We start from the raw sequence: 71,038 nt of genomic DNA, 5'->3' as shown, positions 1-71,038 counted from the left end.
CATTTTTTTAGAACGGTTTTTTTCGGTTTAGTCTATTTAGTGAACGTTCGCTCGGTTCGTTCGTTTTAATGAACGTGTTCGTCATTTAGATCCAGTAAACGAACGTTCATTCGTTAAACTGTTCGTCGTTTTTCTTTTTCTCAGATTAAATCCGCGATTTTTCTGATCGCGATTTCTGATCCGATTTTCATTTTAGTATAACTTCTCGCTCGTTTATCAGAATCAGGCGATTCAAGCGCCTGGAGTTTCGTCTCGAAACCCTCTTTCCGTTTAACCAACTTAAACAAGTTTTTTTCTGTAAAAATTGCCCTAGATCCAGAATAGTAATCGAAGCCTATTTCTTTTGCCGTTTGTCTTTCGTTGCTTCATTCGATTTGATTCTTTTTGCCAACCGGAGTTCTTAAGTTGAACTTTCTGGTTAAGTCACTTATTTGAGTTTTACGTGTGCATTAGTTGAGTACTTATTGTATGCTTGTCTGTTTGCGATAGAGTACCCAGAGTGTGCCGCTTGTTACTTCGAATCACTAGGTTTCTCGGATCGTCAGCAAGGCAAGTAACACTTTGATCATACCTTATGCTACCTAGTTTTATTGCATTAGATCAAACCTCAAACATTGCATGATTAGGATCTAATTAAATTGTGGGATGGGAAGTAGTTGAGGTAGTACCTATTACCTGTTTATTATCAAACCTTTGGGAGTTACTTCTACGTTTGCTTACTATTGCTATGCTATGCTAGTAGACGTGGATTGGGTGAGTGATATTCATGACAGATGTGAGATTTTAAAATCAATGGATTATCTATGGTGGCAACTTAAATACACATCTGGGTGGATTGAGGTACCTGGGTATTCCAGGATTGCCTGTTTTCTTTTGGACCGCCACCCAGGCTCAAAGGGATCATGAGATTATTCATGCTAGAAACTTTCGTGTGCAGCCACAAGCTACTATGGGCTCTAGCATAGTTGACTAAGTCGTGCGAACTCTTACAGTGGTAGACTAGCAGATGTAGGGGATGTAGGTGGTACGGTCTACCCGTCGTAAGGTGCTAGCGCTTCTGAAAGACTATGTCTCGGTCATCCGTTTCTCAAACACCATGTAGTACGAGAATCCCAACGGAGAAGATCGAGTCTTGTGGGGAAAAGTGCGCAAACCTCTGCAGAGTGTATAAACTAATCATGGTTAGCTGTGTCCCCGGTTGTGGACATCTTGAGTATCTAGTACTTGGATTATCATGTGAATCTCAACATGTTACTATAAAATTAAGTTTGACTGGTTTGTTTAATGATGTTTAATTGGGATTGAGAATGATGTCAACCATTCTCAATGTTTAACAACCACCATGATAGTTTAATAAATTATTCCTTTGCAGTAGGGAAAAATTGTCTTTTCACAAAACTGTAACCATAGAGCTTTCCACCAGCCAAATATGCATATAGTATAGCTGTTTCATTCCATTACTCTCTATGTGTTACCTTGCTAGCATATTCCATGTGCTGACCCGTTTTCGGGCTGCAACGTTAATGTTGCAGACTTTTCAGACGATGATTAATGAGTTTTAGGTCGTGGTTCTATACTCAGTGATGTCGTTGGAGTTGATGGACTCACTTATCTTCCAAGCCTTCCGCTGTTATCGTTATTAGATGGCCTTAAGCCATATTTATTGTAATAAGTTCTCTTTTGAGACACTCGATGTAATAAGTGTGTGATTGCTACTCTGTTATAAATCCTTCAAGTACTGTGTGGTGTCAGCATTACTGATCCAGGGATGACACCGGAGCACAGAGATTGGACCGTTTGAGGTTTGGTCGCAACAAGATGGTATCAGAGCACACGCTAACTGTAGGACACGACCACTAAGCTAAAGACCTAGATCACTACTCACTCTCTTCTCTTCTGACCTCTCATCTTTTCAACTCTTTAGGATGGCGGATGCAAGGAACAAGTTCACGCAACCGGATGAAGATACACCCTTTGGACGTCACTTGAAGGAAGTCACTAGATACCTGAACATAGGAGTACCAAGCTTCACCGGAACCTACAACGCCACTTTACCTGAAGAACAGCGCTGGATGATTCAAGTTCAAGTTCCAGGAAGGACATTCATGCCAGTCACTGAGCCCATAGAGTTTTCTTTTGATGCACCAACTTGGAGTCTAGGAAAGAGCATGGCAGCTCACATCGCCATGGGACACATTGGAGAAGTCTATCGCAATGATCTCAAGGATACTATCTACCAGATTTGTGGGCGCCGAGATGAGCACTAGGAGATGATCAGCACCAGAAAGGATAGATCAATTGCAGCTTTTATCCAGGAGTTAAACCAGCACATTCGACATCAGAAGAACCAGATGTGCGCCGACATGATAGACCTGAAGAAGGCAAGGAAAAGAATCAAGGAACTGGATGAAGAACTCAAGGCTACACGTGAAGATTTTGAAGAAGAAATTGAAGTATTAGTGGATAAGAATGCCGACCTAACAATGAAGATCGGGATATTTATGGGAGGCCCTACACCAGTAGATGAAGACGAAGAACCCAAGGAGATTCGCCTGGAAGACTACATCATCATCGACGACACCGACTCGGATCCAGATGATAGCGATGATGACTATGTTGATGAAGCCGGAGCAGATATCATGGAGTGTGCAACCGAAGAATATTTCTAGTAGACCACCTCATCAGTAGTAGTAGTCCACCATGTAAATACAGTAGTCCAAGCACTTTTGCGATAGTTAGATCGATTGTATGCCCTTGTTTGATTGAATGAAGTGAATTGTTTGCTTTTGCCTCATGTGCATATGGGTAGTGTTTTCTCTTTAGACCCCCTCTATTCTTAAATCTCATCTTTTCTAAACCCTCAGATGCCTCCGAGACGTGACCCCGGATTTACCTTTCCACCGGAGCTCACTCAGTTGATCCAGCAGCAGAACACATTGATGCAGTTACTAGTCCAGAATCAGAACCAGGGGAACAACAACAACAACAACCCACCACCACCACCACCTGTTGATCACTTAGCCCGTTTTCTTAGGCTGAATCCGTCGGTGTTTTCCAGTAGCACCGAGCCGATAGTAGCAGATGATTGGCTCCGCAAGACAGTTAGAGAGTTGACCACAGGAGGATACACGGATGTGGAGAAGGTGAATTCTGCCGCACATCAGCTTGAAGGACCCGCAGCATCATGGTGGGAGAATTTCACAGCCACTTTCCCTGTCGACACTGTCACATGGGACCAGTTTCAGCAGGCTTTTCGAACTGCCCATGTTTCAGCAGGAGCTATAGCCTTGAAGAAGCGAGAGTTTCGCAACTTGCGCCAAGGAGGACGGACAGTTGGCCAGTATGTGGAGGACTTTAGTAAATTAGCACGTTATGCCTCTGTAACATCCCAAATTTTCAATTTGGAATGTTATACATTAGATCATCATGCATATCATATTTTATTTTCCATTTTGGTTGATCCTAGAAATTCTACGCAACTCAATGACCCACGGAGAGAGTTGGGGATTTCGTTATTTTCATATTTGAGTTTTCTCAAATTTTGAGAATAGGATCATTTGATTTTATTTAATTTATCATCAATTATTTCTACTACAAAAATATGAGAGAGGGAATAAAATGACTTCCCAAAATAAATAAATATAGAGGATTTAATAATAAAATCAAATAAGATTTTATTTCGGAGTTTTTCGGTGTTTTATTTGAATTTAGGAAAAATGTGCGTTTTTCAAAATTGCATTTAGGGCCCAAATAAATGTTCACCTTGTGTGGCTTGATTTTAGAAGCCCATGAAAATTTATTTCGGAATTTCTGGAGTCCGTTTAGTATCTCTTTTTATTTTTCTTCCGGGCGGAATAATTAAAAAAAACGAACTGACTTCGGGCCGTACCCGAGCGGGACACCGCCCGGGGGCAGCCTTTAAATAGCGCCGCGCCGAGCCGCCCCAGCCCATCAGCCCCGCCTCGATCCGTGCGCGCCGCCGGAGCCACCGCCGCCGACGATCCCGCCGCCCGAGGTTCGTCGCGCCTCGTTTTCCGTGCCGAAAAAAAAAGAGAAAAAAAATTCGGCGTTCGTCGTTTTTCTTTTTCTCGGATTAAATCCGCGATTTTTCTGATCGCGATTCCTGATCCGATTTTCGTTTTAGTATTACTTTTCGCTCGTTTATCGGAATTAGGCGATTCAAGCGCCTAGGGATTTGTCTCGAAATCCTCTATCCGTTTAACCAACTTAAACAAGATTTTGCTACTGTAAAATTTGCCCTAGATCCAGATTACTAGAACGAAGTTGTTTTCTTTCGCCGTTTGACTTTCGTTGCTTCGTTCGATTTGATTCTTTTTGCCAACTGGAGTTCTTAAGTTGAACCTTCTGGTTAGATCTCTTATTTGAGTTTTACCTGTGCATTAGATGAGTTCTTATTGTATGCTTGTTTGTTTGTCTGTGATAGAATACCCGGAGTGCGCCACCTGTTACTTCGAATCGTTAGGTTTCGCGGATCATAAGCAAGGCAAGTAACACTTTGATCATACCTTTTCTACTACCCAGTTTTATTGCATTATATCAATCCTCACACATTGCATGATTAGGATCTAATTAAATTGTGGGATGGGAAGTAGATGAGGTAGTACCTATTACCTGTTATTATCAAACCTTTGGGAGTTACTTCTATGTTTGCTTATTATGCCATGCTATGCTAGTAGACGTGGATTGGGTGAGTGATATTCATGACAGATGTGAGATTGTTAATTAATGGTTTATCTAAGGTGGCAACTTAAACACACATCTGGGTGGATTGAGGCACCTGGGTATTCCAGGACTTGCCTGTTTTCTTTGGACCGCCACCCAGGCTCAAAGGGATCATGAGACTATTCATACTAGAAATTTCCGTGTGCAGCCACAAACTATTATGGGCTCTAGCATAGTTGACTAAGTCGTGCCAACTCTTATAGTGGTAGACTAGCAGATGTAGGGGATGTAGGTGGTACGGTCTACCCATCGTAAGGTGCTAGCGCTTATGAAAGACTATGTCTCGGTCATCCGTCTTCTCAAACACCGTGTAGTGCGAGAAACCAAACGGAGGCGATCGAGTCTTGTGGGGAAAAGTGTGCAAACCTCTGCAGAGTGTAATAAACTAATCATGGTTAGCCGTGTCCCCGGTTTTGGACATCTTGAGTAACTAGTACTTGGATTTTCATGTGAATCTCAACATGTTACTCTAAATTAATTTTGTTGGGTTATGTTTAATGATGATGCTTAATTGGGATTGAGAATGCTGTCAACCATTCTCAATGTTTAACAACCACCATGATAGTAATTAAATTGTATTCCTTTGAAGTAGGGAAAATTTGGCTTTACGCAAAACTGTAACCATAGAGCTTTCCACCAGCCAAATATGCATATAGTATAGCTGTTTCATTCCATTACTCTCTATGTGTTACATTGCCGGCATATTCCATGTGCTGACCCATTTCGGGCTGCAACGTTAATGTTGCAGACTTTTCAGACGATGATTAAGGAGTTTTTAGGTCGTGGTTCTATACTCAGTGATGCCGTTGGAGTTGATGGACTCACTTATCTTCCAAGCCTTCCGCTGTTATCGTTATTAGATGGCCTTAAGCCATACTTATTGTAATAAGCTCTCTTTTGAGACACTCGATGTAATAAGTGTGTGATTGCTACTCTACTATAAATCCTCCGAGTACTGTGTGGTGTCAGCATTACTGATCCAGGGATGACACCGGAGCACAGAGATCAGACTATTTAAGGTCTGGTCGCTACAGCCTCAGATGACGTTGCTACGGATGCAGCTAAGTAGGAGAAGTTTCTGGAAGGACTGAATGATGAGTTGAGCATGCAGTTGATGGTAGCAACCTTCAACAACTACCAGGAGTTGGTAGATCGTGCTCTTATGATTGAAGGGAAGCAGCAGCAAATTGAAAATCGCAAGAGGAAGTATGCACAAGGAAAGTACAATTCAGGAGCTCAGCAGAAGCCACGATTTACCCCTAGATCGGGAGGACATTTTCAGCATACCCATGGAGGAGGTAGCTCGCACAATCACAATGGCCCCAGGAATGGTAATGGTAATGGAGGAAGCAACGGCCAGAACCGTACCAACCCATCAACCCCAGCCAAGAAAGACCTGAGCCAAGTCACTTGCTTTAAGTGCAAGAAGACCGGACATTATGCCAATGAATGTCCTGAATCACAAAATGGAAATAGCAATGGAAGCTCTGGGAAGAAGCCGAACCCTTTCAACAGGGGACAGGTGAACCACGTTAGTGTGGAGGAGGTTGAAGAACAGCCGGATGCAGTAATCGGTAAGTTTTTGGTTAAGTCATTTACTGCACTCATTCTTTTCGATACTGGTGCATCACATTCATACATATCAAGGGGATTTGTGGATAAGTATAAACTGTCAACCCAAGCCCTTAGGTCACCCATGTTAGTAACCTCGCCTGGAGCAGAATATATGGCTAGTCTATGGTGTGATCGGTTACCATTAAGGATTGGTAACTATGTTTTCCCTCGGACCTAATAGTATTGGAATCCCAAGGATTGGATGTGATATTAGGCATGGATTGGTTATCAAAGTATGAAGGGAATATTGAATGTGCTAGTAAGTCAATTTTTCTTACCACCCCAGAAGGGAGAAGGATCAAGTATGTATCCCGACATGTGCCAAAGAGGACTCAAGTAAATTGCTTAACAGGAGTTGTGCAGGAGGAAGTACCGGTAGTAAAGGATTTCCCCGAAGTATTTCTAGAAGAGTTACCAGGCATGCCACCGGATAGAGATATTGAGTTTTTGATTGAGCTATTGCCAGGCATAGGGCCAATATCAAAGAGACCATATAGGATGCCTGTAAAGGATTTGGTGGAAATTAAGAAGGAAATTAAGGAGTTACTGGATAAAGGTTATATTCGCCCAAGTTCTTCACCTTGGTGATCGCCAGTACTTCTAGTGGAGAAGAAGGATGGATCGTTAAGGATGGTTGTCGATTATCGAGGATTGAATGAAGTAACAATCAAGAACAAGTACCCACTACCGATGATCAATGATCTGTTTGATCGATTGCAAGGGGCTAAGGTATTTTCCAAGATCGATCTGCGATCAGGATACCACCAGTTGAAGATTCGGGAATAGGATATACCCAAGACGGCTTTTACCACTAGGTATGGGCTGTATGAGTATACCGTTATGTCATTTGGTCTGACTAACGCACCTGCATATTTTATGAACATGATGAACAAGGTGTTTATGGAGTTCTTGGATAAGTTCGTCGTAGTGTTCATTGATGATATCCTAGTTTACTCAAAGAATGAAGAGGAGCATAAGGAACATTTGCGTTTGGTTCTTGGAAAGCTCAGGGAACATCAACTATATGCCAAGTTTAGCAAATGTGAGTTTTGGTTGAAGGAAGTTGGATTTCTCGGACACGTTATATCCGGAGAAGGTATAGCAGTAGATCCCACTAAAGTTGATACCGTGACCAAGTGGGAAGCACCAACCACCGTGGGAGAGATCCGGAGTTTTCTTGGACTCACAGGATACTACCGGAGGTTTATTGAGAATTTCTCAAGGAATGCGAAGCCTATGACGGAGTTGTTGAAGAAGGATACCAAGTTCATACGGACGGAGGAATGCGAGGTTAGTTTTCAGGAGTTGAAGAAACGCTTGGTTACTTCACCAGTGTTGATTTTGCCAGACCAGACCAAGGATTATGAGGTGTATTGCGATGCTTCACGTCGAGGACTTGGAGCAGTGCTTATGCAGGAAGGGAGAGTTGTTTCATATGCCTCACGACAGCTTAAGCCTCATGAATTGAATTATGCTACGCATGATTTGGAGTTAGCAGCCGGAGTGCATGCACTGAAAACTTGCAGACATTTTCTGATTGGAAACCATTGCGAGGTGTATATGGATCATAAGAGTTTGAAGTATATTTTCACACAGAAGGAGTTAAATCTCAGACAAAGGAGATGGTTGAAGCTCATCAAGGATTATGATATGAAATTGCATTATCACCCCGGAAAGGCTAATGTAGTAGCTGACGCATTAAGCCGTAAGAGCCATGTCAACACCCTAATGACGGGAGAATTACCAAGGGAGTTAGCCGAAAATCTTCGAGAATTATGTTTAGAAATAGTCCTGAGAGGCTATGTAGCAGCCTTGGAGATTCAGTCTACATTGATGGATAAAATCAAAGAAGCCCAAAGGACGGACAAGGAGATTGCTTCTATTAAGGAGAAAATTAGCAAAGGAAAGGCTAAGGGATTTCGTGAGGATGAGCACGATACCTTATGGTTTGAAGACCGTGTCTATGTACCAAATGATCCGAAGATTAGAAAGCTAATTCTGCAAGAGGCCCATGATTCACCATATTCGATTCACCCAGGAAATACCAAGATGTGTTTGGATTTGAAGGATATTTTCTGGTGGACCGGAATGAAGAAGGATATTGCGGAGTACGTAGCAGTTTGTGATGTATGTCAGAGAGTGAAGGCAGAGCATCAGAAGCCAGCAGGATTGCTACAACCATTGCCGATACCCGAATGGAAGTGGGATAAGCTAGGCATGGATTTTATTACAGGATTGCCCAGAACACGTTCAGGATATGACTCGATATGGGTTGTAGTCGATCGTTTGACAAAGGTAGCTCATTTCATTCCAGTGAAGACTGCCTATACCAGTGTGAAGTTGGCAAAGATATACATGACCAGGATCGTATGTCTGCATGGAGTTCCAAGGAGCATTGTATCAGATAGAGGAACCCAGTTTACTTCAAAGTTCTGGAATCAGTTGCATGAGACTTTGGGAACCAGACTAGAGTTTAGCACAGCTTTCCACCCGTAGACAGATGGACAGACTGAGAGAGTCAACCAGATCTTGGAGGATATGCTAAGAGCTTGTGCGCTAGATTACGGATCTAGTTGGGACGAGAATTTGCCATATGCAGAGTTCTCTTACAACAACAGCTACCAAACCAGTTTGAAGATGGCCCCTTTCGAAGCCTTGTACGGAAGGAGGTGCAGGACCCCATTGTCCTGGGATGAAGTTGGAGATCGCCAGTTGTTTGGACCGGATCTGATAAAGGAATCTGAACAGAAAGTGAAATTAATTCGCGACAGGCTAAAGGTAGCTCAATCCAGGCAGAAGAGTTATGCAGATTCTAAACGCAGGGAGACAGTTTACGAAGTCGGAGACCGAGTTTATCTTCGAGTATCACCGCTTTGAGGAGTTAAGCGCTTTGGAGTTAAGGGAAAACTAGCGCCACATTTTGTAGGCCCCTACAAAGTGTTGGAACGTATGGGAGAAGTAGCGTACAAGTTGGAATTACCCGAAGGACTGTCAGGAGTTCACGACGTGTTTCATGTATCCCAGTTGAAGAAGTGCCACGCAGAGATGGCTGACATACCGCTGAGGGATACGTATCACTGGAAGCAATTCAGTTGGACAGTGATTTGACCTATGAGGAGAAACCAGTTAAGATTCTAGAGTATGCCAGTCGAGTCACCCGCAACAAGGTTATTAAGTTTTGCAAAGTTCAGTGGAGCCACCACACGGAGGATGAAGCCACTTGGGAACAAGAGGAAGATTTGCTGAAGGACCACCCTCACCTATTTTCTAGCCAATCCGAATCTCGAGGGCGAGATTCATCTTAAGGGGGGTAGGTTTGTAACATCCCAAATTTTCAATTTGGAATGTTATACACAAGATCATCATTGCATATCATATTTCTTGCATTTTGGTTGATCCTAGAAAATTTTCGCAACTCAAGGACCCTCGGAGAGAGTTGGGGATTTCGTTATTTTCATATTTGAGTTGTCTCAAATTTTGAAAATAGGATCATTTGATTTTATTTATTTTATCTTCAATAATTTCTATTACAAAAATATGAGAGAGGGAATAAAATGACTTTCCCAAAATAAATAAATATTGAGGATTTAATAAAAAAATCAAATAAGATTTTATTTGGTTTTATTTGCTATTTTATTTGAATTTAGGAAAAATGCACGTTTTTGAAATTTGCATTTAGGCCCCAAATAAATGTTCATCCTGTGCGGCTTGATTTTAGAAGCTGGGGAAAATTTATTTCGGGATTTTTGGAGTCCGTTTAGTATTTCTTTTATTTATTTTTCTGCGCGGAATTAATTTAAAAAAACGAACCGACTCCGGGCCGTACCCGAGCGGGACTCCGCCCGGGGCAGCCTTTAAATAGCGCCGCCCGAGCCCAACCCCGCAGCCCACCAGCCCACCCGCGCCCTAACCCTAACCCTAGCCGCCGCCGCCCCGTGCCGCTACCGCCAGCCGCCGCCCCGCCGCCGCCTCGCCGCTCGCCGGACACGCCGCCCGAGGTAGCCGCCGTCCCCGGCGGTTTTCTTTAGAAAACCGCCTGTTTTTTTTAAAGTCACGGTTTACTTTTATTTTTTTTTTAGATTCATTTTTTTAGAACGGTTTTTTTGGTTTAAGCTATTTAGTGAACGTTCGCTCGGTTCATTCGTTTTAACGAACGTGTTCGTTGTTTAGATCCAGTTAACGAACGTTCGTTTGTTAAACTGTTCGTCGTTTTTCTTTTTCTCGGATTAAATCCGCGATTTTTCTGATCGTGATTTCTGATCCGATTTTCGTTTTAGTATAACTTCTCGCTCGTTTATCGGAATCAGGCGATTCAAGCGCCTGGAGTTTCGTCTCGAAACCCTCTCTCCGTTTAACCAACTTAAACAAGTTTTTGTTTCTGTAAAAATTGCCCTAGATCCAGAATAGTAATCGAAGCCTATTTCTTTTGCTGTTTGTCTTTCGTTGCTTCATTCGATTTGATTCTTTTTGCCAACCAGAGTTCTTAAGTTGAACTTTCTGGTTAAGTCTCTTATTTGAGTTTTACCTATGCATTAGTTGAGTACTTATTGTATGCTTGTTTGTTTGCCATAGAGTACCCGGAGTGCGTCGCTTGTTACTTCGAATCACTAGGTTTCCCGGATCATCAGCAAGGCAAGTAACACTTTGATCATACCTTCTACTACCCAGTTTTATTGCATTAGATCAAACCTCAAACATTGCATGATTAGGATCTAATTAAATTGTGGGATGGGAAGTAGTTGAGGTAGTACCTATTACCTGTAATATTATCAAACCTTTGGGAGTTACTTCTACGTTTGCTTACTATTGCTATGCTATGCTAGTAGACGTGGATTGGGTGAGTGATATCCATGACAGATGTGACATTTTAAAATCAATGGTTTATCTAAGGTGGCAACTTAAATACACATCTGGGTGGATTGAGGTACCTGGGTATTCCAGCATTGCCTGTTTTCTTTTGGACCGCCACCCAGGCTCAAAGGGATCATGAGATTATTCATGCTAGAAACTTCCGTGTGCAGCCACAAGCTATTATGGGCTCTAGCATAGTTGACTAAGTCGTGCGAACTCTTACAGTGGTAGACTAGCAGATGTAGGGGATGTAGGTGGTACGGTCTACCCATCGTAAGGTGCTAGCGCTTCTGAAAGACTATGTCTCGGTCATCCGTTTCTCAAACACCATGTAGTACGAGAATCCCAACGGAGGAGATCGAGTCTTGTGGGGAAAAGTGTGCAAACCTCTGCAGAGTGTATAAACTAATCATGGTTAGCCGTGTCCCCGGTTATGGACATCTTGAGTACCTAGTACTTGGATTATCATGTGAATCTCAACATGTTACTATAAAATTAAGTTTGACTGGTTTGTTTAATGATGTTTAATTGGGATTGAGAATGATGTCAACCATTCTCAATGTTTAACAACCACCATGATAGTTAAATAAATTATTCCTTTGCAGTAGGGAAAAATTGGCTTTTCGCAAAACTGTAACCATAGAGTTTTCCACCAGCCAAATATGCATATAGTATAGCTGTTTCATTCCATTACTCTCTATGTGTTACCTTGCCAGCATATTCCATGTGCTGACCCGTTTTCGGGCTGCAACGTTAATGTTGCAGACTTTTCAGACGATGATTAATGAGTTTTAGGTCGTGGTTCTATACTCAGTGATGCCGTGGGAGTTGATGGACTCACGTATCTTCCAAGCCTTCCACTGTTATCGTTATTAGATGGCCTTAAGCCATATTTATTGTAATAAGTTCTCTTTTGAGACACTCGATGTAATAAGTGTGTGATTGCTACTCTGTTATAAATCCTTCAAGTATTGTGTGGTGTCAGCATTACTGATCCAGGGATGACACCGGAGCACAGAGATTGGACCGTTTGAGGTCTGGTCGCTACATTGTCAAACGTTCATAACATTGGCATATGCTCCTGCAATAGGTCTGTCACCTAGCGATGCATCAAGGACATAATTCTTGTGTGCAGCAATGAGGATATTCCTCATATCACGGACCCAGTACGCATCATTGCTACTATCATCTTTCAACTTAGTTTTCTCTAGGAACATATTAAAAACATAGAGGAGCTATAACGCGAGCTATTGATCTATAACATAGATATGCAAATACTATCAGGACTAAGATCACGATAAATTAAGTTCAATTAATCAAATTACTTAAGAAATCCCACTTAGATAGACATCCCTCGAGTCATGTAAATGGTTACGTGATCCAAATCAACTAAACCATGTCCGATCATCATGTGAGATGGAGTAGTCTTCAATGGTGAACATCTCTATGTTGATCATATCTACTATATGATTCACGTTCGACCTTTCGGTCTCCAGTGTTCCGAGGCCATGTATGTACATGCTAGGCTGGTCAAGTTTAACCCGAGTATTCCACACGTGCAAAACTGTCTTGCACCCGTTGTATGTGAACATATAGCTTATCACACCCGATCATCACATGGTGTCTCGGCACGATGAACTGTCGCAGCGGTGCATACTCAAGGAGAACACTTATACCTTGAAATTTTAGTGAGGGATCATCCTATAATGCTAGCGTCGTACTAAGCGAAATAAGATGCATAAAAGATAAACATCACATGCAATCAAAACATGTGACATGATATGGCCATCATCATCTTGTGCCTTTGATCTCCATCTCCAAAGCACCGTCATGATTTCCATCGTCACCGGCTTGACACCTTGATCTCCGTCGTAGCATCTTTGTCGTCTCGCCAACTATTGCTTCTACAACTATCGCTAACGCATAGTGATAAAGTAAAGCAATTACATGGCGATTGCATTTCATACAATAAAGCAACAACCATAAGTCTCCTGCGAGTTGCCGATAACTTTTACAAAACATGATTATCTCATACAATAACGTATATCACATCATGTCTTGACCATATCACATCACAACATGCCCTGCAAAAACAAGTTAGACGTCCTCTACTTTGTTGTTGCAAGTTTTACGTGGCTGCTACGGGCTTCTAGTAAGAACCGTTCTTACGTACGCATCAAAACCACAACGGTGATTTATCAAGTTTGTTGTTTTAACCTTCAACAAGGACCAGCAGCAGTCAAATCCGATTCAACTAAAGTTGGAGAAACAAACACCCGCCAGCCACCTTTATGCAAAACTTGTTGCATGTCTGTCGGTGGAACCGGTCTCATGAACGTGGTCATGTAATGTTGGTATGGGCCGCTTCATCCAACAATACCACCGAATCAAAATAAGACATTGGTGGTAAGAAGTATGATGATCACCACCCACAACTCTTTGTGTTCTACTCGTGCATATCATCTATGCATAGATCTGGCTCGGATGTCACTGTTGGGGAACGTAGCATGCAATTTCAAAAAAATTCCTACGATCACGCAAGATCTATCTAGGAGATGCATAGCAATGAGAGGGGGAGAGTGTGTCCACGTACCCTCATAGACCGAAAGCAGAAGCGTTAGGTTAACGCCGTTGATGTAGTCGAACGTCTTCGCGATCCAACCAATGAAGTTCCGAACGTACGGCACCTCCGAGTTCAGCACACGTAAGCTCAATGTCGTCCCTCAAACTCTTGATCCAGCAGAGGGTCGAGGGAGAGTTTCGTTAGCACGACGGCGTGGTGACGGTGATGGTGATGTGATCCGCGCAGGGCTTCGCCTAAGCACTACGTGGATATAACCGGGGGAGTAAACCGTGGAGAGAGACGCCGCACACGGCTTGGAACAATTGGTGTGTCTACAAGGTGTGCCATGCCCACGTATATAAAGGAGGGAGATGAGGAGGCCGGCCACCAGGGGGCACGCCAAAAGGGGGGAGTCCTACTAGGACTCCAGTCCTAGTAGGATTCCCCCCTTTTTTCTTTCTCATGGAGGGGGGAAGAGGGAAGGAGAGGGAGAGGGGGAAAGGAAAGGGAGGCCGCGCCCCCTTCCCCTTGTCCAATTTTGACAGCCCATCGGGGGGGCGTGCGCCACCCCTTGTGGGCTCCCCTCTCTCTCCCCTATGACCCATGTTGGCCCATTACTTCCCCGGGGGGTTCCGGTAACCCCTCGGTACTCCGATAAATATCCGAAACGTCCTGAAACCATTCCGGTGTGCAAATACAATCGTCCAATATATCAATCTTTACCTCTCAACCATTTCGAGACTCCTCGTCATGTCCGTGATCTCATCCGGGACTACGAACAACATTCGGTCACAAAATCACATAACTCATATAATACAAAATCATCATCGAACGTTAAGCGTGCGGACCCTACGGGTTCGAGAACTATGTAGACATGACCGAGACACCTCTCCGGTTAATAACCAACAGCGGAACCTGGATGCTCATATTGGTTCCCACATATTATACGAAGATCTTTATCGGTCGTACCGTAATGACAACATACGTTATTCCCTTTGTCATCGGTATGTTACTGGCCCAAGATTCGATCGTCAATATCTTCATACCTAGTTCAATCTCGTTGCCGGCAAGTCTCTTTACTCGTTCCTTAATACCTCATCCCACAACTAACTCATTAGTCACATTGCTTGCAAGGCTTATTATGATGTGCATTACTGAGAGGGCCCAGAGATACCTCTTCGATAGTCGGAGTGACAAATTCTAATCTCGATCTATGCCAACCCAACAAACAACTTTAGAGATACCTGTAGAGCATCTTTATAATCACGCAGTTAAGTTGTGACGTTTGATAGCTAATATGTCTCCAACGTATTAATTTATGAAGTATTCATGCTAATATATTATCATTCTTGGATGTTTTACAATCATTTTATAGCAACTTTATATCATTTTTTGGGACTAACATATTGACCCAGTGCTAGTTGCTAATTTTTTTGCTTGTTTTTTACATCGCATAAAATCAATATCAAACGGAGTCCAAACACAACGGAACTTTTTGGAGAATTTTGATGGACCAAAACACCCAGCATGGGACAGAGCAGCACCTGAGGGTGCCCCGAGGCCCAGGTGCGCTCAGGTGGGTTGTGCCCACCTCGGTGGCCTCCTGCACCCCCTCTTTACCCTATAAATTCACAAATATTCCAAAAACCCTTGGGGTTAACCTAGATCAGAAGTTCTGCCGCCGCAAGGCTCTGTAGCCACCGAAAACCAATCTAGACCCCGTTCTGGTACTCTGCCGGAGGGGGAAATCATCACCGGTGGCCATCTTCATCATCCCGACGGCCACCATGATGAGGAGGGAGTAGTCCACCCTTCTCTCTCTCTCTCTCTCACTCTCTCCCTCTCGTGTTCTTGAGATATCACGATCTTGATGTATCACGGGATTTGTTAATATAGTAGGATCATATGGTGTTTTCCCCTCTCTATCTTGTTGTGATGAATTGAGTTTTTCCCTTTGAGACTTCATTGTTATCAGATTGAATACTTTTATCGATTTGAGAACACCTGATATGTGTCTTGCAATTGAATACTCGTGATGACAATGGGGTATCGTATTGATTCACTTGATATATGTTTTGGCACTCAACTCACGGATTCCCGAGGTGACATTGGGGTAATCTATGCATAGGGGTTGATGCACATTCTTCTCTTTGTTTCTCCGGTAGAAATCTTGGGGAACTCTTTGAAGTTCTTTGTGTTGGATTGAATATTATGAATCTGAATTTGCTTTGGTGTTATTTTAGTACAAACTCTTGGTTAGATCGATCAGAAAGAATAGCTTGGTATTATTTTAGTACGAACTCTAGGATAGATTGATCAGAAAGAATAGCTTTGAGGTGGTTTCGTACCCTACAAACAATTCCGTCTTATGTTCTCCGCTAGATAGGAACTTTGGAGTGATTCTTCGTTGCACGTTGAGGGACGGTTATATGATCCAATTATATTAGCACTGTTGAGAGATTGCACTAGTGAAAGTACGGACCCTAGGCCTCATTTTCCTACATTGCAATACCGTATTTTTGCACGTTTACTATTTGCTACCTTACTGTTTTTATTTATTCAGATTATAAAAATATATTTCTACCATCCATATTACACTTTTATCACCATCTCTTCGCCGAACTAGTGCACCTATACAATTTGCCATTGTATTGGGTGTGTTGGGGACACAAGAGATTTCTTGTATTTGGTTGCAGGGTCGTTTGAGAGAGAACATATTCATCCTACACCTCTCACGGATTGATAAACCTTGGGTCATCCACTTGAGGGAAAATTGCTACTGTCCTACAAAACTCTACGCTTGGAGGCCCAACACGTGTCTACAAGAATAAAGTTGCGTAGTAGACATCAAGCTCTTTTCTGGCGCCGTTGCCGGGGAGGTGAGTGCTTGAAGGTATATCTTTAGATCTTCCAATCGAATCTTTTAGTTTCTTGTTTTATCACTAGTTTGGTTTATAAAAGAAAATTACAAAAAATGAAATTGAGGTTGCATAATATAATTGATCATCTTTATAATATCTTTCTTGAAAATGATGGTTTAGAAAATTGTGCTCAATTGTTAGAAGAAGAAGTCAATAAAATGTTTGGCACAAAATATTTGAATGATGAGCATGATTGCAATGTTGTTAGTATGAATTCTTTGAATATCCATGATGCTAATGATATGCAAAGCTACAAGCTTGGGGATGCTATGTTTGATGAAGATGATATTTATTGTCCCCCAGGTTTTGATGTGCAAATTTATTATGATGATTATATTGATGATAGTGGATTTGGAGAGGTCACGACTTTATTTAGTGACGAATCCACCATTTTGGATGAGGCTTCAATTGACTATGATAACAAAGTTGCTATCTATGATGATTATGGTGATGACATGTATGATATAAAGAATAATCATAACCATGAAACTTGTCATCATGATTTTAATTTTCACTCTCATGAAAGTTATTTTGTTGAGTTTGCTCCCACTACTATTGATGAGAAGAAATTTGCTTATGTGGAGAGTAATAAGTTTTCTATGCTTTTGTGTCATGAAAAGAATGCTTTATGTGATAGTTATTTTGTTGATTTTCTTCAAGATGCTATTGAAAATTATTATGAGGGAGGAACTTATGCTTGTAGTAATTGCAATAATATCAAGTTTCCTCTCTATGTGTTGAAAGTTTTGAAGTTATGCTTGTTTTGCCTTCCTATCCTAGTTGATTCTTGTTCCCATAAATTTTTTGCTCATAAAATCCCTATGCATAGGAAGTGGGTTAGACTTAAATGTGCTAGTCATATGCTTCATGATGCTCTCGTTGTGTTTCAATTCTTATCTTTTATGTGAGCATCATTGAAATCATCATGCCTAGCTGAAAGGCATTAAAGAAAAGCGCTTGTTGGGAGACAACCCAACACTTTTACGTACTGTTTTTGTGTGTTCACATGATTAGACTACTGTATTAATCATGTTTTATTGCTTTCGTTTCAATAAAGTGTCAAGTAAGACCTTTGGGATGGCTTACGGTGATTGTTGATTTGATCTTGCTGAAAAACAGAAACTTTTGCGCTCAGGAAAACAATTCTCATTTTTAACATAAGGGTTATAAAATTCCAATTCTTTTTTCAGAAGTTTAATAGACAAATTTCCCAGGTTTTACTATTTTTTCAGGATTTTTGGAGTAGCATAAGTATGGTAGTTATCCAGATCATTACAGACTGTTCTGTTTTTGACAGATTCTGTTTTCAATGCATAGTTTGCTTGTTTTCTAGTTTCTATGGCTGATATTGCTCAATATAAATTGTGGAAATGATATGCTACAGTAGTCATTGTGTGGAAAAAATTATGAATCCTGTCTTTTTACAGTACCAAAGTGAGATGGTTTGCTCTTTATCATACTAACTTATCTCACAAAATTCCGTTAAGTTTTGTGTGATTGAAGTTTTCAAGTTTGGGGTGAGATGTTGATATGAGGAGAATAAGGAGTGACAAGACCCTAAGCTTGGGGATTCCCAAGGCACCCCAAGGTAATATTTAAGGAAGATCCAAGCAACTAAGCTTGGAGATACCCCGGAAGGCATCCCCTCTTTCGTCTCCAACATTATCGGTAACCTCACCTGGATCTATGTTTTCATTCGTCACATGATATGAGTTTTACTTGGAGCGTCATTTTATTTTGTTAGGATTTTCTTTCTATTATTTATAATAATGTTTTGAATCTTTTATTTCAATAAAAGTGGCACTGATAGCCTTTACTATGCTTATTTTACAAGTCTACATGTTGTTGTTTGAAAACAGAAAGTTTACCGATGTTGCAAAAATTCCCTAGAAAAGTCAGAATGTGATAAAATGTTGAAACTTTCTGAAAAATAAGATCTGATAAATTTTATACGGTGTGGTAAATTTTCATAATCTTTGGAGTTTAATAAATATTGATACTCTTGCATTCTTTACAGACTGTACTGTTTTGGCAGATTGTTGTTATGTTTGCATTGTTTGCATATGTTTGCTTATTTAATTATCCTATTTGAGGATAGGAGTATTAAATATGTAGAGGCATTTAGTATGCAATCTTGAATAATAATTTTAGTGATTTGCTATAATAGAGAATGATAAGGTTTTTGCATTGGTTTACACTAACTTATCTCACAAGTTATCGTTGAGTTTTGTGTGGATGAAGCTTTTGAGATTTAGGAAAACCGTGATATGAGAAGAATTAAGGAGACACAAAAGCTCAAGCTTGGGGATGCCCAAGGCACCCCAAGATAATATTTCAATAAGTCTCAAGCATCTAAGCTTGGGGATGCCCCGGTAGGCATCCCACCTTTCTTCTTCAACAATTATCGGTTAATATCGGTTGAGCCTAAGTTTTTGCTTCTTCACATGATGTGTGCTATTCTTAGAATGTCATTTTATTTATTTTTTTCTTGCTGTTTTAATAAATTAATTAGATCTGAAAGTTTTTAAATAAAATAGAGTCCTCAAATAGTTGCCAGGGAGGCTAGCTAAGCGGCATTCACATCCCGTCAACGAAGCTCTTTTCTATGGAATTGCTCTAGTGCTTCACTTATATCTTTTTGAGCACGGTGTGCTTTAGTATTTTTGAAGAAATTCTCTCTTTCTTCACTTAAATTAATTTGATAGAAAGAAATATTATGCTCATGATCTTCATTTATATCATTTTCGAGTAGCTTGTCATTTACTCTTGTGCTTCACTTATATCCTATGAGTAAATTGTTGAATAAGTTGAATATCATGAAGTTGAAATTATATCATGCCTAGTGGTAGCTTCACATTGGGTTTAGAAAGTGAAATCTTTTGAGGCTTGACAATCTCAATATTGGTCATACAAGCAATTCACGAATAATTAGTATAAGGAAGAGAACTTTCACATGCAAATACACTATCTTGGAAATCTTTTGTGATTGTGAGCCCCCATCAAAATATTATATGCCAAAATTGTTGACGTTGGACAAGGAAGACAATGTAATGGTTTATGTTTGTTCATATTCACACAGAAGTTATATTGTCATAGATCCTTCAACATGTGGTGCTTGCCCCCCATCTTTGCTAGCCAAAAATTCCGCACCAAGTAGAGATATTACTTGTGCATCCAAAAACCCTTAAACCCAAATATTATTTTCAAGAGTCCACCATACCTACCTAAGGATTGAATAAGATCCTTCAAGTAAGTTGTTATCGGTGCAATAAGGCAATAAAAATTACTTCTAAAAGTGTTAGATCATTTAGTGTAAGAGAAAATTGAGCGTTGTACGAACTTGTGATGGAAAAGAATAAAAGCGACAAACTGCATAATAAAGGTTGCTATCATAAGGGGCAATATAATGTGACATTCTTTTGCACTAAGGGGTTGAGCATACAAACAAATAAGCGCATGGCAACCTCTGCTTCCCTCTGCGAAGGGCTTATCTTTTATTTTTCAGTATTTACTTTTATGCAAAGAGTCAAAGTTCTTCTCTCTATTCCTTTTTATTTTTTCTCTTTTGGCAAGCATCATGTGGTGAGGAAAGATCTAGGCACATATATCCAGTTGGATATGGGTAGCATGAGTTATTATTGTTGACATCACCCTTGAGGTGAATACGTTGGGAGGCAAAACAATAAGCCCCTATCTTTCTATGTGTTCGGTTGAAACGTTTTGCTCATGTGTATGCGGTGAGTGTTAGAAATCATAGAAGACTATAAGATGGTTGAGTATGTGGAGCTCTTACTTAAACTCCATTGAATAAGTTGAATTGCAATTGCTTGGTGACTAAGAACATAAGTTGTTGAGTTTCAAGAGAGTTCATTGTTTGAACCTTAACATGTGAATTGGTTGCTACTTTAACATGAGAAGTTTTATAAGAAAGAATTGTTGTTATGATGCTAGCAAAAGTGATTGAAATTATCATTGATCAAACTTGTGCACTTTGCTAGCATTCTACTTCATAAATTATTTCTTTTATCATTTACCTACTCGAGGACGAGTAGGAATTAAGCTTGGGAATGCTGATATGTCTCCAACATATATATAATTTATGAAGTATTCATGCTAATATATTATCATTCTTGGATGTTTTACAATCATTTTATAGCAACTTTATATCATTTTTGGGGACTAACCTATTGACCCAGTCCCAGTGCCATTTGCTATTTTTTTGCTTGTTTTTTACATCGCGGAAAATCAATATCAAACGGAGTCCAAACACCATGAAACTTTTTGGAGAATTTTTATGGACCAAAACACCCAGGATGGGCCAGAGCAGCACCTAGGGGGTGCCCTGAGGCCCAGGTGCGCCCACGTGGGTTGTGCCCACCTCGGTGGCCTCCCGCACCCCTCTTTACCCTATAAATTCACAAATATTCCAAAAACCCTTGGGGTTAACCTAGATCAGAAGTTCCGCCGCCGCAAGGCTTTGTAGCCACCGAAAACCAATCTAGACCCCGTTTCAGCACTCTTTCGGAGAGGGAAATCATCACCGGTGGCCATCTTCATCATCCTGGTGGCCACCATGATGAGGAGGGAGTAGTCCACCCTCAGGGTTGAGGGTTTGTACCAGTAGCTATGTGTTCAATCTCTCTCTCTCTCTCTCTCTCTCTCTCGTGTTCTTGAGATGTCACGATCTTGATGTATCGCGAGCTTTGTTAATATAGTCGGATCAATGGTGTTTCCCCTCTCTATCTTGTTGTGATGAATTGAGTTTTTCCCTTTGAGATTTCGTTGTTATCGGATTGAATACTTTTATGGATTTGAGAACACTTGATATATGTCTTGCAATTGAATACTCGTGGTGACAATGGGGTATCGTATCGATTAACTTGATATATGTTTTGTCACTCAACTCGCGGATTCCTGAGGTGACATTGGGGTAATCTATGCATAGGGGTTGATGCACATTCTTGTATTTGTTTCTCCAGTAGAAATCTTGGGGAACTCTTTGAAGTTCTTTGTGTTGGATTGAATATTATGAGTCTGAATTTGCTTTGGTGTTATTTTAGTACGAACTCTTGGTTACATCGATCGGAAAGAATAGCTTTGTGTTATTTTAGTACGAACTCTAGGATAGATTGATCGGAAAGAATAGCTTTGAGGTGGTTTCATACCCTACAAACAATTCCGTCTTATGTTCTCCGCTAGATAGGAACTTTGGAGTAATTCTTCGTTGCGTGTTGAGGGACGGTTATATGATCCAATTATATTAGCACTGTTGAGAGATTACACTAGTGAAAGTACGGACCCTAGGCCTCATTTTCAAGCATTGCAATACCGTTTTTGTGCCTGTTTACTATTTGCTACATTTCTTTTTTTATTTATTCAGATTATAAAAATATATTTCTACCATCCATATTACACTTTTATCACCATCTCTTCACTGAACTAGTGCACCTATACAATTTGCCATTGTATTGGGTGTGTTGGGGACACAAGAGATTTCTTGTATTTGGTTGCAGGGTCGTTTGAGAGAGAACATCTTCATCCTACACCTCTCACGGATTGGTAAACCTTAGGTCATTCACTTGAGGAAAAATTGCTACTGTCCTACAAAACTCAGCGCTTGGAGGCCCAACACGTGTCTACAAGAATAAAGTTGTGTAGTAGACATCAATAGCACACAAGGTATTCCTCCGGTATCCGAGAGATGCATAATCTCATAGTCAAAGGAATATGTATTTGACATGAAGAAAGCAATGGCAATAAAACTGAATGATCAACATGCTAAGCTAACGGATGGATCTTGTCCATCACATCATTCTCCTAATGATGGGATCCTGTTCATCAAATGACAACACATGTCTATGGTTAGGAAACTTAACTATCTTTGGTTAACGAGCTAGTCTAGTAGAGGCTTACTAGGGACGCAGTGTTTTGTCTATGTATCCACACATGTATCAAGTTTCCGGTTAATATAATTCTAGCATGAATAATAAACATTTATCATGATATAAGGAAATATAAAATAACAACTTTATTATTGCCTCTAGGGCATATTTCCTTCGTGAATAGGTGTTAATAAAAACATTTGGCTCATTTAGAGTAGGTCCAAAAAAAGTTGATTACAAATGGGGTTGTTTACCCTAGCCTGGGAGCTCATTTGGAGCACATTTCTCAAATTCAAATTTCTTTGACCTCCTCTAAATCACCTCATATTTTGCACACATTATCTCCTACACAAACATAGATAGGTTGCCAAGGTTTTAATTTTTTTTGCTTTTTTTGAATTTATACTGTCCTGTCGAATGTCAGTTCAAAATATCGGATAATGAGACATGCCGGTGGGAAAAGGCATGCATTTGATTAATAAACACGAGACAAATAATTAGGATGATACTCCTTTATTACAAAAATCATTAAATCTTCATTCAAATGTTGTTTTTTGCTCTGTTATTGGAATATTTGATAAAATGATGGACTATTTGCTCTTTTTCTTATTCTTTGCAGCATGGCTGGTCAGTGAAGCAACACTGAAATAGCATGCGTGATCATTGCAACACCTAAACTTTGAAAATAAACACTGAAACAAATCATAGCAAACAAATTTAAAAACACACAAATACCCAATATAGATAGCCACATGCATATATAGAACAGATCATAGTACCATACCATCCATAGAACATATCCAGTTCACACACAAAGTTCACCAAACAACCAAAAGTAATTAAAACACATCATCACATCAATTGGGAAGGGGAGCCAGGACTTTCGCGAGGGCAGCATGCTGCCCCCTGATCTTGTAGTCCTCGTTGTGGATGGCTACATCTTCTGCATGAGCTAGAAGGTGAATGAAGCGGCCGGACTTTGTCTTTGGCTTGGTGATGCAGTAGGGGCAGCGCCAAATGTTGGTCTTGCGCTTGTAGTAGTAATCATCTCCCTTGGCCCTGATCTTCTCCTCTTCCTTCGCTTTGAAGGACGCGAAGTTGTCGTCGTCCACATCCACATCTTCTCCAGAGACATACTGCACACATGAATGAATTACATTAATACATTATAGATTCATATACACCATGTCAAAGGAACTAAATGAACAATCTAAATTTCAAGTAGGCTTACCTCATACTCTTCGTCGTCACCATACCCTGGATCGTACGGGTCCTTGAACCCAGTAAGGTCCAGCTTCCTCTTTTTTTCCCAACCATCATCCTCCTGAATATATAGTTACATCCATCACTAGTAAATACAGAAGCCAATTGAAAATTTAGATATGCACACATGACACATTGATCATAGGGCTAATATACTATGATCCTATTTGCATTTTCAATTGTCATGCACACACACATTGAACAACAGAGCTAATATAACTAAATATTGTGGACAAATTTATATACTAATGAATCAAATAACTTAATCAATGGATTCCATTTGGGCATATGACATTCAAAACCCCAATCTGCGTAGCATTCAAAACAAATCTAATAGGGACCCAATCTAATAAGCATACATGTCTATAGCATTAAAAACCTAATATGCGTAGCATTAAAAACAAATCTGTAAGCATACATTTGTGTAGCATTGAAGCACAGATATCCCTATCTCTCATACAGATCTATCTAGCATTTTTGCAACGAATGTAATCCAAAAAACCCTAGTACAAAAACCCCCATCCCCTCCATACAAAAAACCCCGGCCCATCCATCAAACCAACTACTCTAACCATCTGTACTACCGTATGAATCACAATCTAACTGATGCAACTAACTCTACAAGCTAATATCCTAAATATTGCAACTAACAAGCAAGTGCAAATACCTCATGCTCCTCGCCAGGCTGCGCATCGGGATGGACTGTGCTGCTCGACGCCATCACCTTCTGCTCCGGCAGCGCTGAGGCAGAGCCTGCCACCTCCTTCTCCACATCTGCAGCGGTTGCGAGTTTCCCCGCATCGCCGTGGACGCCGCCAACGTCCTTCACTTCATCCGCGGTCACCGCGCCCTGCAGCTCCACTACATCTCTGGCTACTGCGCCGGCGTCGCCACGAGCGTCCGCCATCGGACAGATGGAGGCGTTGAAGGTGAGGAAGAGGATGCGGTGGGGGAGAGCGATACGATGCGGTGAAGGCAGTGGAGGAGAGCGAGACGACGCCGGTGGGGGAAGGAAGACGATGCGGCAGGGAGCGGATTTGGGGAAATGGTAGGGGCGATGCGCCAGGAGGTGGTTCCCCCTCTTTATACGATGGGACATTTCGGGCATGTCCCATGGACACGTGCTACCCCACGACCGCGGTCAGTTGCTTGCGCCCACGTATACGAATACCACTGTACGGTCAGCATACGAAACCACTATACGGGTTTGTCCAGGGTGGCGCAGGAGCGGCTCCACTCGTCAGAGTTAACGGTCAAAGGTGGACTCAGCCCTACGCGGCCCTACTCGTCAGAGTTAACGGTCAAAGGCATTGACCCGACGGCTGAAGGAAATATGCCCTAGAGGCAATAATAAAGTTGTTATTTATATTTACTTATATCATGATAAATGTTTATTATTCATCCTAGAATTGTATTAACCGGAAACTTAGTACATGTGTGAATACATAGACAAACAGAGTGTCACTAGTATGCCTCTACTTGACTAGCTCGTTGAATCAATGATGGTTATGTTTCCTAACCATAGACATGAGTTGTCATTTGATTAACGGGATCACATCATTAGAGAATGATGTGATTGACTTAACACATCCGTTAGCTTAGCACGATGATAGTTTAGTTTATTGCTATTGCTTTCTCCATAACTTATACATGTTCATATGACTATGAGATCATGCAACTCCCGAATACCGGAGGAACACTTAGTGTGCTATCAAACGTCACAACATAACTGGGTGACTATAAAGATGCTCTACAGATGTCTCCGATGGTGTTTGTTGAGTTGGCATAGATCGAGATTAGGATTTGTCACTCCGAGTATCAGAGAGGTATCTCTGGCCCTCTCGGTAATGCACATCACTATAAGCCTTGCAAGCAATGTGACAAATGAGTTAGTTACGGGATGATGCATTATGGAACGAGTAAAGGGACTTACCAGTAACGAGATTGAACTAGGTATTGAGATACCGACGATCAAATCTCGGGCAAGTAACATACCAATGACAAAGGGAACAAACGTATGTTGTTATGCGGTTTGACCGATAAAGATCTTCGTAGAATACGTGGGAGCCAATATGAACATCCAGGTTCCGCTATTGGTTATTGACCGGAGACATGTCTCGGTCATGTCTACATAGTTCTTGAACCCGTAGGGTCTGCACGCTTAACGTTCAGTGACAATCGGTATTATGAGTTTATGTGTTTTGATGTACCAACGGTAGTTCGGAGTCCCGGATGTGATCACGTACATGACGAGGAGTCTCGAAATGGTCGAGACATAAAGATCGATATATTGGATGACTATGTTTGGACATCGGAAAGGTTTCAGGAGAGTTCGAGCATATACCGGAGTACCAGGGGGTTACCGGAACCCCCCGGGGAGTCAATGGGCCTTAATGGGCCATAGTGGAAAGGAGGAGAAGGAGGCCAAGGTGGGGCCGCCCCCCCCCCACCCCCCAAGCCCAATCCGAATTGGAGGGGGGCGGCCCCCCTTTCCTTCTCTCCTTCTCCCCCTTCCTTCCCTCTCCTACTCCAACTAGGGAAGGGGGAATCCTACTTCCACTGGGAGTAGGACTCCCCCCTTGGGCGGGCCTAGGAGGCCGTCCCTCTCCCCCTTCTCCACTCCTTTATATACGGGGGAGGGGGCACCCCATAGACACACAAGTTGATCATTGATCCCTTAGCCGTGTGTGGTGCCCCCCTCCACCATAATCCACCGCGGTCATATCGTCGTAGATCTTAGGCAAAGCCCTGCGCCGGTAGCTTCATCATCACCGTCATCACGCCGCCGTGCTGACGAAGCTCTCCCTCGACACTCAGCTGGATCGAGAGTTCGTGGGACGTTACCAAGCCGAACATGTGCAGATTGCAGAGGTGTCCTACTTTCGGTACTAAGATCGGTCGGATCGTGAAGACGTACGACTACATCAACTGTGATGTCATAACGCTTCCGCTTACGGTCTACGAGGGTACGTGGACAACACTCTTTCCCTCTCGTTGTTATGCATCACCATGATAGATCTTGCGTGTGCGTAGGAATTTTTTTGAAATTACTGCATTCCCCAACAACGGCAACGTCTGTTGTAACCTGTTATGAGGGTTTCGGGTAAGGGAGTGGGAAAAAGTGAGCAAAAGTTAAGAGTGTAGGGATGAATAAGTACAACTAACGAACTAGAGGCACAGGAATAAAAAACCCTAAATTAAAATATAACTCCAAAACATTATAAATAACAGTAAGAAAGCATGATGCAAAATTGACGTACCAATAAGCCTTTCAATTCAAGCTCTAGCAAGGCTCTGTTTCCTCAAAAATTAGTAACTGTGAGGATATAGCCAGGCAAACGTCATCCATGCAAGTCTATCCAAGAGATGCATGACACTGGCACCTTGGGAGAGGAGACAAGTCATCGGTTCGTCCCAAGCCCAAGCGTCTATCTGCACAACATAAACTCTACTCCCTTCGTTCCATATTAAGTGTTGCAATGGGGGCAGTAAAGAAATTTTATACTAAATCAATGACACTTAATTTGAAATAAAGCGAGTAGGGAGGCTTCAATAGGTTAAAGCCTACCCTCCAAAAATTATTATTTTTCTCTACTACTACCCATCTACACATAGACAGCTTCACGTGCAGAAATAGAAAATTTTAATTCTGGGTGCATTCGAAACGGAGATAGCTCGCCTACCTCGCATGTTTGTCATGCACTAGTAAATGTGCACGTGCAACGCACGTTATATCTGAGGAATTTTTTTCATTAGGACGCGCATACTCAATCGAAACAAACTAAATCCCCTCTTAAATCTGACCACAACTCATGTGTTGAATTGCACAAAATTCAGTACTTAATGGGTAATTGAGCGTACACAAAAGTCCAGTCACATATCTCTGGTGATGCTACTCCTTTAATTCTTCTATCGAAAAAACTACCATATGCCCTAGGATAACCACCATGTGCGCATCCATGTGACAATAACTTGTACCTTTCACCTGACATGATTCTTAGTTGGTTGTGCCTCCTCTAATTCTCTGAAAGATACAAAAAAGACAATGTCATGTATAAAGCTACAATAATCAGACAATGAAGTTGCGAACTAAAAGCTATCTAACTTGACTACAACTCAAAACTACTCCCTCCGTTCCTAAATATAAGTCTTCTTAGAAATTTCAATATGGACTATATACGGATGTATATAGACTTATTTTAGAGTGTAGATTCACTCATTTTTCTCCGTACGTAGTCCATATATGAATCTCTAAAAGACTTATATTTAGGAACAGAGGGAGTAAAAATTTGCAGGTTAAGAATGATCCTTATGACATATGATGGCCGCACCTTGAAACTAATTATTTGAATTAGAACATGCATTTGGAAAACAAAGAACTACTACACTGGAACATGCATTTATAAAAATACAATGATGCATCTGAAGAAAGAAATACTACAATACTGGGAATGCACTTGGAAAAATCAGTGCAACTTGCTTATCACAAGATGTGAATTTTAACAAGCAAGATATGAGCAATAGCGTGAGCCTGGTCTCGACAAGTTAGACAAAGCCACAGATGCGCTCTTCTTTCTCGGTGCCTCATTGTCACCAACCTCTAAATGGTTGCCTTGATACTTTGGCAAAGCCACTGCAATCTATAAAATAAATCCCTTGATGGTGACATTAAAAAGTTTACTCTTTATAAGCATTGCGTTTTCGACAGCCTCAAGAATAGAGAACACTACAAAGAGCTATTTTTTGTCATGGATAATCAATTATATAGGCACTAATGAACTGTTGCATGCACACAATCAGTTTCAGTGATAGTACAAAACAAAAACGAAGGTGAATAAACATGCACGTGGGCGCTTTGAAGGTAAGGGAAGCAATAGCATCACCCAATGCAGACAGTGACTTGTCGATGAAGTTTGCCTCCTTAGACCTCTCTCCTTCTAATTCAGTTTTGGGCAAGCGCTCATTTCCAGCATGTTCAAATAACCATATGTGGGTTCTACTCCATTGCCCAGTAAGCAAATGCCCACTCATGATGGCGACCCTAACGAATATGCAAGTAAAACAGAAGTTTGGATGTCATTATCACATTGCTATATATCATTATCCCATTGCTAAAATATGCTCATTACTATGTCAAGTACGCTAAATTAAATCAAATTAGTTCAGTAACACTTCTTGATTAAATCAATCAATGTATAGAGCCAACTTTCAGTTTCTGCCATACACCTCTTGTACAGCATAAACATTTTGCTCTATGTCCAACCTTATTATAAAGTCAGGACAAATGAGAAGGAGATGTACCTATTTTATGTTTGTTCAGAGTTGTCATCAAGAAGGACCCCATTTTTTTAATACCAGCTTCCAAGATACTCGCACCAAATGTTTTTCTAGAACAGATGAGCTTCTCTTCTCTAACATCATTTACCATTCTTCGAGAGCCCTATAACTAACACAACTATTATCTGGAACAACTTCCATAGTGAAGGTTTTCTCTGTTCCAGTTTGCCCACATTGAAACCATACATCACTGACCTCACGACTGACAGATTCTCAGCAAATACAACATCTGAATAAAAGATATAGAATAGAACCAATTAAATTCAACATAATCCAACAACATTAGCATATTTAAAATATATTGAGAAAAGGAATACATATGCTTATTATCGTGTTGAAAGACTATCCAATTCATGAATTTGATACATCACAACGTTTGGAAGAAAACTTAAATGATTGCCCTATTCATAAATTTTCATGAATACAGGAGCGGTAAAATTCAATTTGCAAGAAGCTTTTCAATGCAGATTTTGATGTTCCACACACCATCTATTGTATTATTTTCTCATCCAAATTTCATACCATGCAATAAATAGGAGATAGAAGAATGTAAGGACCATTCTTAGGCCTGCCTTTGTCATTCCCTCTCTGCCACTTCCCTTCTGTTGTACTCATGCTAGTGTAATGCAACATATAAGAATAATCTGCAGGGTGGAAGAACAGAATTACTGACGGGAAATAAAGTTTGATGCAAATATTTTAAAACTGCAAACATTATACAATGACCAAGCTCTCTAATATTTTTTAGGGAAGAAATCACTCTTTCGGTTGAGTGATGTGAGAGACGCATCAAACAAGGGTTTTACGTCAAATTTGGACTAAAAACAAGTTTTTAGATATTTATAATATTATACAGGGATCTGTGGGGATGATCCATCGTATTTCCAGCTCTGAAATGTGTCTTCCAAAAAAATCGCGCGCTAAAATGAGGGCCATTGAATCGGCATTCTCTTGTCTCCCATTCTGCCTCCAAGACTTGTGTCTTCTCCAGCAGAACCATATGCTGATATGCATATCTACCACCGCCACATACACATACTGGACATTCAGATTAAGCTCAAGTTCCACTCATCACTCTTTTCGTAAAAGACAAAACGATCTGTTGTTCTAGGCTGCTTGCTATAGACAGAGGGGCAATATAGAACTTTGTTTAGTTTAGGCACTTGCAGATAGCATGTGAATCTAGGAAGTGTCCTTACTTTACACTACACATGTTTTTTTAGAAAAGACGCTACATTTGATTAGCAAGATGTTAAGTAAGATGAAGATCCACGCCATGGACGGGTAGATTGCTGCACTCACGAAATTTATTTTGTTACCCTCTAGCGCTTCAGCCCAAGATCAACTCAAGTTTACTCTTCGGATAGTTCAGACAACTTTCAAGTTGGTTGCTCTACCGGTGCCCGGCCAACAATAAGCCTACACATTCTAAATGTCATCGCAATCATAATGCCAACACATCTGTTTATAAATTTTGCAGTTCTATGTATAATCTGGACATACCATTTGCAGTGGTGCTGAACCTTTCCTGGCAGATTTCATAATTAGCTTCACCAATCAGGTTCTTCATATAACTGAAGAGAAAAAAGGCCAGTCACAATGTTGAATGGATAGATAGTCATCTAGTATCAATATCAACCAATTAACAGGAAAAACACACGAAGATAGTTCCAACATCCGGTATTGAACGCTGCTCCCATGACTGCAGAACGGGTAGGAAAAGACCTTGTCGAGCTTATCCATCTGACCAAGATAAGCTCCTAATGTAACACTTCACCATGATGAACAAGATTAAACAATTTGATGTGCATGTCCTATATTTTGCAGATCAAAACTAAACCCCAACAAAACAAGATTCGGTACAAGGATTCTAGTAACATATGAACTCTCTCGTAGTATAAATCCCCAAAATTGGGTGTGTACTGGTCCTGAAAGTTAGCTAACAAATGATTGCACGTGTAGTGGAATCAGGTGTTCCAAAGAAACAGTAAGCAAACACTACAAAGCGGTCTTGATATATGAATGAAGTTTTGTACACGTTACAGTAAATTACCATATATGAATAAGATTAGTCCCAACTAATTGGACACTGCTATGAGATGCTAATATCAAACAGATTGGAAGAACCAAATCACCTTCATCAGAATGGTACCCAATGGTTGAAACAACATAGCAGTGTACAACTTTTGCCTTTAGAGAAAAATTATCGAACACATACCTAGGGCGGAAGGGTTGGCTGATCCGCTCGTCGTCATCGTTGATCTGGTTGGGAAGGTCCGACGGAGCTTTGCTCCATGGCCATGGTGTCCTGTAGCGCGGAACGGAGAGAGGGAGAGATATTAGTGAGGAGATGGAGAGAGAAGGGAGGAGGAGGGCGATGAGCGCAGCTTACCGGCGGAGGAGGTCGGAGGCGGCTTGTAGTAGCGCGGGCAACGACCAGAGGCCGGGTCGACTCGCGGCAATGGGGAAGGAAGCACACGGGAGGAGGGGAAGGAAGGTGTGGTCGTGCAAGTTGTTGTGGATCCGTTTTTCTGGCATGATTTCGGGTGGAGTCAATCCGGAAATCTGGGAATTGCCAACGGGGTTGCGGGGATCGGGGACGCGGAGTGCTACGAGGATTGACAGACTATCGCGTTTGTTTGGCAGAACATCTGATCTGAGACGTTGATCTGGGTGACAGACTATTAATACAATATGAATGATAGGATGTCTTTAAGTTAATTTGATCCAAGGGTTCTGGTAATCCTGTGTACAGTTTACTGTGTGGCTTTAAGAGGATTGATGTTTGCTTTTTTAATAGTAGTATAGAAGTATAGATATAGATGAGAAACTAGCCGTGTTTGACCTTCCCTTGCTACTACACCAGTATACAAAAATATCTATTTCAGGCCTAAAAAATAATTCCGATAGAATAAAATGGCTATCTTACAGAATAAAATTTCATTTTATTTAAAAAATCCCAAACAATTTCAATAAACGGCATATATTCACGGTAGTATTTACAAAACTTTGGGCTTATTTAGACAATACGATTAGAAGGAAATGACCATCTTATTGAACAGCTCCAAAGTTTGGTGAAGAATAGAGTCTGGTTTACTAAATCAACTAGTAGAACGCCCGTGTGTTGCAACGGGCTTTGGGTAAATTTTAAGATCTACGCACGGAGGTAAAATAACCAAGAATAATGTCGTCTCAACTAACTCACATCTTTTTCTTGACAATCAGCTAACACACATCAATAATATCGAAGCCTTCCCCACCTTCGGCCCTCAGTTAATTGGACATTCACAAGAGGGCGCACCCCAGACTTGGTCATCTACGGCGTTGCGGCAGCCGAACATCGAGTTGGACGTGGGGGTGTAGGGAGGGAAACAAGCACGCAAGCAACAACGGCATCGCGACGGGCAGTCGTGCCACGGCCTTTACCTTTTCCTGGGCAACGACCAGAGGCCACCGTGCTCCTCTGCTCTCCCTCCTCTCTTCCATGCCTGGCAGCAAGATGGGACGAGATAGACAGGAGGCAACCCCTCGAGATCTAGATCGGGTGGAGTCAGGTTTGGAAAGAAAAAACTGAATCGGGAGGATTGAGGGAAGGAGATTGAAAATGAAATGGAATATAACAAATTAAAAACTGAGAGAGACTAATTAGATGGTTTTATGTTTCATGAATGTGTCATGTCCAACAAACATGTTTATCCCAATTTCCAACCATTTCTTTCTATATGGCCACCAAGATGTTTTTGTTTACCCGAGCCACAGATTCCTTACAGCCCCACCCTCTAGCGAAAAATTATCTCCTTTTTCCTCATTTATCTTCTTTTGCCACTTGGTTTTTCATTATTCTCGTCATACAAGAATTGACTTGCTAGATACCCTCGTCAAACTAATATGATACACTTTTACGGATCCACCAATATGAGTTCGTTATTATTTCATTACTAAAGAGGATGGAACTCTAAAATGCTAAACAACATGCTACACCAAATAATGTTAATTGATTGTATAATCAACCAATCTGATTTAGAATTATAAGATCTTAGGAATTTAATTATAGAACCGATAATGTGTTTGTGTTGATTATTATATTTGATCACTTTTGCAACCAAAATCTTCCTGATATAAGCACTCACATTTTAAAGCAGATGCAGAGTAGCAGAAACGACCATTCTCCCTTTTTCCTTCTTCTAGAAATTCAGCAATAGACTTATGATATACTCCCTCAATATAAGTCTTTTTAGAGATTCCCCTACGGACTATATATGGAGCAAATTGAGTGAATCTACATTCTAAAGTATGTCTATATACATTTGTATGTAGTCTATAGTGGAATCTTTAAAAAGACAAATATTTAGGAACGGAGGGAGTAGACTGCCCTGTTTCCTTTAGATGTAGGGTCCTCCTTGATTATAATGTAGGGTCTCGTCCAGCCATCGAAGGCCCTCCGTCGTCACTCCCTCCACATGACTACATCTTCCTCCTTGAGTTACCGCGCCTCCCGCGTCAGCCTAGGCGGTTGGGCGCCTGGCAGTTCCCGAGCGTTACTCGCCCAACCACATAATGCGCGACTCCATCACCAGCATGCCCTTGCACCACCTAATGCATGCCTCCTTCAGCGACCAACAGCGGCCACGGACGATGTCGACACGCGCTCAGCCCTCGACCACTGCTGCGTGCGCTGTCGACACGCGCTCAGCCCTCGACCACTGCTGCGTGCGCTGTCGACACGCGCTCAGCCCTCGACCACTGCTGCGTGCGCTGTCGACACGCGCTCAGCCCTCGACCACTGCTGCGTGCGCTGCTCTCCCTGCAACAGTGTATCAAATTTCTAAACGGTGTATCGATTAGCTCGGGTGTTCTACTTATGGCTGAAATAAATTATCTTTTTTTACCCGATTGAAATTAAGTGAGTGCAAGACTACTTCACTATATCATACTACTAATCTATTCTAATTAGATTCAAAGATAATATAATAGCAAGACCTTAAAGTACCAAATTCTTTGAAAACACACATAAGAGAAACTTAGATAACTGTGAACTTCGAATGCCCGAACAACGAATCAAAATTTTAGAATCTGCACAAGCATGAGCACAATTTTTTTTATGGAGCCCAGAAAAGGTTTCATGGAGAACAAATATTCTATTCTACATAATGTATCACACTCCTTGGGACTTATTTATACAGTTTTTCGCTTTGCTCTGACCTAGCATGCTGACCAGCCCCCCATATTTTTCCCCATATTTTTGTTTTAGCTCTTTATCTCTTTGTTTTTATCTGTTCGATCAAAATATCTCGTCCTGCAAGTAATATAACAACCGGTGGGGTGCTAACCCCCAATTATTCTTCAATGAAAATGGCTTTATTAATTTTCTTCCAATTTTTATCGTTGACAACAACAACTAACTATCATAGATACATTTCCACTTCAAACATCAAATGGTGCATATGGTTTCTACTTCAGAAACCATATGAGCTTGTTATTATACTTCTGAAACCATATGAGCTTGTTATTATACTTCTGAAACCATATGTTATGTAGTATTTATACCTTCCAATACTCATTGCCAGTTGGAACGGTCCTTTCTTAGTTCTGTGGATACTGCAATATGCAATGCTATGTCGAACTGGACATATCCATTTAGGATTGCCCTTAGTTTATAGCACACTCCCAACATACTTGCAATAGTTATAAAGTCTCAGCCCAAAGATGGTAATGAAGTGAAAAGGAAAAAAACAGCACACATAATAACCCAGTTGTAGGGTCCATGCATAAAAAAATAAACATATTCATTGACAATATGAAACATAATGTATATGAAAATTAGTCACCATGTATCAGACCGCAAACACAATAGTAGTACATGGATGGTGTTAATATTACCTTTTATTAAAAGAAAGACGGCAACATGATATATAAAATGACCAAGCAGTAGAACTGATGGCCAAACTTCTCAAAATTCTAGTAAGGAAATTTTGGGCAATCCTAAAAAAATTAAACAAGGCAGCAGCTAGTCATTTGCAATGCTTGATTGTACATGATACCTTGCCCTTTTACAATGTTATTCTTATCTGAATCCACGAAGACGCTATCCGATCCTCTGTAGTGGTAAACCATGTCTTCTTCTCATCATGTGCTGTCAATCCTGCAAAAGATACATATAAATATCTCTCTCTCTCTCTCTCTCTCTCTCTCTCTCTCTTTTACAGTGTGTGTATGGTGTGTGGACCTGATATTTAAAGGTAACAAATTAGCCTTATTCAAAAGACTATTGTTCTCTTGTTAAGTTCCTTTGCATGTACCTACTATAGATAAGTTCATGCCATCAGACATGAAAAGGTTAAAGAATCCGCAATAGTACTAACGCATAAACCTTCCATATGAGAGCACAAAAATAGATGCAGATTAAGAAAATTTACATTTGCAGCAAAAGCTATGAGAGCACAAAGAACATCATTCCGTCAGTACTTCTATAGTCTATTTTGCTTAAGTATTCCTTGGGTACAAAAGATATTATCAATCAGACCATCATCAGTACTTCTATAGTCTATTTTACTTAAGCATTCCTTCCGTACAGAAATTTTTAGCAATCAGACCACATGAAAAACTTAATGATGACAAAGTAGCACACCTTGGCGGACCAAATACAACAGAGCAACTCTATGTATCTCCTCCTACAAACCAAACTAAACACCACGATGCAAGCACATGAGAAATACTTAATATAGGGAGGAATCTGTAGAGGAACCTAAATAACATCCTTAATTGCCTTAAACCCTGAACTACTGCAAAAAAAAAACATTTATGTAACACGTCAGGTGAGAATAGTGGGAGCACCATGATTTGGTTATGATTCGGAAACTGATAGAGATGCTGTAGTCAAGTTCAATGAATGTCTGACCTGGCCGAGAGGTCCTATATATGCTCCGAGAACAAAACCTGTGTGCCAAAAATAAATACAGTAAAGATGAACACCAGTTTTTTCTGATCAAACCAGGCATAAACCTCTTGTAAAACAACCTTCTCGTTGTTTGATGTCCGCAGGAACTCGGTGACAGTGCAAGACACGCTCATAGCTATGCCATATATACCAAGCAAGCAACATGTATGGAGGAGGAGGGGGCCCGCACCAGTATCGCATAATCTTGCACGCGGCGCACTTCTTGCTGCTGGTGCTGGGGATGCCGCAGGCGTAGCACGAAATTGATCGTGTTCTTCGGCTCCAGCCTAGTGAAGTCGACCGCAACTTCGGCCGCTGACTGCTAGCTCGCCTACCAGGCATGACCTGAACGCCATCTGACTCTGCTAGAGTGTTAGAGGAGGCGCCCGACCATGTCCCCAACGCACCAGCAGCCTCCCCAGCTCTTGGTCATCACTCACGACCCTCCACCACCACGGCGCTCCTCTTCGTTCTCCAACCATGCCGCCAGCCCGTCACACACATCAAATGCCCCACCAACATCGCCCCTGGTCAGCCGCTCTAAATCTCGATTTTGATCTAGAAAAAGAAGGATGAGTGAGAAACGAGAAGTGATGGCGTGGGAATCTCTGATGTCGAGGACGACACGGAGATTAGATGAGACATTCCCGCGACTTACATCCGGCTACCTACTGCTTGCCGCCGTGGCGAGATCCTTCCTTCGATGGAACGAACGAAACCAAACGAAGGACTTAGAGACGTACCATCACCGCCGCAGACTCCTCATTTAGGAGTAGAGATAAATTACGTGATTGAATCTTTCTTCTTTTTTGTGTGGGGGAATTACGTGATTGAATCATCACTTGCCAAATCAGGAGGTGGGAAAAATGGGTGGGGCGTGCGCTGGGGGAGACCTTCGATTGATGGGGTGGGGCGTACGAAGTGAAGAGAATAATTACCATATTCAAAATTTCCTGAGTTATGGCCTTACCATATCTGGATTAATTTATTACTATAATTATCATATTTGAGATTTCTGAGTTTATAGCTTTACCATATATGGATTAATTGTGATTGATTACCATAAATACGTTGGGTATTGCCGGCGAGACGAGAAAAGAGGGAAACCGGTGGAAGAGTGGTGGGAGGTTGGACGAAGAAAAACCAGACGAAAAAAAACCAGACGAAAGTGGTGGGACTATTCAACCAACTCGTCCATTAGGAATAGAGATTTTAAGCACTCTTTTTTTTGTGGGGAGGGGCTAATAAAATTGGGTTCCTCTGCCTCCCGCCAGCGCCATCATTGATCCGCCTCATCAGTGGGTCCGGCTCTCCTGCGGTGTTCCCAGCAGGAATTATTGTGCAGGTCCAATGAATGGATGCCACGTGTCCTTGTGGGCCCACAGCTTCAATAAATTTAGATTTATTTTGTTTGTTCTTACTCCTTCAGTCCTTTCCTGGTCACGAGAATGGTAGCTACCGTTGATCGGTTCTTTGCTGGTCGGCCGGCGACGCCGCTGGCCCGTGTACCTCCCATATAAGTATATCACGGTTGCCGGCGGCCGTCCGGCCGAGGCTTCCGCGGTGCTGCCACCCGTTGCGACGCCCCCGCCGGTGGGCGAGGCGCCTGCCATGCTGCCCCCCGGGCGAGGCCTCGTCCAGGAGCAAGAAGAGGCACAAGCAGAAGAAGGCGCCCGCCCCCTGGCCGGAGCCGCTCAGCCCGTCCGCACCGTCACGCACGACCCCACGCCCACCATCGTTGACGACGTGTATGGCCCCGCATGGCCAGCAGTACGGCTATACGGACACTGGTTGATCGTCGTACACACCGCCATGGCCGTGCTTCTGCTGTCGCTAGTGTGGTGAAAGTGAAGAGGTCCATCCATTTTTATTCATGTATCGATTCAATCATTATCCTTGTTTGCTATGATAGAGATCCACCATTTGAGTCTCGCTGAAACGAGAGATTAACACGGCGGCGCTCCACGAGAGTAAAAAATGACGGCTTCTGATCTAATTACTTTCGCTCCATTAATTTGATGGGAGTCATTCATTGACCTTACAAATCCGACATGTTATATCAGTGAGGAAATATGTGCGGCTGCATTTTGGCAATGAGTCGGACGGTGGCGGCATGCTCCGACGACGGTGATGCGCGGTGGGAGAAAGGACCGCGGGCCGCGGGCGGCACGAAGTGATAACTGATAACAGTGACCACGCACGAGCTAGGAGACGCCGGCGGCGAAGGGCTCTTTTTGTAGTGGCGAGGAAAAGAAAAAACGAGCAGCTGGACGACCTGGCAACATCGCCGGCGGGCGAGCAAAGGCCCGTCCGCTGCCGCGCGCGTAGCCAGCTTGACGAAGGACTGAAGGGGTAAGAAGAAGGGAAACAAAATAAATTCAAATTGATTGAAGCTGTTGGACACGTGGCAGACATTCATTGGACCTGCACAATAATTCCTGCTGGGAACACCGCAGGAGAGCCGGGGCCCTCGTCAGTGGCCTTAGAGCCATGGGGTGCGGTGGATCCCAGCCCTTGGTGAGAGGGCTTCGTTTCTAGATGTGTTTTTGAGTTTTGTAGGATTCCTGTCCTGTTCAGGCGTTCTTCCCGTGTAGCCCCCATCCGGTGGTGCATCTAGCATTATCGGCGGGCGTGTGGAGGTGTATCTCCGACGGATCTGTCTTTGATGGATTTGCTCGAATCAGTTCGTCGTTCGCCTCCTTCGTGTGTCTTCATGTTGGATCCTTTCGATCTACACTACTCTTCATCGGCGGCAGTTGTTGTTCTGGTGGTCCTATGGAGCCTTAACACGACGACTTCCCGACTGTCTACTAGAACAAGTTTTGCCCGCTCCGGTGAAGGAGGGGCGATGATGGTGGGGCATCTTCGGTTCGCTTCATTGCTTCTGGTCGTCGCTAGGTGGTTTATGAATTTGGATATAATTTTTATTATTTCTGTTGTTCGTTGTATTATCATGTTTGAAGATAAATAAATTGATTGTTTTTCTGTAAAAACAAATTAATTTTAAGCCAACGCTTTATTTTCTTCCTAGATTCGCCACTGGATGGACCAAGAACGCGATGCACAATCGACTGACAGGTAGGCCCCATGACTTATAGGAAGATTAACAAAAGATAAAAAATGGAACATGCAAGCTGCGAAGTCATACCTCTCCCCTTTGGACCAGGGCCAAGCTTTGAACTGTCCGTGCATGCATGTCGCTCGTCCTATCGCGCATCTGCCTGCAGCGTGAGCCACCTCAGCTACGTACTCCCTCCCTCCCTCCCTCCCGCATGCGCAACGGCCATCTCTTCCTGACAATAAATCCTTGCTCGCTCCCTTCCCTCGGCTTCCGTTTCCTCAAAAGAGTACCCTCCAGATCCACTAGACAGAGACCCTACCCCGGGGTGGCGCCTGGCTCGGTCCGGGAGAAGAAGGCCTAGATCCACTGGCCTAGGTGGAATAATTCTGGGAGAAGAAGATGGTGACCATGAAGCTGGGTTCCAAGCCAGACATCTTCGTCCTCGAAGGCCTCACATGGTTACCCCCCTTCCTCATTTCATATACTCCTATTAGTTGATTACTCCTCTCCCTCGGTTGATTTTTCTAAGCCGCGCGCTGCACTTGGAGATGCAGGATTACTCTCAATGTTTGATCGAACATGGTTTGGTACATGTGAATCTTTCTCTAGGCACAACTGGTTCCATTTTTTATCGTGGGTTCATATCATCACGCGTATTCAGACGCCAATGAGTCCTGAACGTTCGGAATTTGCCCATGGCAAATCAAACTTCTTTTTTTTTTTGCAATTTGCATATGCGAGGGATAGCAAATTTAGTTGGTAAGCATGGCGGATATCGATTGTGCAGAAAATGTAATGCCCATTGTAAGGTAAGTTCCATTGGCGAATCAAGTCCAATCTTATGCATGCGCTGAAGAAATTATCGCGCGCCACAAAACACATCACATAGGTTTATCCCATTCAGTATCGTTCACGTCGATCTAAGATCCGATCCACATATACTACTCCCTCCGTAAACTCAGAGGGAGTACTTACTTATCAGTCGCAGTTTCAAGATCACGAGCACGTACACGGATGCAAATTTGATGAGAATTCCAGATGTTTACGTGATCCATCCATCTTGACTTTTGCCCAGGAGATGCATGACCGAGCTCGAGAGCGATGTCGTCGTGGAAGTAGGAGACATGTCCTTTTATCTCCACAAGGTTAGCACGATCGAGTGTGTCGCCGTCACATTTCGCATTCACCAACTGAACTGCACAAACCGATCGATTGCGCGCGTTAATGTGACTAACTAACGGTGCATCGATCGTCATTATGAGCATGCAGTTCCCGCTGTTGAGCCGGAGCGGCGTGCTGCAGCGTCTGATCAGCGAGTACCAGCCGCCGTCGGACGGCGGCGGCATGTGCACGCTGCAGCTGGACGACATCCCGGGCGGCGCCAAGGCGTTCGAGCTGGCGGCGCGCTTCTGCTACGACGTCAAGATCGAGCTCAACGCGCTCAACGTGGTGTGCCTCCGGTGCGCCGCCGAGTACCTGGGCATGACGGACGACTACGCGGAGGGCAACCTGATCGCGCAGGCCGAGTCGTTCCTCGCCGACGTGCTCGCCAACTGGAAGGACTCCGTCAGGGCGCTGGAGACCTGCGAGGGCGTGCTCCCGGCCGCCGAGGACCTCCAAATCGTCCCCCGCTGCATCACCGCGCTCGCCTCCAAGGCCTGCGCCTCCGACGCCGCCGCCTGGTCCACCCACGGCGCCAAGGGCGCCAGCCTCGACAGGGACGCGCTCTGGAACGGCATCGGCTCGGGCGACACGCCGCGCGGCGCGGCGGCAGCGGCCGCGGCCTCGGCCATGGACTGGTGGTACGAGGACGTGTCGCTCCTGAGCCTGCCCATGTTCAAGCGGCTGATCCAGGCCATGGAGGCCAAGAGCATGCGCGCCGAGAGCATCGCCGGCGCCATCATGTTCTACGCGGGGCGGCTCCTCCCGGGCCTGAACCGCAGCGCCAGCTTCAGCAACGCCAGCTTCGGCGGCGACTACGGCGGGATCGCCGGCAGCCGTAGCGCCACCCCGCGCTCCGCCACCGCCAGCCTCTCCGGGACGTCCGACGGCGACCAGAGGTACTTCCTGGAGGAGATCATTGCGCTGCTGCCGACCAAGAAGGGCGTCACCTCCACCAAGTTCCTGCTGGGGCTGCTCCGCACGGCCATGCTCCTCCACGCCAGCCCGCTGTGCCGGGAGAACCTGGAGCGGCGCATCGGCGCGCAGCTGGAGGACGCCAGCCTCGAGGACCTGCTGGTGCCCAACCTCGGCTACACCGTGGACACGCTGTACGACATCGACTGCGTGCAGAGGATACTGGACTACTTCATGTCGTCCATGGACGGGCTGGGGACCGGGTACACGTCGCCGGCGCTGGCAGAGGACGGGAGCCAGCTGGGGCTGCCCCACGCCGCGACGCCGCCCGCCGTGGCTCCGATCGCCATGGTGGCCAAGCTCATGGACGGGTACCTCGCGGAGGTAGCGCCGGACACCAACCTGAAGCTGGCCAAGTTCCAGGCGCTCGCCGCCGTGGTGCCCGACTACGCGCGGACCGTCGACGACGGCATCTACCGCGCCATGGACATATACCTCAAGGTCACAACAACTCACAGGCACATCCCGGTTTGCTCCGTTGGCATTTCATCACTGTCTCTCTCTCTCTTACTTAACATTTGAGGCGCGTGCGTGCAGTCGCACCATTGGCTGTCGGAGTCGGAGCGGGAGCAGCTGTGCCGGCTGATGAACTGCCAGAAGCTGTCGCTGGAGGCGTGCACGCACGCGGCGCAGAACGAGCGGCTGCCGCTGCGGGTGGTGGTGCAGGTGCTCTTCTTCGAGCAGCTCCGCCTCCGCACCTCCATCGCCGGGTGGTTCTTCGTGTCGGACAACGCCGCCACGGCCACCGACGGCGCGCACCTGCACCACCCCGGCAACGCCGGCGCCATCGTCCCCAAGGGCAGTGCCGTCGTGGACAGCGGCGCGGCCGGGCAGGACGAGGAGGTGGTGATGGTGACGCCCGAGGGGAAGGGAAGCGAGACCATGAGCAACGTGAAGGCGCGGGTGTCGGAGCTGGAGAAGGAGTGCGTGAGCATGAAGCAGGAGATCCGGCGGCTCCGGAAGCCCAGGAGGTCGTGGAGCATCCTCACCAGGAAGTGCGGCTTCGGAGCCAAGGTGCAGCAGGCGCAGCCTGCCATGAGCGGCAAGTAGAGAGAGGCGCCCCGAAAAGTAGGGTATGAAATCTCAGCTCACGTCAGAGTTATAGATTCGGCTCCCATTTTCATTTGTTTAAAGGTAGTAATGGCTATATTTAACAGACTAGATATATAGTGTGATGTAATGCAATAACATGCTTCAGCTCTGCATGGGGCGAAATAAACTAGTTTTAGCACTTCACATACATTAACCATAATATAGTGACATTGCAATCAAGCTCGTCAGAATAGTGATGGTGGAAGTTGTATCTCCCAAAAGATTAAGCTACATATAAAGCACATGGATCTGGGGCCTAGAAAAGGAATGAAGCACCCCTATATATTACAAGAATGCAAGAAGATCTATAGCTACAGGTATTCTCTCTCAGCCACCCACAGATATGTATAGGGATGTACAAAGACAAGACGCCACCACCGACTGGCACATCCTATTCTCATCCATTCATCAGCGAGACCGCTCTATCAGAAGGCAGATCTCATAGCACCACGTGCTGCCTCTTGCCTCATCTGAGCAGCCTTTCCACTTCCACGGAAGTACATGTATACTTGCTGCATTCAGAGCGACCAAGTTCAGAATGATAATCTCTCTCGGGGAAGGAAACAGAAGGCACGGCAAAAGGTTATGCATAAACGCACCTGGATGACCACAATGCTGAGCAGTGCTTCAAGGCAGAACAGTCCGAATCCAACAAAGTAAAATATCTGCCAGGAGAAAATGTAGAGACAACGTAAATGACTAGTCATCTACAGGGGAGACTGGCTCAAAAAGAAAAAATCTACAGAGGAGACGCGGGTGTGGAAGATGCTTCATCAAACACCCAGAAAAGCAGTCATGCCAAATTAACTCGAGATAGACAGAAATACTTACCCCCACAATAGCGTTGCTGCCTATGACGTCAATTGCCGGCAAAAACCCACTGTAACACCAGAAACAATACGACAGGCAAAGTTAGATAATGTGAATGAGTTGTAGATAAGAGGAGAGATGATACCCACCTATCTATGATTTGAAAAGAGAGCGGATAGTCTGAAAGCTAAGTATTCTTAACATGAACGGTTTAGAGCAGCAACCGAATTGATCCAGGCAATGCTACCCTAAAAAATAGCAACACCACCTAATCAGTGCTGGAAGTGCTATACGTGACAATGTACTCAGTAGGTGGTGTTGCTATTCTTTCGGGTAGTATTACCTGCATCAATTCGGTCGTGTACCGACTGTCAATCGAAATCTTTGTAGAGACTGATCCCACCCACTAAGTAATTTCTCTCAGTTTAGTAAGTAGTAGGGTGTGTACCCTTAGTCAGCACATCCAGCATATGTAACAAAGGAGCCACAACGGCTTTGGTGGTGGTGCCTTTTATCAGTAAATACTTGTGTATGGTAAAGATACTGAAGAATAACAACACACAAAATTCTTTTACGATGCATTCAGTGTGCCCAAACTTTGCAGCTTAGCCAGAATAAGTGAATAACTACCATATTTACGCATGGCACAAACAGAAGTAATTTCAATTATACATAAGTGATGTAACACTTACGCGATAGATTTTCCTTTGAAAGGAAATGGGGGAGACACAGCTGACCAGATGCAGAATATTATATGGATCTGGAAGGGGCAAAGATAATTAGCAATGAATGGAATATTAACTCGTCGCAAAAAAAAGAATCAAATATCAACAAATGCATCACAGATGTGGAAACCATTTAGTCTAGAAGAGTAATACTAGATGGCAAGGTTGTTACCAAGTACAGCAGAAAAAACCATCCAAACTTCAGAGCGCTTTCAGTCCTGTAACATGAATTCAGTAGCATAAGGTGTAAAGATATACAAAGAAGCGACTTGTAACAATAACAAAAGCATATGCATGTACACAAACCTCATTGCATTATAAAGCGGCCGATACCATAGCACATAGGCCCCAGGGACACCAGAGATGAAGTAGATAATTGCTAGCAACCAGATGACAACACCTATCGAAAGGAACCGCCAGACTTGTTTCAGGTGCCAGGGCAGATAGCAGTTGATCCACAAGATGTAGACAGTAAGGTACTACTAAGCCATACCTGCCCCTTTAATCCATGCTGCGGTAGTTGCAATGATGTTCCAAAAGAGGCATAACGTCAATCCTGCATGGCATCAAAATTTGCAGAAATCAGCAGTCTGTGCCAATGCATGACAATCTTAGACTCGAATCTCCTAATTCTAATATCTGCTGCCCATCTGGGCCCACCATTATTTGATTACTAGCATTTTTTGGACATTTTTTCATGACCATTGGAAGTTTAAGCCCAATCCAAAAGAAGAGAAAGCACCAAATTCTTATGCTTTAGTAATAATATTTAGATTAGAAGAATTATATTTTCGTAATAATTCATAGTTACAAAGTACAGATTGTCAACATAAGGGAAGTTTGTCGAAGTTTTGAAATACTAATCTTGTTTTCTCATGCCACTTCTCAGAAGACAATGGCAGATTCACACCCTAGGAGATGATATGGCAATCACATTGATCCAGGTGAAGTAAGTGCATTAGTTGGACAGTGTGAATGTGAATGTGAGTTCCCCAGTAAAAATAGTGTTTGCAATATTTGAATAGAAGTAAAGATCTACAAAATGATGGTTTAGAAGATATTTTGAGGAGAGGTGAAAGAAGAACTAACACTTACCCAACAATGAACAAAATGCAAGGTACTGCATCCTTTGTAGGTGGATTGGTATCTCATTTGAAATGTCATGATGAATGATGGGCATAAATGGTGGCCAGTTTTTCGTTTCAATGACAATACCAGCTGCAAATGAAAAGGAAGATAGTATGACACTGAGAGGCAGGGTAGTGAAATATGGAACTGTAACAACAAGAACATAATGATAAAATTAGCTGGAATAGCCTTTCACTGAATCATTCAAGGTCTTAACTGAAGTTGACCCGAACAAGTTTCCAGACAAATATCCTCATTAATCAACTTGGGCCAATATCTTATCTACTACCTCTTCCCATCAATATCATGGCTAGAAATATACAAAAGAATAACTGCATCAGCTATAGGAAGAACTATATACCTCTAGCTGCAGCTTCTTCCCTTCTTTTAAGTTCCTGGTTTCAGGAAGATATAAATATCAGATAGTACAGTTAAAGAAAGAATTACAAGTGAATGCTCATGAGCACATCTGGGCTGTTTCAATCATGTGAAACGTTGTCGAGAAAGGTTTTACTGATTACGTAGAACCACTGCTAACTCTTGATTCAGCATATTGTACATTCATAAGAATTCTATCATCTGATTGTCTGGGTTAATGAAGAGATGATGGCTATATGAAACCTTTTCATACAATAGGCAGTTTCCACAAGCACAACCACCCTTCACCTCATAGGGCTATAAGCGTCGGCATGGAGATCCCATGGTTTTATCTCACAATGGCATGAGGCAAGCACTGTCAATGATCTGATAAATAGTTAGAGCAGTAATGACTATAAGGGAGCCTTAGGTAAATCCATGTCAATCACAGCACACCAGTTTTCATGCTGCATCATGGTTACTACTTCAACAACTCTGGACAAGGCCATATAAACTTTGTTGGCTATATCCGTCTACGTATCTAAGCACAACGATTTGTCAGTATCTGGGAAGCTTCACAAAGTTTCATCCAGGAGAACTTAAGGTTTTACTTTAGCATAGGGGATTTTGATCACTGAATGAATTACAAAAGTACGAAACAACTTCTGAATTCACAAAACAATGGTTTGAAAAAAGCAATACCAATGACATACAGGATAACATGTGATGTGAGTGTGAAGCTGGAATTTCAAGTTTCAAGCAAAAGACACTTACTCTTTCCCGTTTGTTAAGCTCAGCCTCCTTCGACTGCAGTTCTTTCTCTTTTTGCTTTAAGTCCTACATTTGAAAATAATATACACACGGCATAAGCAATCAAGGACACGCTGTGAAAGAATTCCGTAATCAATTTCAAAATAAATAGTAAAGAATTGACAAGCTCAATTGAAGCACAGGCACCTTCGATGAACCAAGAGGTATGTCCACGGTAGCGCGATCATTATAGAATCCAGCAGGTTCGTGAGGAAGGGGTGGCATCCGAGAATTAGAAGCAGGGGGTACACCTCCTCCCTGCAGAACATCATACATTCGGTAAATCAGCCAAACAATAGTTAAAAGAGAAAAACTACCAGTTTATTAGAAGCTTATGAACAATCAGATATCCTTGTCAGTGAAAGTTGGCACAGCAATCCGAACTGCTGGTATAGATAACGATCCTTGTATTAAATGGAACACATTCAGCGGCAGCAGATCCATAGACACCCGCCAAACTGCGACTAGCACTGGTCACACTGAACGCCAGTACTAAAACAATATTCAGCCAGCAAAATGGTACGAGGTATTTTTCCATTTTGTCGTATGCGGCATATAATTTGGAAGAGCAAATCGCCCAATTCCAAAGCTCTGCACATCTAGTGAACCGCATCGTTGTAATTAGACAAAATTCATCCCAGTTCAAGTACCGATTTCGTGTCTAAGAATCATTTCTACCCTGAAAAACCCCAAAACAAACACGGAAGAAACCGGCACCCGCCGCCCCTCCCGCTCGCGATCGGCCAGCACAACAGGACACGCGTATAAACGCATCCATCCATCGAATCCCTCTCTAGCCCTGAAGGCAGTGATTCGACCAGATCCACCGGAGCACCCAGACCGGCGAAACGAGGGGTTATAGGCGAAAACCCGCAACAAGCAACTCCACCGGCGATCCGGACCAAATTCGACACCGACGCGACCCAGGGAGCCGAAGACAAGGCGGACTGCGGCGCGGGGTACCACGGCGAGGCGGCTAGAAAGTAGAAACGGAGTAGGGGACTCACCGCGAAGGGGTTGACGTCATCCTCGTCGAAGGGGTTGCGGTCGTACCTCCCCGCCATGGCCTCCTCCCTCCCTGGTAGTACTACTCCTCCTCCTCCTCCTCCTCCGGAGGCGGTGGTGGCGGTTGCGGCTGTGGTCGCGGCGGTTTCTCCGGCGAGGGAAAAGTCCAACGCGGCGGTGGCGGGCGAGGGAGCGAGCGACCAACTGCTTTGGACTTCGGCTTTTTCGACAGACGGGGGGTTATTTACGTGACGCGGTGGGTTTGGAATGTGGATTTGTTGAGGGGGTTTATTTTATACTCCGGCCCTCCTGCCGCCGTGCAAACCTGACTGCCGATGGGTTAGCGCGTACGGGTTCAGTGGCCGACAGGTGGGGCCCGGTGGGGCAAGCGGGACTGGAAGGAAGTGGAAGACTGATTTGTTCTGACATGGCATTCAGGGACAAAAGGGAGCATTAGATGGGGCCTAGCCTAACCCAACATTGCAATGCAGCCTAACCTGGAAACGCCAAGAAATGTTTAGATTTATGTGATTATTTTTTACACAGCACATTAAATTTCTGTGATTATTTTTTACACAGCACATTAAACTTCTCTGATTATTTTTTACAGAGTTGTTGATATTCAACAACTTATTACACAGAATCCCACTTTCTTAGAGCTGAGTTTTAGGAAGGAGGGGGAAAAAACAGCGGGCAGCTGGTGGTAGACTTCACAATATTGTTTCCTTAGCAGCCAAGTATGAGTTCACATTTTTAGGACGATATTCAAACGAGCAGTCCTAGGCAACCAGCTGGTGATCTCATGCTAAACAAAGGAACGGTCAAACGGCCGTACCGTACCAACCTCTGGAGGAGAGATGGTTGTCTTCAAAACTCCTACCACACGGCTAATGGTGGAGCGAACCAGCACCACAGAAAGCGAAGACCGGACCGAACACAGGAGTAAACTAACAGGCGTTTTTTCCATCCATTCATTCATCTCCACTCCCTCGGTCGTCCGTCCGGGGCTGTCCATGCAGTAAAATGGGGGCTAATTACAGACTGATGAACAGCCAAGCTCTCTCGCTCACTCGCTCACATGTACAACAGGGAACAACAAACAATTACACCACCACCACAACAGGCTACCCCGCCCCGCCACCATATGGCACTTCCATTTTCTGTAACAAAAAGAATGGTATCTACTCTGACGGTGTGAACTTGAGCTTCCGGCTAGTTTCAGAAGACAACCAGGTCTTGCAAAGACATGTTCAGCTCTTGAGCAAGCTGCGCCGACTGGCCGCTCCGCCTGCGCCAACAAGAACAAGAGAAGAAGCAAAATTGCAGACCGTCAGATACGCTTGTTGCTCATCGTAGCGCAACGTTCGCTGGTTGCAGTGGTACACAAAAGAAGCCGAAGAGCACGCATGAAAACAACTAGTGGTGTCTGGTGAAGGGAGGGAGAGGGATTACATCATCAACGGTTGTAGAGCTTGCACAATCTTTTGCAAATGGTTAAAACACCGGGTGCAACGCTGCAACCTGCACATGGCATCACACAAATTGGTTACTGCCCTGGTTATATATATATCTCTAAAGAATATAAAGGCCCCAGCTAGGGTAATATGCTACTGATGGCTGCAGTTCATTCATTTAGGGCAACAGTTTCGGCAAAGCATATGTTCGGGGCCAACTTGCCACCTCGCACCGAGTTCATTTGTAGGCTTGTAGCAACACAAGTTTTTGCAGCATCCCTCTTACTCTTAGCAACACTCAGCTCCCTTCCCCGAGTGAAGTTGAGCATACCTCTGTTCAGCTTGAAGATCTACTCCAACAGGTGAACTACTTGACAATGTTGAATGAATAACCGGTCCAAAAATCTTTATAAGATCCAATAACATCTCCAAAGCAACAATAGCATGCCTGCAAATTTGAGGCAGACGTAATTAGAAGACACAATAATTACTGCTAAACTAACCATTTCCTACAGTAGGATGCCACGCCAATATAAGCATTCATTCACATATTGCAGGATAATTATATGGGTCTGAAAAATAAAGATGATCTTCTGTTTCAACAGTACAGATTTGCAAGATATAGCATTGGCATCTTCTTGGGCATGCATGGGTACATGTGCATCTGTGTTACTATCAGGTGTGCTACCTTTCAGTTTTGCTGTTCAGTAACCCGGCAAGAACAGGCAGAAGGCTTGAGAAAATATCTAGGTTGAAAAGACCAAGTTTTCCCTTGAGAGTACTAACAACATCAGCTTGAACCTGTTCGAATTCAACAATTAGTAGCTAAAAACAATGTGAAGAGCATCATGTACAACCATCATACATCTGAGGAAAAACTTACAGCAATATCAGGCAACTTTGCGACCGCAGCAATTGCTCCTTTGATGCCATTTAGGTTAAAGACATGCCGCATCATCTGAACACATTAGGGTTAGTACTAGTATTATATTGGCAACACTTTACAAGAACACGCTAGCGTTAATTTTTAGGTGACTAATCAACATCACTTTACAAGAACATGTACTCATTCCATACACAGCCTACAAGACGGGAAGGATAACAACCTACATTTATCACATGTCATTCAATCGTAGGCAGATGTTAATGTTAAGCTTTGTACTGAAGAAACTACAGAAAGTTAAGCCAATTTCCCACATCTCCAAGTACATGGATTTCGCCAGATGGGTGTGAATTCTTTTAGGGTGCATGGCATGTATTTTGATTTCTAGTAACCTGCACTGATATTGTCAACCTATGTTTCAAATTTGTTGCTTCCATATGGGTCATTTCTCAAGCCCCAAGTAAATCAAGCTAAAGTTCATAGAAGAATAACAGAAAACCTGTTGACATCCACAAGCTGCATTAACAAATAAACTTGACAGGGTTTGCAAGATTTCCCATCAACTTGTTGGGCGTAAGTTCCCTGGGCTAGTAAGAAACAGATGTTCGCAAGTAAAGAACAGAAGAATCACCTCTAGCTTTGTCAACCGAGATTTTACAACATTTATAAATTCATCATGGTTCCGCACCAAATCGATTGGAGTCGTCATCTCGTCCACTGTTGGCAAGTCCCTTTCATATGTGCGACTTGCTTCTGCCTGTCAATTACAATCACCGCAAACCAAATAAGTTGAACAGCAAAATGAATCACAAACACTAGAGAACATCAAATGATAAAAATATAACAATAGTATAGCCATATTTGTTTGACTTGTATTCTGTACAAAGTTTCTGAAAATACTATAGCTGCAGCCTTCCAGCCACATACTAGCATATTGTAACTCCAGAACACATTAAGTCAGTGACTGCCCCCATATATCTTATATCTGGTTTCTGAACAAATTTCATCATTACTTGTATCTCCAAATGACTAGTAGGGGTTCTGGATTTTACATTATCATAACATGCACAGACAAAGTATGAATGAGTTACTAATTGAGAACCAAATAAGATTATAGTAGGGATTTGATACAGTAACTATGTAAGGAGTTCTTAAACATTAAGCATTTCTTAATACCATTATACTGATGATTCCTAAACATTAAGCATTTCTTAATATCACTATACTGATGATTCATAAGGATAAAATCATATTGAAAGTTAACTACAGTAAAAACATGAAAGCATACCGAACTGGTGGGAGGGCTATCAGCTTTCATTGTATGATCACCACTAGAGCCAGTTGGCGATGAACAATCAATGCTAGAACTCTCTCTCTTTTCAAATCTCTCAACAAGAGACTTAGTTTTTCCTAACGGCACAGCAACTGCAAAAGGAGTTGACAATATCATTAGAAAATTATATTTACGCCAAGTAACCTCAAGCTTCAGCATGGATACAAGATTGCTCTAGATAACATCAGTTAACACACACACACACACACCTCCTCTAACATATTTGACCCTGGCTGTTCCTGTCGTCGAGCACGGTGATTCATATGCTGCTGTAAAAAGAGCTATAATGTTAAATTCCCAAAATGAACAAAAGCGCAGCGCTTGAATGCTTAAGAACAAAGAAAGAGCAATACCCTTGTCATCATTTGACTGCACCGGATGATCAAATGATACTATTCTGTCCATCTTTTCTGCTATTTGTCTAATTTCTCCTTTATCAGTACTGTCAGATTCTTCTTTCTTGTCATTTGGAGTTAGTCCAAAGGAGAACTTTAACCCAGACAAACCCTCCGAGCAAACATCAGGCTCAGCGAGCATGGATTTTACTGAGCTGACACTATCACTAGTACCGCCACTAGGTAAACGTTTTCTCAAGTGCACTGGACTGTAAAAATCATCTGGGACTGCAGTTCTGCCTCCAATTCCTCTATGAATACTGCCTGCTGATTTGTCCTCCAAAATGTCTCTAGGAACAACAACAGGCACAGAAACAGCCTGTGATGTAGTGTAAATATCTTTTACAGCTACCGACTCTGTAGGCGGAGCTTTTTTAGTGATCGAAGAATTAATAGCCATCCCTGTACGAGATAATAATTGGATGTCCCGCTGTCCGAAACTGCGTTCTGCTGTTTTTAAATTTGTGGAAGGACTATCGACGGGCTTCATACGTCGTACTGGAGTAGATGGTTTGACAGATGAATCAGGTCTTCGAGGAATGCTGCTGCTCCTATCTTTCTTTATTTTGTCTGTACTTCCTGGAGTTAAATGTAAGGCCCGAACTCTGCTTTCAGCTGATATCAATAAGACATATTGTCACTATTCAGTGTGGAATACTTAGATAAAGTTAGTCATTTCAGTGCAAACTTAAAAATATATTGATAATTTAAAGCCATACCAATTCCTGACTCCTGGACTTTGTACATGTTTTTTGGATGTGATGTTGCTACAGCACGAATGGGCTTCGTAGTGCTACCATTCGGTTTCACAGGATTATCATCCACAGAATCCACAAGCTCAGCAAAAAAATTTGCTTTCGGCAAAACACCAAGAGCATAGGGTTCAATGAGCTGGGTCAAAAGATAAAAGTTAGGACATACAAACAAAGGTACATATTACATGCAAAGAATGACACTCACTGATATATCAGCAACCCAAACACCAACACGGCGTTCATGGTACGAGCATCCCAACAGTTTTCCTTCGTAAATACTAAGGTCAGCTAAATTGTTCCATCGCATGTCAACAGCATCATGGCATCTTACTGGTTCCCAAGAGAATACCTGAAGATGTCCATGTAGTCAGCAAATGCCATGCAAGCAATATCAATAGAACACATGAAAATCAGACCTACCTTTAAGCTTTGCTCTAATCCGCAGAAAAGGGTTTTTCCATCTGGGTGAAAGACCATAGAACGTACACCAGTATCCTGGAATAAAAGATGCTTGTGAAGTAAATAAATCTATCATAACAGGAAGGTGAATGTGCGCTCACCATGCACGTTTTAATACAGGAACAAAAACAAATGCAGAAGAGCAGTAAGCAACTTCAGTATATATATAAAAGCATCACTGAAAATAACTCAAACAATCAATCACAGAGAAATGTGAGAAGGGGCATCATCAACCTTTTCAAGTACTTAAAATGGAATACAATATATTTTCCTCAAACTTGTTTCAAGGAATTCCTATGGTGCCAATTTGAAAAGAAAAAAAGAAATAGATGCAGAAATATCAGCCGCAGTGAGCAACTACTGTATTTGGATACCATGCATATTGCATACAACGTAATTGAGGATTCGTAGCTTATGCCTTTATGGTTTAACAATTGACAATGTTCGACTTGCACAAAAATGAAATGGTATAAGAAAATCACTTGCAAGTACCTCGGGTCCGGCAGAACCTATCAATTCAAAAGTCTCAAGATCCCAAAACTTCACAGTTCGATCAGCTGAGCCTGGAAAATAACAGTAAACAGACTGAGAATATACTTCAGCTTTCTAAAACAGTAAAACTTCAGTAGTTATAGTTAGTCTAACAACACACATTTTTCCAAGCCAAAAAGATGTTTCTAACTATATTACACAATTAAAATGGGATTCCTCGGACAATTAGAACTTGTTCTTAGATCATACTAAACAATAAACAATTCTTGATGATTTATGTTGCATTACAAAAACAAAATATGCTCTCTCAAAAATCTTAACACTTCTAACATTTGGAAGGAAAAGTCAGTACCTGTTGCAAGCAAAAATTCTTGAGGATGAAAATCAATGCATCGGATTTGTCCACTGTGGAACTTGAAATCATGTAAGAGCTTTCCAGCTGTCAGATCCCACACCTTCACAATGTTATCTTCTCCACCGGTGACGATCCATCGCCCATCAGGTGTAAATCGGATTGATTTAATTGCTCCTCTGTGACCCTTGTATGTATGAAGGCATCCTTTTTTCTTTATATCCCAGATCTTGAGATCTGTATCTGAAGAACCAGATGCAAAAAATTCGCCAAATGGATGGAATTCAACAGCAGTGCAACTTGACCTATGCCCAGTGAGAGACCGCACAACTGCATTTCAATTCAAAACAACAACCAGACATCTACTTTCAGCAAAAGCATAGTTTACAGTCTACCAAGACAAGCACTAATGTTATGAAAACACCCTCCCAAAAGACCTTATGCTTTCAGCTGCTATTGAGAACATTAGCTCAGCTGAGAAATTCATAGTGTACTCATGTTTCGTATGATCACCAAAGACATTTGACAAAGATTTCAACGATTCTTGCGTCTATATTACTACATATAAAGTCAAGGCACTCAGCAATTCAAACTCACCCACTCTGAAATATATAAATTTTGTGATGAACACACAAGATACCATATAATGCAATTTCCATGCTCAAAAGCTGGTTACAATGAACAGACAATTTAAAGGAAAAAGAAAGACAGTAGATATAACCCTCTTCTGGGGGCTTTATATAAGCACTAACCACACCTTTAGCTTCTTCCAAGTCCCAGAGCTTGATGGAGCCATTTGATGAGCCAGCAAGCACAAGCACCTCTGCTGTATCAAACTCTACAGCCTCAACCGAGCTTGTGTGGCCCGACAAGCTCTGTGCAAACAACAGACGCCCATTGAAGAACACAACATGAGTCAAATTATCAAATAGCCAAAGAGAACTGTAGTATCATGCTCATAATGTCATAGGGCACAAACCAGGAGAGGAGTCTGCTTGCCAATTGCCCACAGGTTGACGTTGCGGTCACTGCCACCAGTAATGAACACACGGCTCGACTTCTTGCCGATGGCCAAGGACCTCACTTCAGCATCGTGCGCCACAAACTCCTCTAGTTTCAGATTACTGGTTAAGGAGGAGTCAAGTTTGAGAACCACAGATTTTCAAAGCCTTATATTGACTTTCCTGCATATAAAAGTATTAGTTGGCAAGTTGTGCATACTAAATCATCCTTTGACATGACATATAAGTGCCTTATGTTTAGTGAACGTGCAGGTAAGCAGTAAGAACAACCCAATCAACTATACATTACTCATATGTGTTGTTAGGTAAGCTGAAAGGCAAATCACCCCCAACCATTTTTCTAGTTGACATAATTATGCTGTAGTTTGGAAAGTGAGGTGATATGCATGGTAAGGACAAGTGCAGATAAAGCATGTTGCACCGAAAGAAAAAAGACGTTTGTGACTTGATTCCTTACCACAAAATTTCGTCTCGAGGAACTATTGAAGTATGGGTTTGAACTGTTCGTTGGTCCTTCAACAATAACTTGGATGTCTTTGATTCCAAGAACTTTAATATGAATTTTGGAGGATTATGCTCCTAAAGAATCTATTCTACAGGGCTTACATAACAACTTTTCCTATGGACCACTATGCAGCCCCAGAGGAAAATTTCCATTGAGCCCAACCACATGGGGAATTTTCCTTTGTGTCTATGACAACTATGAAAAATACACCATCCACATTACTGTTTTTTGACTAAATCATCCTAAGCATGTCAGCATTTGGTCTTTACTCCTATTATTGCTTTTTGTGGGGGAGCATTTGGGATTTCCCATTAGTAATAGCTGCTTGAAAGGCAAAATATAAGGGAGCGTTTGGATCGCTTGCCAGCTTACCTCGCTAGGCAAGGCAATCCTTGCCGACGGAGGCGAGCCGATTTGGCTAGCTCGGTCAACCGAAGAAAAAGCTGGAAACCGCAGGATACGAGGCAGGCTCGCTCGGGAACCAAATCCCTCGCTTCCTTGCTGAGCCAGGCTAAGCCAACGCTTGCCGGATAACCAAACACTCCCTTGATTACCAGGCATTGCCAGCCTAAATTGTGGCAAAAGGGGGGAAGCTACAACGCTCAAGGTTTAGCTTAGTAGTTGCTTCAAGAAATGGGGGTGTTCCTGTAACACCCCTTTCTAATCAACGGATTTGGCAGCTCTCCTGCCAACATTCCAAAGAGAAATGGCAGAGCCTTCGTTAACGTAGCTTGCCAAGAAAGGGGAAACAAAAGGGGGGTAAATCTTTTCTCGCGAATCTATCCCCCCCCCCCCCCCCCCCCCCCCCCGTTGCTTCGACAAACCGCGAACCAGAAGAGAACGCACGAATTCGCGGGGGAGATATCAATCTCCGTCCGCCGGCCCGCAAATGCCCACCCGGATTACTCGAAGAGACAGTTGCCTCTTGCGGCCCCCGTGAGCTAAATCGAACCAAGAACAGGAGTCGTGAACCAAGAGCAGCTCTCGGAGCGTAAGCAGACAAAAAAAAAAAGGATACGGAACTTGTAGCCGCGCTTCTCGGGGTCCATCCCCCCTCCGCCTCTCCCCCGCTCCGGGCCGCCGGCCCCCGGGCGCTGGCCCTGGGGTCGCCGTGCAGTGGACGACGACGAGTAGAGGACGAGTGGAGCAGGGGCGGGAGCGGGGTTGAGAATTTCGGATCCGAGTGGTATGTGGAGGAGGCGAGCGAGACGAGAGCCGCTTCGCCTTTCTCTCCCCGCTCTCTCTCTCTCCCTTGCTCGCAGTCGCAGCAGTGAGAAGGATGGGTGTGGAGCGGCGTGGGTGGGTGGGAGAGTGGAGTTTTTGTCGTCCTTTCTCTCTCCTGGGTCCTCCTGCCCCTTCCCCTTGGCTTCGCTTTTGGTCTCGTTTCTTTTCTTTTTTGTACCAAAGCGCAATAAAGGAAAGAGGATCCTCTTCTCGCGTTCGTTGCTGTTGGAAGGGGACGGAAGAGAGACGGCCCAAAAGTTGAAACGAATAAAAACCTCTCTTGCACGGCCTTGCTGTGGAAAGGGATAATCTCCTGACCTTTTATGTTAGCGCATTATTCAATATACTAACTCCGATCCCAAACTAAAACACGACACTTATTTTGAATCACATGGGTAAGAAATACTGACTGGATCGTCTTCAACTCGCGCTTGTTTAGATGAGACCTCTCTGATGTTTTTTCTATTATTCGATGAACTGTTGATCATGTGTGGTATGGTACGTTGCGAAATGCAACATGGAGATCGGTTGACGGTTGCGGCGATAGTATCCTTCGATCGGGTGTTGGCTTCAGTGACATTGGCATGCCAAGATAGTTGCTGCCGATATGTCGTTAAAGAGAGGACCTGAATGATAGAAGGGTTGCATGGAATGTCATGCCCAAAGAGGATGAAGTTGTGATGGTAAAATAAGATTGGGAGAGAGAGAGGTAGCGAAAAATACGTCTCACTCATATGTACTCATATGCACCTTGCACCATACAAGTCTAACGGGTAACGGGTGCTCTCCGTGACTCCAAGTTAGTAACGCCTCAAGCCGATAGTGTTCGGCATTATCTCTTAGGTATTAACATTCAAACAATTAGATAATGGCCTGGATCGTGGTCAAGTTGAGAAACTGGAGTATATGGGTAGCAAATGTCCATTATCCCGGCAGGTGTTGTCAAAAAAGAAAGAAGCGTCCCCCACATGACAAAGATGTTAAGTGTGTCTCCAACGGGCACCGCTACTTGGCCTGATTGGACAATACGAATAAAACGGGCCTTTACCATGCTCTCCTACTTCGATCCAGTCAGTCTACCCCCCCCCCCCTCCCCCTCCCCCTCCCCCAATACGATGTCAAACAAACGGGAGGGGTACGTTTCATCTTGATTATTCGACATGTCGACCTGACAGCCCGACGCTATCCACAAACCTTCTTGTACCCCCTATCTATCTATCTATCTGTTGGGGAACGTAGTAATTTCAAAAAAATTCTTACGCACACGCAAGATCATGGTGATGCATAGCAACGAGAGGGGAGAGTGTGATCTACGTATCCTTGTAGACCGATAGCGGAAGCGTTATGACAACGCGGTTGATGTAGTCGTACGTCTTCACGGCCCGACCGATCAAGCACCGAAACTACGGCACCTCCGAGTTCTAGCACACGTTCAGCTCGATGACGATCCCCGGACTCCGATCCAGCAAAGTGTCGGGAAAGAGTTCCGTCAGCACGACGGCGTGGTGACGATCTTGATATTCTACTGTCGCAGGGCTTCGCCTAAGCACCACTACAATATTATCGAGGACTATGGTGCAAGGGGGCACCGCACACGGCTAAGAGAACGATCTTAGAGATCAACTTGTGTGTCTAGAGGTGCCCCCTGCCCCCGTATATAAAGGAGCAAGGGGGGAGGAGGCCGGCCCTAGGAGGGGCGCGCCAGGGGAGTAGGATTCCTACTCCTAGTTGGAGTAGGTTTCCTCCTTTCCTAGTCCAACTAGGAGAAGGGGGAAAGGGGAAAAGAGAGGAAGAGGGGAAGGAAGGGAGAGAGGGGCCGCGCCCCAAACCCCTTGTCCAATTCGGACTAGGCTTGGGAGGGGCGCGCGCCACCTCCTGGTCCTTCCCACCAAGGCCCATTAAGGCCCATTGCTTCTTCCTCGTATTCCCGTAACTCCCCGGTACCTCCGAAAAATACCTGAATCACTCGGAACCTTTCCGATGTCCGAATATAGTCGTCCAATATTTCGATCTTTACGTCTCGACCATTTCGAGACTCCTCGTCATGTCCCTGATCTCATCCGGGACTCCGAACTCCTTCGGTACATCAAAACTTATAAACTCATAATATAACTATCATCGAAACCTTAAGCGTGCGGACCCTACGGGTTCGAGAACAATGTAGACATGACCGAGACATGTCTCCGGTCAATAACCAAAAGCGGAACCTGGATGCTCATATTGGCTCCCACATATTCTATAAAGATCTTTATCGGTCAGACCGCATAACAACATACGGTGTTCCCTTTGTCATTGGTATGTTATTTGCCCGAGATTCGACCGTCGGTATCTTAATACCTAGTTCAATCTCGTTACCGGCAAGTCTCTTTACTCGTTCCGTAATACATCATCTCACAACTAACTCATTAGTTGCAATGCTTGCAAGGCTTATGTGATGTGCATTACCGAGAGGGCCCAGAGATACCTCTCCGACAATCGGAGTGACAAATCCTAATCTCGAAATATGCCAACCCAACATGTACCTTTGGAGACACCTGTAGAGCTCCTTTATAATCACCCAGTTACGTTGTGACGTTTGGTAGCACACAAAGTGTTCCTCCGGCAAACGGGAGTTGCATAATCTCATAGTCATAGGAACATGTATAAGTCATGAAGAAAGCAATAGCAACATACTAAACGATCAAGTGCTAAGCTAACGGAATGGGTCATGTCAATCACATCATTCTTCTAATGATGTGATCCCGTTAATCAAATAACAACTCTTTTGTTCATGATTAGGAAACATAACCATCTTCGATTAACGAGCTAGTCAAGTAGAGGCATACTAGTGACACTTTGTTTGTCTATGTATTCACACATGTATTATGTTTCCTATTAATACAATTCTAGCATGAATAATAAACATTTATCATGATATAAGGAAATAAATAATAACTTTATTATTGCCTCTAGGGCATATTTCCTTCACTATCTATCTATCCCCCTCTCTCTCCATCCTATTCGACCACCTCCCACCCAAATGCTGTCACCGCAGCCCATTGGAGATGTCACGGGGACAACGATGACGACTCGGATGGGTCCTCCTTTGACGACAACGCCAGCAGCGTCCGCCTAACCTCCTTTGAGTTCCACCTCCCTTTTAGCAGCGCCCTCTAGGGTTTTAGTGTGTTTAAGCTACCTATTATGTTACATATACATAGGATGCATGAAACTCCACCTGGATACTTTTGGATGTCTATGCTTAAATGTTCAAAATTGACAACAAGAAAACCAGTCGTTGCAACCATTTATCTACAAACAAGAAGGGGATGTCATTGGGTAGTACTTTGTCTGCAGACAAGTAGAAATTTTCCCCGCACATGTCTGGACATGTCCACGGACAAGTAGGAGGTGTTTCCATGGACATCGTCAGAGATGACCCAAAATGATGCAATGGAGATCAAGGTTACTTAAGAGGGTGCATGAAGTAGGGGGTGTTTCAATGAACATCGTCAGAGATGACCCATAATGATGCAATGGAGATCAAGGTTACCTAAGAGGGTGGGTGGGGCAGGGGGTTTGCAGCACACAAGGACGGGCACGTAACCCATTATTTCTTTTGGCTTTCAATTTTCAATCTTTCATATACTTGGAACCAAAAGTTTAAATTAAGTTTCATTTGCATATTCACATTTCTTGTAGGGCTATTAGATGAGATCCATTTTGAAAACGTTTCGACGAGGTTTTAAAATTTAGTTTCAACTTCTAAAACTTGATACAATCGAGCGATAGAATCGTAGGTTTTAGAACCTATGACTGACAAAATCATAAGTTTCAAAAACTAAAACTTTAAAATTTGTTGTGTCCTCGTGTGGGATTCAATGACTTTGCGGATCATAAAGCAATCGGATGACCAACACGGCTGGGCAGGTGCATGCCCCTGCAACTTTGTAGGGTGGATGATACAACACAATGCATGGCTCTATTAGAAACGGATACCGAGCAAATTAAACTACAATATGACGATTATCAGTTGTGATTGTAAATTAATTACACATTGTCTAATTATAGCAAGGGGACGGCAATATGAACATGGCCTTTGGTTGGAAGGTCATAAAAGTTTTCTTTTCGAGAAGAAATAAAAGCTCTCTTGAAGAGTAGGCGATCGAGAACCAACCACATTCTTTTGTGGCAAAAAAAAGACAACCAAACACATCCAAGCAAACGACGAGGAGCCGTCAGTTTCAGCAGATACGCGCATCTCCACCCGCCGAATCTCCCGCACAAAATTGCTCTGCTAGAGAGTTGGCGTGAGCTGGCTAAACCGCACGCGCACAACGGTCCACAGCGACGCTTCACAGGCGCTGCCCCAGACATGGACAAAAGCACGGACGTGAAGCTTTCGGCGTGTTTTGTAGGGAGAGGGAGGCCGTCTGGTGAGACGTCGCTCGGGAGCAGGGGCCGGCAGAGGCCACTTCCCCGTGTCCGCGTGTGTTTTCCAGCACCTCCGTCCCGCCTTCCGCCCGCGAACAAACCGGCCGGACGGCGCCGAGCTGCGCTGCGGCGGACGGTGGCTCACGAGGTGGCACGGCCATAGTACTTGTTGGCTTTGCAGAAACATGCGTGAGCTGGGACGTGCGCTGCGGATGACGAGGTGCATGCACATGCAGTGCTGGTTGTCGTGTGCGAGGAAGATGGGCGGCGTGTGCAGATGCCGGGCCCCTTCGGCGGAGGGCTTCCACTACACCATGGCATGTGGCGACACCTATGCTTTGCCGGGCTCCGGCCAATGGGTCGCACGGGATTAGCACAGGTGTCAATGATTGCGCTTAGGCTGGCGGTTATTAACAAAGACGGATTGTCTCTCTAAGAAAGAGCTGAACTGGAATGTGGTTCATGCACGTCTGTTTAGCACGTTTAGCACGTCAATCTGAACATGATGTGTCCACTCGATCTCTTGAAGGTGTTCATGAGAGTAAACTGTGAGTTGATGAATGCATGTGCGTATACATAAACGTTTGTGTCTGTAGCGTGTTAAAAAAATGACAACTAGAATATGGTTCCAGATTGGGCATACTTTGCAGTTTACCACCCGTGCTACCATAGCAATGCTGCTCTCTGATTCAGCTTGTTTCTGAAGGAATTTTCATTTAATAATTAATAGTCTCAGACGTGAAATGGAGGTGACGGTGAGATTTCTTCACTCCTTACCAAACCATGGGTGATGATCTACCCTACGAAACACAACACTCTCTATTTTAACAAAACACGCCACTCGATTTGGAAATACAAGTCAAATATCATCTGCTAATACCAGCACTGTTCCATTATATGCGGAAAAGAAAAAGGAAAGAAATATCGTTCATGGCCTGAACTCGAATGATTGGCCAAGCACCTGAAGAAGTTTCAAGATGTTTTTGGTCGTTGAGTCGCGGGCCAGCAGTTCATGGCCGGACGCTGCATTCAACGTGAACGGGCCGGACAAAATAGAAACCCAAGTAGTAGTATGGTTGGTAGAGAGGCCGTCGGGGTATTAATCGCCGCCCAACTCCTTTTCGGGCCGTACTGGGCTGCATCATGTATCTGTGCGACTGTGTGCGTGCTCTCTCATCACTCTTCACTTGAAGCGAATCCACTGCTAAAAAAAACTTGAAGCAAATCCTTTCCCTCAAAAAAAAAAAACTTGAAGCGCATCCGTGCAGAAAAATAGCAGATGCACCGCACCGGATCTGCCTCCGGCCTCGTGTAGAAGAACGATCCGGATGGACCGAAGTGTCTGCAGGTGCAGGCCTGTGGTGCCCGTGAAAGCGCACGCGTGCACTGATCCTCCGCCGTAGCGATTCGCTCTGGGGGCAGGTCGGGACGGACTCTGCGGCAGGAAACTTTTGTCGAGAGTACAGGAAACTGAGAATGCATTATCTCGCCGCGGCCTGCAACTCATAGCGCTCCACCGCCCACTGAGGCAACATGCTACAGTTCACAATGAATGGATGACCGAACAGTACCGCAAAGGGTTGTCCAAGCAGAAGCAGATTGATGCAACTGCTAACAGTACACTGCTGAACTGCACGGAAACTCTTCACAAACGTACTGGCACATGGCCGGTGGCCAGAGCGCGAGGATACGCTGCATCATGTCGACGTAAAAGCAGCAGTTACATGAACGCTCCGCTGTGCATGAGGGAGCTCGTATGGGAACTACGGGGCTGTTGTCACACCTAACCTTGACAAGTTTGATCAAGTTAGATAGATGTTTGGTTCTAGCAACACGTGAGATAAGATTTTTTTTATAAACAGTGAACTCTACATGTTATAGACATAAAAAATATAATAGTCAAAGCCAAAAGTGTGGCTAAATAGCCGACGATGCGTGTCGCAGACGTGGGCTCCGGGGTCCGGGCTTGGATTCTCACTGCACGCCGTAGTAGTAGTAGTATATTGCGTGCTTGCACGAGCACGACACATCTATTAATACTTTAACAGCGTAGGCGCGTGGGCGTATGCGTAGCTGCAGCCCGCACACGGTCTCTCTCTGCGGCAAGGATACTTTAGCGTGTTGCGTCAATCGCACTACCAGCGACTACGACGGGGCAAGGCGACCTGACGCTGCATTTGTTTACGTGAAATTACTATGCATATACGATAGAATCTCATGCGATTTTTGTACGGCATGATACAGTAAATCTAATCCGATTTGTTTGCGCCACACACGCGTGTGAACCCACTGTATAGCATCCTAGGAATGGGGCCGGTACGGTCACGCCCAGTCCTCCTGTGTTTCCCCGTCAACTGCACATACTTCCAGGGTCTTGAGTAGTCAGCGAGAGGCCGGAGACCGGGCAGGGAAGACACTGGGCGTCCACACAATGACACGGAACGCGTCGAGGTGCACCTCGGTGCGAGGTGCAAAAACGTCATATATTTGGGACGGAGATAGTAATAATCATGTTTCAGAGTAATTGAAAGTCAAATTATGCCCAACCAACAATTTAACAATTCAAACATACTCCAGAGTAGTTCATAATCCTGACAAGGGTCCTTGTGGTCTGCCTTGTCTTCATGGTTTTGATGGCACCCGTGATCTTCGGCCGAATTATTTTTGTTGGGGCTGTCTTTGCTATGTAACAGTGCGAAGGTTGATGATCGTTACGTGTTGCGTATAGTTGTTGGGTTAATCATGTATTTATGGGGTTGCATACTTTGGGAATAGTTCACATGTGATTGGATTGTACCGCTTTTTGTTTGATTTTATGTTAATTAACTGATGATTTTCTTATGCTTAATTAATCAATGAGACAATTTTTTTACCTCTATTTCAAAAATAATAATCCGGGCAAGGCCAATGAACCATGCCCGTCACCATTTGCAAAGCGTGCATTGATGCCGCAACGCATACGGCAAACCCACGCCACCAACATTGTCATCCAAGTCGTTGGACTTGACCAACATGACCTTGGACATCATGCACATCTCTCAAGTGCAAGCCTCTTCTTCTTAGGGCATCTACAACCGGATCTCTTAAACCCGCTTCATACGTTCGGGCGGACCGCTCGGTCACTGTCCGGTTACGATTGTTTGATTCAGACGGTCCTTCAAAAGGCCCTCAAACGCCTGGGCTAACTGGCACCCCCATATCCAACGCAAATATGAGGCGGATATGGGGCGCCCACCACGTCGGACCCGGACCACGCTGACCCACCCGACCCCACATAAAATCCCCCCATCCGCTCGCCGGACCAAACCCTAGCCACTTCACTCTCCTCCCCTCCATTCGTCGCCGTCACCCAAGCTCGTCTCTGGCTCCTTCCGGTTGTCTCCGGCATGGCGGGCACCGGATCCGGGTCCTTCACCTCCAGATCTGTCGACCCCGAACTCATCCCACGCGGCCCCGAGGACGAGATGGCCGTCCGGCTTGCGCTCCGCCGCACCCGGGAGGAGACCCGTGCACGGTTGTGCTCGAAGTCCATCCGCCGGGAATCCATTGCGTCCGCCCAAATGGCGCATGGACCCGGCGCTACACCGGCCATAGCTACCTCATCGGAGGCCGTGGGTCCATCCGGCGTCCGAACGCATTGGCAGACGCGCAACCCCTCCGATGGCGCGTCGATATTCGAGACGCACTATCGTCCCACGAGGTCATGGCACGGCGTGCCCACTGTGCAAGGCACCGGGCACGGGAGGCGGCGACAGCCCTCGCGGCGGCGGACGTCGGCGAGGCAGAGTCGCATTCTCCGGCGCCTCGTATGGCGCATCCGTTCGGGCGCCGCAACCGCATCGTCGTGGACGTCGGTGGCTCATCCCCGGACGGATCCGTCATCGATCTGACGTCCACGGGCACCGTTCGGGTTTCGGGCTCCAACCAGGAAGAGTAGGGCATCGGAGACGACGACGCCTTGAGTCCCGTGGGCCGGCTCGTGTCCCATGCCCTACCCTACCATACCGGTGACCGGACCAACACTCTGAGGAGCGCAGCCAGCCACCGGACATGGCTAGGGTGGAGCCGAGCAAGCGGGGAGCGAAACCGGACGAGCTCTGCTTAGATTAGGTTTCACGTTGCATGTAATAATATGGATTTGAGGTTTCTAATTTGAGGTATCCGGATGTGGAATGCGTTTTTTGAGGGGTGACCGGTCACTATCCGCGGAAGCGCCCAGGCGCGTCCGCTGGCGTTTGAGGGGTCGGATTTGCCAAGTCTGATTGTAGATGCTCTTAGCTTGAACTTCTTTTCCCATGTCTTCATGAATTACTTAAGCCTCTTCTCCTTGGTTTGAAACTTTTTTGCTCACATCTCCATGTTTAAGTTAAACCTTTGAATTCATTAATTTACCTTGTGCACTTTGTTGGATTCATGGGTGATTCTGATGAAAAAAAGGAGAACAAAAAAAATGCTTAAGGAGGTTTCCCGGAGGCTATTTCGGGTAGCAAATGAGGTCCACATAAGAGAGTATATGGATGGAATCCTTCTACTCAAAGACTTTGTTTGGTTCTGCCTGAGTAGTGGTGATCCCTTGTTGCGTCCAGCTTTAGTCATGTTCTTGTTTTGGTTCATGTACAACAACCTGGAATGTTAAGTATGTTTCTCTCCCTGTAATGGGTGGTTAAGCATCCTTCAGATGTGGTTATATGTCTAGTGACGGTGTCCTGGACTAGGGGGTACTAACCTAGTTGGCCCGTGCTCCGCGGATTGGGCTGATGGGCCCTCATTCTTATCAAGATGTACTACAGTGGCTGCACGATGGGGCATGATCAGGACTGCATCTGCTGAAGACTTGTCGTATACTCCAAGACTTCTCCTACCACCTCCACGCCAAGATACCAACCTTTTAACCCTAGATACCCTACCTGGCATGTATATAAGCCAAGGGGTTTAGCCCCCAGAGGGGAGATCAACGCAATATCATTTACCTAGCCCAAGAGTTAGACTACATCTGACGATCTCGAGGTAGATCAACCATGTACCGATACATCCATATATCAATATAAACAAGAGTAGGACATAGGGTTTTACCTGCATCGAGAGAGCCCAAACCTGGGTAAACATCGTCTCCTTGTTCATGTGACCATCTGTCTGAGATGGACAGCTCGGGACCCCCTACAGCGAGGTCTGCAGGTTTTCACATTGACACTGATGCTTTCATTGAGAGTTCCGCTATGAGATCGACAGAAGGACCGATGGCTCACCTGCAGATCAACTGCGGCAACGGCCACGGGAACGTCTACTCCCCTGGCCTACTTTTTGTGTTCAGCGGCATGATGTTCTGCGCCGACTCGACTGGCAATCTGGCCTCAAGGACATCGGATCAGACTCCCTAGCGTCACCCGAGAATCCCGACGTAATGGCTCGGGGCAATCTCCCCGTGACCACCGGTCTGAGCTCGGACTCGACCCCTATCTCGGGAATTACATCAGACTTAGAGCCGACCTCGGGGCAGGATCTAGGACCACCCTCGGATCCTCCCCGTGCTGAAAATGTCTCGAGCTATGCGCCAGACATACTTTAAGTCAGCCCCGCTTATAGCCAGGACATGAATCCCGAAGAATTATCTCACCTAAATGAGATGCTTGATCGTATCCAAAGTATGTCAATCTCGGATGGCAAGGCTTTGGTTTACAACAAGATCGGACTTAAAGCCGACGATAGGGAAATTTACATCCCACCCACCGCCCACGTAGTCGCTGATAACCCACAAGTATAAGGGATCGCAACCGTTTTCGAGGGTAGAGCATTCAACCCAAATTTATTGATTCGACACAAGGGGAGCCAAAGAATATTCGCGAGTATTAGCAACTGAGTTGTCAATTCAACCACACCTGAAAGACTTAATATCTGCAGCAAAGTATTTAGTAGTAAAGTAATATGGAAGTAACGGTAATGGTGGCAAAAGTAACAGTAGCAGTTTTGTAGTGATTGTAACAAGAGTAGAAACGAAAGTAACTTGGCAAAGATCAATATGTGAAAAGCTCGTAGGCATTGGATCGGCAATGATAATTGTGTTGGATGATATTCATCATGTAGCAGTCATAACCTAGGGTGACACAGAACTATCTCCAATTCATCAATATAATGTAGGCATGTATTCCGTATATAGTCATACGTGCTTATGGAACAGAACTTGCATGACATCTTTTGTCCTACCCTCCCATGGCAGCGGGGTTCCAATGGGAACTAAGGGATATTAAGGTCTCCTTTTAATAGATATCCGGAACAAAGCATTAGCACTTAGTGAATACATGAACTCCTCAAACTACGGTAATCACTGGATCCCAATTATTGTCACCTTGGGGTATGCGGATCATAATTCATAATAGGTGTCTACAACTTGCAAGATAGGATCAAGAACACAAATATATTCATGAAAACATAATAGGTTCAGATCTGAAATCATGGCACTGGGGCCCTAGTGACAAGCATTAAGCATAACAAAGTCATAGCAAAATCAATCTCAGAACATAGTGGATACTAGGGATCAAACCCTAAGAAAACTAACTTGATTACATGATAAATCTCATCCAACCCATCACCGTCCAGCAAGCCTACGATGGAATTACTCACGCACGGTGGTGAGTGTCGGTGTCAAAACCGGTGGATCTCGGGTAGGGGGTCCCGAACTGTGCGTGTAAGGCGGATGGTAACAGGAGGCGGGGGACACAATGTTTACCCAGGTTCGGGCCCTCTCGATGGAGGTAATACCCTACTTCCTGCTTGATTGATCTTGATGATGAGTATTACAAGAGTTGATCTACCATGAGATCGTAGAGGCTAAACCCTACAAGCTAGCCTATGATTATGGTTGTTTTTTTGTCCTACGGACCAAACCCTCCGGTTTATATAGACACTGGAGGGGGCTAGGGTTACACAGAGTCGGTTACAATGGAGGAGATCTACATATCCGAATTGCCAAGCTTGCCTTCCACGCAAAGGAGAGTCCCACCCGGACACAGGACAAAGTCTTCAATCTTGTATCTTCATAGTCCAACAGTCCGGCCAAAGGATATAGTCCGGCTGTCCGAGGACCCCCTAATCCAGGACTCCCTCAGTAGCCCCTGAACCAGGCTTCAATGACGATGAGTCCGACGCGCAGATTGTCTTCGACATTGCAAGGCGGGTTCCTTCTCCGAATACTCCATAGAAGATTTTGAACACAAGGATCGTGTTCGGCTCTGCAAAACAAATTCCACATACCACTGTAGAGAGCATATTATTCCACAAATCTAATCTGCTATCAACTTTTTATAACATGATGTCCTCCCGTGGCCCGGTCATTACGAACCGTTTTTCCCTGCCTGCCATTGCATGTGTTGCGAGGCGGTCTTATTGGCACGTCTTGTCGAAGCAGAGATCGTGTTCCCCTTATCACGGGAGTCTCATCAATACGGGTGTGGGTATCCCAATCGTGCTTGTTAATATGACTCCTCAATTTTAGGCAAGTTCCAAACGGCCACGCGGAGGACGCTTGATATTCGCCCTCTTTATAAAGGGGCCAAGGCCTGTCCTTTTCTTCTCGCGCTCGATCCTTCCCTTCCCCCACCCCGAGTTCCAACACCCAAGGCTCAGGCTAAGCACTTCGGACCTTCAACCATGTCCGGATCCAACCTTCAAGGCCGGTGGATGGCTTCCTCTATCACAGAGGAGGACATCAAGAAGCTAAGGGAAGCCAGGTATCTGACCACCGAAATCTTGCACATGCTGCCTCCTAAAGGGCAGGTCATCCCTACTCCCGAACCCAACGAGAGTGTCGTATTTGTTTCCCACCTCCTCCGAGGGCTAGGATTTAGTCTTGATCCCTTTGTTAGAGGGCTTATGTTCTATTACGGGCTTGACTTCCACGATCTAGCTCCAGATTCCATCCTTCACATCTCGTCGTTTATCGTCGTGCGTGAGGCCTTCCTCCGCATCACCCCACACTTCGGATTATGGCTCAAGACCTTCAATGTGAAGTCGAAGATGATTGATGGGTGACACGCAAAATGCGGAGGTGCTATAATAAGCAAAGGCGTCGATGCTCCATGGCCAAAGGGCTCCTTCCTGGAGATGTCCAACCTATGGCAGCGGGAGTGGTTTTACATCACAGCTCCCCGAAGTACTAAGTGGGTAGCCGCCCCCGCCTTCCGTTTGGGCCCCCTGCCACAACTGGCGTCATGGGTCAACAAGGGGCTGGACTGGGGGCCAGTTAATGACATGCCGACATTGCAAAGTCGCATCCGAGATCTCCTCAAGAGAGATGTCAGTCTTGTCAAGGTAATGCAAGTTATTCTAGTTCGTCGGGTCCTGCCATGCCAACGTCGATCTCTCCGTATGTGGGAGTTCAACCCGGAAGGACCGCGAACTATTCAGCAATTCTTCAGCGTGACGCTCGAAGAGATGTATGGATTGTTCTTCGGATCACGAATAAAGTGTCCGGACACCACCGAGGATGCGGGTCTAAACTGCAATCGTCCAGATACCCACGTAAGTAATTCTGCGGCCGAACACACCGTCTTTTCATATAACATCATTCTGAAAAATTGCTCTTGGCCAAGACTGGATAAGAAAAGCGAAGATGATCAGGTGTTCGGCCCCCCTTCCCGAAGGCTCACCGGATCCTGTACTAGCCCGGATGCTTGAGCACGCACCTTATCAAGTGCCATCAGGGGAAGATAAAGGGAGGAATAAAGAAGCTGAAAGCGGGCCTCATGCATTACTCATCCAAACCAGGGGAATTAGTGTCTCCGCGAAGGAGGATAATCGGGGAGAAGAATCTGAAATTCCCTCTCCCCAAGGAAGGAAAAGGAGCGCCTCTGAAGACTTGGAAACAAGGGTTTCCAAACGAGGGAAGAAACCTTCGCCAGGGGGCCCTGCCCCGGAGGGCATCCTTACCGCACAGTGCCCGCAAGGGGATCAGCCCTCCACCGAGTTGTAAGTGAACAAGAGTACTTTTGGTAAATATATTCTGTTTTATCTACGAGGACAATAATCGAGACATATGTCTTGTAGTAAGGATCGTAGCCCTTCTCGACAGAGTTCATCTTCGGGGGATCTTCTTTCGGAGATGATGGAGAGCAAAACGCCTCCCCTTATCTCCCCGCCTCCTGGGGCGGATGACCCTGAGGTGTCATCACGAAGGATTTCTCCTGATCCGCCAAGGCCAGAAGGTAACCCTTCGGCCACCCACAGTCCGGAGTATTCGGCTCCTAAGGGGAGCAACAAAAAGAGTCTAGGATTGTCCGGTGCACAACCGGACGTACTGATGGGTCTTTTGGAGCAATCGGCTATCTCATAGGAGCATCGTACTTTAATGGGTACGGTGGTTGAGAGGATCTCATCCGCCAAAAGTGGGTTGCATGAAGCTTTTACGAGCCTGCTAAGAGGTTTTGAGGTATGCAAAGTAATATATAAATTTTTTTGACGGTACCGCACACGCTAGGTGTGCTCTATACAGATAGTAGCCACTAAGACTCTGGTTGCTGTCCAAAGGCGGCAAACAGAGGATCGTAGTCCCAGGTAATGAGCGCGCTGCTTTCATGTGCAGGCGGCTAACAGTACGGTGGCTGGCCGGACTGCTGAATTTGCCGGATTGAGCCGGCAACTCGACGCGGCAGATGCCGACATTGCGCTTGTGAACAAGCGGCTTGACGAGGCACATGGTATGTATTTTCGGGCGGTCAACAAATATTAAGAGGAGCATGATGCTAGTATCTATAATATGCTATGACTGTAGATGGAGCTACCACCGTGGAGACCTTTCGGGCAGAACTTGCCCAAGCCAAGGAACAAGCCAGGAGAAGTGATGCGGCCGCCCTAAAGGCGGCCGAAGACTTAAGGGCCGAACAGGCTGCTCATCGCAAGAGCGAAGATAAAATAGTCAAGATGGTTGTTGAGCTAAAAGATGTCGCCAGCCGATATGAGCTTCTTGAAAAGGAAAGCCAAGCGAGAGCGGCTGACCTGAAGAAAGCCGTGGAAGCAGCCAAGGAAACCCATTCTAAAATCAGAGCGGCGAAGGAGGAGCTCCGCCAAGCCAGAGATATCACGGCTGGGAAGCCCTTTTTGTTGCGGACAAAGTTTGGAGATCCGAAGTATGCCCCTCTGGATCAATTATGGAGTGCTGTAGACGCGTATTCGGACTTGGCAATGAGTGCTGCTGATGCGACTGTGTTTTTCAAAGATCAAAAAGATCATGAAGTGGAAAAGTTGTTCTGGTCGCAGTTCGGTGCTCCAACGTGTCCGCTGCTGTTAAATGAGCAAATGGCCGAGTGGGCTGAGCTCCATAGGTTATCCGGGCTTGCCATGAGGTCTGTCGTGGATCATCTTTGGCCGGAAGGACCAAGGCCGAATAGTTATTTTTGGTTTAGTGCAATGATTCCTTGGTGTTGTCCCGCATATCGACGCTGTAAAGAGGTCGGCGTGCATAGAGGGTGCGCGGATGGCTCTTGCCCGTGTTAAGACATACTGGGCAGAGATGGATGCCACCGCT

At 44.3% G+C, this 71,038-nt stretch overlaps 4 protein-coding genes across 8 annotated transcripts; 1 reads left to right on the top strand and 3 right to left on the bottom strand.

The window, feature by feature from the left end:
- Positions 1-23,313: 23,313 nt before the first annotated feature.
- Positions 23,314-31,783, bottom strand: LOC125544981 (uncharacterized). 2 transcript variants are annotated; one of them, XM_087547682.1, is made up of 10 exons: positions 31,567-31,777; positions 31,393-31,482; positions 30,678-30,748; positions 29,697-29,818; positions 29,139-29,403; positions 28,721-28,878; positions 27,098-27,861; positions 24,505-26,922; positions 23,806-23,898; positions 23,314-23,710 (listed from the first exon to the last, which is right to left on the bottom strand). In XM_087547682.1, the coding sequence occupies exons 8-10, from the start codon at positions 24,943-24,945 to the stop codon at positions 23,432-23,434; spliced, it is 813 nt and encodes a 270-aa protein (XP_087403808.1). In that variant the 5' UTR covers positions 24,946-26,922; positions 27,098-27,861; positions 28,721-28,878; positions 29,139-29,403; positions 29,697-29,818; positions 30,678-30,748; positions 31,393-31,482; positions 31,567-31,777; the 3' UTR covers positions 23,314-23,431. The 2 variants fall into 2 exon arrangements, with proteins under 2 accessions (XP_087403808.1, XP_087403809.1); XM_087547683.1 differs by lacking the exon at positions 29,139-29,403 and having other exon boundaries at positions 31,567-31,783.
- Positions 31,784-39,441: 7,658 nt separating this feature from the next.
- On the top strand, positions 39,442-42,548 carry LOC125544985 (BTB/POZ domain-containing protein At5g03250). Of its 2 annotated transcripts, XM_048708803.2 has the most exons (4): positions 39,442-39,630; positions 40,248-40,317; positions 40,442-41,749; positions 41,846-42,548. In XM_048708803.2, exons 1-4 carry the CDS (start codon positions 39,572-39,574, stop codon positions 42,356-42,358), a joined length of 1,950 nt encoding a protein of 649 aa, XP_048564760.1. In that variant the 5' UTR covers positions 39,442-39,571; the 3' UTR covers positions 42,359-42,548. The 2 variants fall into 2 exon arrangements, with proteins under 2 accessions (XP_048564760.1, XP_087403807.1); XM_087547681.1 differs by lacking the exons at positions 39,442-39,630; positions 40,248-40,317 and having other exon boundaries at positions 40,444-41,749.
- Positions 42,529-47,513, bottom strand: LOC125544984 (secretory carrier-associated membrane protein 2). The gene is made up of 12 exons (XM_048708802.2): positions 47,238-47,513; positions 46,378-46,488; positions 46,195-46,257; positions 45,425-45,458; positions 45,031-45,153; positions 44,429-44,491; positions 44,242-44,335; positions 44,108-44,153; positions 43,903-43,970; positions 43,232-43,280; positions 43,000-43,065; positions 42,529-42,912 (listed from the first exon to the last, which is right to left on the bottom strand). The coding sequence occupies exons 1-12, from the start codon at positions 47,292-47,294 to the stop codon at positions 42,826-42,828; spliced, it is 861 nt and encodes a 286-aa protein (XP_048564759.1). The 5' UTR covers positions 47,295-47,513; the 3' UTR covers positions 42,529-42,825.
- Positions 47,514-48,178: 665 nt separating this feature from the next.
- LOC125544983 (katanin p80 WD40 repeat-containing subunit B1 homolog KTN80.3) lies at positions 48,179-56,163 on the bottom strand. 3 transcript variants are annotated; one of them, XM_048708799.2, is made up of 17 exons: positions 55,904-56,163; positions 54,338-54,468; positions 54,116-54,233; positions 53,359-53,688; positions 53,007-53,077; positions 52,476-52,550; positions 52,261-52,404; positions 52,020-52,191; positions 51,259-51,915; positions 51,115-51,174; positions 50,861-50,997; positions 50,204-50,329; positions 49,573-49,647; positions 49,378-49,490; positions 49,021-49,137; positions 48,688-48,756; positions 48,179-48,523 (listed from the first exon to the last, which is right to left on the bottom strand). In XM_048708799.2, exons 1-17 carry the CDS (start codon positions 55,932-55,934, stop codon positions 48,454-48,456), a joined length of 2,496 nt encoding a protein of 831 aa, XP_048564756.1. In that variant the 5' UTR covers positions 55,935-56,163; the 3' UTR covers positions 48,179-48,453. The 3 variants fall into 3 exon arrangements, with proteins under 3 accessions (XP_048564756.1, XP_048564757.1, XP_087403806.1); XM_048708800.2 differs by having other exon boundaries at positions 51,115-51,171; XM_087547680.1 differs by having other exon boundaries at positions 51,115-51,915.
- Between the last annotated feature and the right edge of the window lie 14,875 nt (positions 56,164-71,038).

Source organism: Triticum urartu, chromosome 3A (assembly GCF_056163025.1).
Source record: "Triticum urartu cultivar PI428250 chromosome 3A, HENAU_Tu73, whole genome shotgun sequence".
NCBI lineage: Eukaryota > Viridiplantae > Streptophyta > Magnoliopsida > Poales > Poaceae > Triticum > Triticum urartu.
The sequence above is the reverse complement of the archived record's forward strand: the minus strand, read 5'-3'. Positions and strand labels throughout refer to the sequence as shown.

What these genes read in the sequence shown, in the direction of transcription:
- LOC125544985 (XM_048708803.2), top strand. Translation starts at nt 39,572, where the DNA reads ATGGTGACCATGAAGCTGGGTTCCAAGCCAGACATCTTCGTCCTCGAA. An exon ending in GTCCTCGAAGGCCTCACATG is followed by an intron (nt 39,631 to 40,247) that starts GTTACCCCCCTT and finishes ACTTTTGCCCAG; the next exon opens with GAGATGCATGACCGAGCTCG. An exon ending in TGTCCTTTTATCTCCACAAG is followed by an intron (nt 40,318 to 40,441) that starts GTTAGCACGATC and finishes ATGAGCATGCAG; the next exon opens with TTCCCGCTGTTGAGCCGGAG.
- LOC125544981 (XM_087547683.1), bottom strand. Translation starts at nt 24,945, where the DNA reads ATGCCCGAAATGTCCCATCGTATAAAGAGGGGGAACCACCTCCTGGCG. An exon ending in AGCCTGGCGAGGAGCATGAG is followed by an intron (nt 23,899 to 24,504) that starts GTATTTGCACTT and finishes CTATATATTCAG; the next exon opens with GAGGATGATGGTTGGGAAAA. An exon ending in GTGACGACGAAGAGTATGAG is followed by an intron (nt 23,711 to 23,805) that starts GTAAGCCTACTT and finishes TCATGTGTGCAG; the next exon opens with TATGTCTCTGGAGAAGATGT.
- LOC125544984 (XM_048708802.2), bottom strand. Translation starts at nt 47,294, where the DNA reads ATGGCGGGGAGGTACGACCGCAACCCCTTCGACGAGGATGACGTCAAC. An exon ending in AGCTTAACAAACGGGAAAGA is followed by an intron (nt 45,459 to 46,194) that starts GTAAGTGTCTTT and finishes TCCTGAAACCAG; the next exon opens with GAACTTAAAAGAAGGGAAGA. An exon ending in CCGCTTTATAATGCAATGAG is followed by an intron (nt 44,154 to 44,241) that starts GTTTGTGTACAT and finishes TTCATGTTACAG; the next exon opens with GACTGAAAGCGCTCTGAAGT.
- LOC125544983 (XM_087547680.1), bottom strand. Translation starts at nt 55,934, where the DNA reads ATGGACCCCGAGAAGCGCGGCTACAAGTTCC. An exon ending in GGTCAAATATGTTAGAGGAG is followed by an intron (nt 50,998 to 51,114) that starts GTGTGTGTGTGT and finishes CTCCTTTTGCAG; the next exon opens with TTGCTGTGCCGTTAGGAAAA. An exon ending in CTCGGTTGACAAAGCTAGAG is followed by an intron (nt 49,648 to 50,203) that starts GTGATTCTTCTG and finishes TAATGTGTTCAG; the next exon opens with ATGATGCGGCATGTCTTTAA.